General features: G+C 41.0%; 2 protein-coding genes across 2 annotated transcripts; one reads left to right on the plus strand and one right to left on the minus strand.

Moving 5' to 3' along the window:
• Window positions 1–7,456: 7,456 nt before the first annotated feature.
• On the minus strand, window positions 7,457–11,076 carry utp11 (UTP11 small subunit processome component). The gene is made up of 8 exons (XM_044015194.1): window positions 10,851–11,076; window positions 9,882–9,943; window positions 9,430–9,532; window positions 9,188–9,304; window positions 8,272–8,365; window positions 8,035–8,165; window positions 7,832–7,942; window positions 7,457–7,733 (listed from the first exon to the last, which is right to left on the minus strand). The coding sequence occupies exons 1-8, from the start codon at window positions 10,908–10,910 to the stop codon at window positions 7,650–7,652; spliced, it is 762 nt and encodes a 253-aa protein (XP_043871129.1). The 5' UTR covers window positions 10,911–11,076; the 3' UTR covers window positions 7,457–7,649.
• Window positions 11,077–21,364: 10,288 nt separating this feature from the next.
• Window positions 21,365–59,361, plus strand: fhl3a (four and a half LIM domains 3a). Its single transcript, XM_044015196.1, has 6 exons — window positions 21,365–21,582; window positions 50,306–50,481; window positions 52,239–52,413; window positions 56,478–56,647; window positions 56,817–57,003; window positions 57,988–59,361. The coding sequence occupies exons 2-6, from the start codon at window positions 50,326–50,328 to the stop codon at window positions 58,137–58,139; spliced, it is 840 nt and encodes a 279-aa protein (XP_043871131.1). The 5' UTR covers window positions 21,365–21,582; window positions 50,306–50,325; the 3' UTR covers window positions 58,140–59,361.
• The last annotated feature ends 12,728 nt before the right edge of the window (window positions 59,362–72,089 follow it).

Genomic DNA, 72,089 nt, shown 5'->3' on the forward strand with positions numbered 1-72,089 from the left:
ACATATGTATGTATATATATATATATATATATACATATACACTATATGCACTGCTCTGGTTCAGCTCCAGTCCTGACCTCTTTCTCTTCTTCCATAGATGCAGGAGCAGCCACAGTTACTCACACATGAACAGGAAAACCACTTACACAGTAAAGCTCACTGAGGGCTTTTATATCATTACAGTGTTTGCAGAAGAGTTATGTTAACTATGGCTCGGACGTGTGATGGAGGCATATTTTAGACTTTTCCATAATGTCATTTTTGTTCAGCCCCTGTTTTCTAACATGTGTGAAGAGGAGAATCTCTGCATTTGCTTTACACTCACTTTACTGGTATGGAGTATGAAGTATTTTGCTGGGTGTCGTTATCAAATGTGAAAGTGTGCTATCGTGACAACCACAGAATCAAACCCAGTACAGCTTGTAGTACGAGCACCATTTTAAACTCCTCCAACACTTTTCTCTACACATGAACTGGGTGCGTTCAGTTGTGATACAAGCAGACAGATGCATAAACACACACACACACACACGCAATCTCAGGCAGACAATGACACGAGGGTGGGGGTGGCTGTGGTGTTGTTGGGGACTTCAAGACAAGGACAGATCCGGTAGTTAAAGCGTAATGAACACGTCCCCGAGGCGCGCGCTTGGCATTCCCCTGAATGATGGACTGACAGTAATACCGGGGCAGATGGGTGCGCTCCACGCCCCGTTCAACACCACACACGCACACACACGCACACACACACACACGCACACACTCACATGTACACATCCTCCCCCTGGTATATTCTGTCCCCCTCTCTCCTGCAGAGACTTACCCCCTGTAGGGTCTGATGTTGAAGGAGGGGAGGGGGTGGAGGGGGGGTCCAAGGGTGCTGTGTGTGTGTGTGTGTGTGTGTGTGTACCTAGAGGCAGGGGGCACAAGTATGAGGCCCCCATCGTGATTTAGGCTCCCATGCAAATTTAATCAATTCGAGTACCTCTTGCCAGCCAGGCCTCATTAGCGGCAATTGAAAAAAGAGGACTCTGTGATCCCCACCTCAATGCATGAGCCAGGCATTCAAACACACACACACACACATGCTAAGATACGCACACATATCCAAATACTGACACAAATACACAGTACCCCCCAAATAAGAGAGAGAGAGAAAAGCGCAAACACGTCAGGGGCACTGTCAAGGCTGTAAAGATTTTCCTTCAGACGTCTTCCCCCTGGCATGGAGAGAGAGAGAGACCATGCCTGTACGCCATCACCCCCTCCTCCCCCTTTCCTGTCCCTCCTCTATCACGACTTCAAAAGCCCCATGACACCCAGCTTCAAGTTAAAGGAGAAAGGGATCCGAAGATAAAGACTCCCTCTCATCCCCCCACCCTGTGCATTCTGAGACATACTCCCTCTCAACACTCAAACCCCAGGCCACCTCTCCCTTCCACCCACCATTCGCTCTCCAGCTCAAAGTAATTGGAGGATCGATTAGTGCATCCTTAACCTCCACTCTGTACACTGGCGGTGGAGCAGGGTAGAGTTGTTCTTTATTAGAAAAATGGGTGGTTAGAGGTGCAGCACTTGTGATTTGCAAGGACCAGGTCTGGAGGTAAAGACATCCAGAGAGGTCACAGTGGAGGGTGATTGGTTTGTTTCTCCAAGAGTGCTCACCACGTCGTTTTACTCAAACAAAATGTTTTTTTCTTTTACTGACTTCTGAACTTATTTGATAAAATTTGATTTCAAACATTTACATTTTGATAAGTGTTCCTGGGCGACACATAGACACGGTTTAAAGTCTCCACATCTGTGATGCCAGCTGTTATTCTTGTACAATCAAAGTGGAAGAAATGCACCTTTTTGCTGCTTCATGTCCATCACTTCCTAATGTTGCTGTCTCCTCTACAACAGGCAACTCATTATATTCTCTGTGCTTATCCTGTTCATGGAAACTAGTAAATAAACCCAAATCTACTTAACGTGAGCACTTTAGCACCAGTCACTTTTACATTGCTGCTTTGCCATACGTTACACTGTTGGTCTTCATTAACTGGAACACAGTTTATGCTGTTTTTCCCCTGTTCGTGTATTGTTGTTGTAGTCACTGATGTATTGTTTAGTTTGTTTTTGTTTGCCTTCTTGTCTATGTGCTCACCAAACCTGCCTAGAGACTACAGATGTAAATTAGCCAGTCGCTATAATCTGTGCAATATTCCTACTCCAAGCAGATAAATAAATAAACAAATAAACAAAAGAGAAGGAAAAAAAGGCAGTAATACGACATTACTGAGGCCAATAAAACACCAAGGACAATAGGAGCCCATTTACCTCAACTCCCTTTTTCCCCACGACCAAAAACATAAAAAAAAGAAACAATAAGCAATTAAGAACATACATATGTACGTTTATTTTAACGTCATTTATGTTGTAGGTATATTTGAGTTTGCAGTGTATTCACATCTAAGATGATTTTCTGATATACAGGATTTTTTTTTCCCATGATGCATCTAATAACTAAACTTGCAGAACAAAGGTCCATTTATTGTACCCTTTCTTAACCAGGCCACACTTTTCTCTCTTACACAGTCACTATATGTGGAGGTTAATGTCATACCCTGCAGCTGTGTGACTTCAACCCAGCTCTCCACGTCTAACCCCACCCCCACCCACCAGTCCAAAAATGACCGTTTGTTAGCAAACCTCCAGGGGTCAGTAACTTTACAGAGGGGGACAGGATGGCCCGTACGAGTCGTCAAGTGAATTATGAGGCTTTTGACAATAGAGGAATGCCTGTCTATATCTTTAAAATCAGAGGGTCGCCCACCGCCCACCCCTGAGCCCTGCCTCCGCGCCCCAGCATAAGAGTCCCGTTGCTGTGGGGAATGAAAGGCGAGCTTGAGGAGGAACAGTGGCTCGTCTGTGTCTGGGGCGCACAGTCTGAACGGGGTCCCGGAACTGCGCACACAGTGTTTTGACCCCTGGGCTCTCCTCAACGACCTCCACCCCCTCCGCTTATGGATGCTGGGCCTGAGGGTGTAGATACAGGCACGCTCTCTCAGCGGTCTGACGCAGTAGGAGAGGACAGGCAGAGTGGGAGGAAGACATACGGTAGTAGAGAGGGAGCACTGGCCGGGGACGTTCGTCACTCTTCTACTGCAGACGACACCGTTTTTGGCATGAAATGCCAGCGATGGAGGCTTGTGTGACTTGTTGTGCGTTTACTCTACTTTGTGAAACATTCTCGTCAACATTCCGAGTACGATTTGGGTAGAATTGTTTATATCAGTTCAGGTTTTCAGCTGTGACTGTGCTGTGTAGAGCTCCAGACACAAACATAGCTTTCTTAACTGCTCACTCTCCTGCACCAAAGTCCATAGAGAATATTTGTAATTGTAGCTCACAGGGACGCAGAGATGCTGGTTTATCACGCTTGTGTCACTTTAGTAAATATGAAGCAAGGATTTCAAAGACAATCCTCATAAAATATCACATTTGGACTGTCTGATGAAGGCAGCAGTGGTTTTAGCCACTCCTGAATGTAGTGATGTAAAAATACAACATTTTCTTTATGGACTTTGGCGCGAGGAGTGAGCCGTTTAAAAAAAAAAAAGAACAGCAACACAAACTTGACTTTACAGTTAGAAAAAGCTGTCTAATGATGAGATAAAGCTGCATAAATATTCTTCAGGTGCCATAGACTTAAGCAGGTGTTGTTTTTATTACTTGAGCCTCTTGTTAAGTGGCTAAAATCGGGCAGCCATGTTTTCAGTGAACGAGCATTCATGTCTCAGGCTGCTTCTCTAACTTTCCCTTTAAGGCATTTACTCTCGTTAGTTCTGAGTTTTAAATGAGAACAACCACCATCACTCTTTCTCTGCTTTGGCCCGTCCCAAGCCGCTGGCTCACCCTTGCTCTGGTCAGCAGTGTTTGGGCCAACGCCTCTGGTCCCTCTCCCGCAGCTCCTCCACCTTTTCCCTGTGCCTGGTGACATTTCTGCCTGGCTCCCTCTCTCCCCTCTCTCCCCACAGTGGCTCCCAGGAGAGGCTGATGGATGGGCCCTGTTTATGAAGCTGCTGCCACCACAGTGATCAATCAAGCCTGGGTCACCATGATTCGCTGCTGGGCACCAGGCTTTTAGTCTATTTCACACTATAATCAAAGGGAAGTAACAACACATACAGTTTGGTTGTGCTCACATCGTGTATGTGAGCACAATGATTACATGGAGGGTTGGCGGTAGGGGGTAAACAGCAGTGTAAAGCAGTAGAAAATACAATTTACTTTACCAGAACCACGGTGCTTCATTCATTCATTTATTGTCTACTGCTTTATCCTCCACATGAGGGTCGGGGGGAGATTCAATCCCGCTGAGCAGGCGGGTACACCCTGGACAGGTTGCCAGTCTTTGTAGGGCCACCATATACAGACAAATAACTATTCACTCTCACACTCACACCTACAGTCAGTTTAGTGTCCAATTAACCCTTACCCAGAGACAACACACACACACACACACACACACACACACACACACACACACACACAGAGGCCCTCTTCGATTTAACCCGCATCCAAACTGGCGACCTTCTTGCTGCGAGACGACAGTGCTAGTCACTACTTCGCCGTGTGCCCCTACGGTGCTTCAGTTCATGTTAATGTAAAAGTGGAGACTGCTGTAACCGTCAGAGCAGGGGAGAGGATCAGCAGAACAGTTGGAGGCAGGATTGTACTTACAGTAGGGCATCAGAGCTAATCCACGCTCATCCATGCCACTCAGGCAGTGATCAACACAAGTACATGCTCTCCTAATTCCCCAAGGACCCAGGTGGTGAGGTGCAAGGCAGAGAGAAGTGAGGACACACAGGAAATGACAGCCCTCTTAGGATCTTTCATGGAAGACATTTTAGACAAAAAAAAAAACCTTGTGTGCTGCCATAAATCATGTACAAGGTTTATGTTGATATTTGGGAAACTATGGATGCAGGAGTGACTCAAAGGATGCCAGCACTCAGCTGTGTTGTAACTGTACCATGCAGCATTTAGTTGATCCACGGTGTAAATGAATGATGAATGATGTTCAGGGCTGGTGTCTGTATGTGTGTCGAGAAAAGAGAAAAGCCCACAGCGAACCTCTACAAATACAATGAATTTGAATTCATTTTGACCAGTCACGTAGACCAACCTGAGTTTTCTTTCTCTTTAGCATCCTCACTTTCAGGCTGCTTCACTGTCCCTCTGTCCTGACTTCAGTTAACTGAACAGAGCGGTCGTTAATGTGATCAGTTATTACCTGTGCTAATCCAACAGGCACACACACACACAGGTTAACGACCATAATCATAGTCATGACATATATCCTCAGAAGATTTCATTCAGTTTTGCTGCTCACTAACACTAACAATAGAGGAAGTAACAAAACGAATACATGAACTTGCAGGTCCTCGTATTCAGTGTCATTCCTCGGACTCGTGAACAGAATGAGGCCATCAGTGATCTGTCTATGCTTCGTTTTCTTCTTCTGTCACAGTCACTTTTAACTTTACATTCTATAGTGAACTTCAGTGTGTATGAGATTGATCTTGACCTGTGACAGAACTAACACCACGTCCAACAGGAACCAGCCCGGATGAGAATAAACTTTAGAAAGTGACAAAGCTGTAACAATCATTACATGTGTCTCTCAAGGGAGCCTTTCAACAGAGGTGTGTGTGTGTGTGTGTGTGTGTGTGTGTGAGCACAGCTGTGGTTAATAAAATGAATAATCGGGAGTTTTGATTAAAGTGAGCTAATGAGCAGGCATTGACGATATTATTATTATCAATGTTTGCTCACCGACACCTAAATCATCCATCATTTTATTGGCTGCAGCTGTGTGTACCCTGCTGTGACATGTGAAAGAGGGTCTGTTAGAAGTGTGTGTGCTGAATCTTAAGTCAGGGGCAGCAACAAAGGTGTGTCCTTCAGAGGCTCTGCTGAGTGTGTGTCAGCCCTCACTAAGTGTGTGCGTGCTCTTTGTTAATACACAAAGTTTATCTGCACTACTGCTACTGCTGAAATAACTTTGAACCATAAAAAAACAGCAAAACATGAACGTCCACTCAATGGCCACTATAATAGGTACACCTGTGTAAATATCTAATCAGCCAGGGTCGTCTTGCATTCCGGTTCTGGCCTTTGTGTGTGGAGTTTGCATGTTCTCCCTGTGTGCGTGGGTTTCCTCCCACAGTCCAGCAGAGGTTAACTGGACACTCTAATCTGAACACAGGTGTGAGTGTATGTTGCTGCCCTGCACCTGTTCACCCTGTGTCAGCTGGGATTGGCTCCAGCAGCCCCATGACCTTCATGTAGAGGATAAAGCAGTAGACAGATGAATCTAATCAGCCAATCACATGGCAGCAACTCCACGCATTTTGGGTCGTACCACCTGGTCAAGACGACCAACTGAAGTTCAAACCGAGCATCTGAATGCGGAAGAAAGTTGATAATTGGAGAAAGGTAAAAGTGAGGTCACGATTCATATGGGCTCACCAAAACAGAAGATTGGAATAAAGTGTGCCTCATTCGTAGGTAGGGTAAGAATTTGGCACCAACTGTTTTTTTGAATGACGACACCTTTAGGATGTGGTGTAGCAGGAGATTCACATCATGGATGTGCAGCAACTGCATGTACCAAAATCTCTAAGTGCACCTTAGAGATCAAGGTAGTAATGTGTACCTAATAATGTGGCCAGGGTGTGTATGTTCATGTGTAAAAAAATATAGGTTTCCCTTTATGTATTGGTCATGAGATAAAAACATGAATGCAGTGATAGGACATAATTAAACATGGACATGTTGTATATCTTGTGTTTTAGGCTGATAAAAATAACTTCAATGCAACATTCATCAATCACGGGAGGCTACATTTGAGGAATAGCTCTTTTTGTAGCTTTAAAAATGATCATCTGTCTTATAACGCAGGTTCAAATTGGGGATTAAAGGTGACATTAGACTTTAATACTGAAAACAAAAACAAAACAAAACAAATGTTAAATGTTGTGTTACTCTTAATTACTACTAACTCTGAAAACAAATTTTTATCCATGTACTTTAAGCTCCACTGTCTTTGGTCACCTCGTTTATTTACTTCAGTTTGAATCATAAAGAACACTAATGCCACCTACTGGTTCAAGAATGAAACAACAGCTGGTCAGACCACGTACCACATCCTCAGTTCAAATTCAGTTTGAAACCTTGTAAAATGTCAACCATATTTTAGCCATTTAACAAAAGGCTTGCATAATAAAATCTAAGCCTTCTTCAATATTTTAAGATATTAGTTAATGTTTTTGTGATGCATTATCTCAGTGTTAGTAAGCCACTTCTGGTTTGGAAACTTGTCACTTCCCTGCATCAAAGTCCATAGAGAAAAATCAACATGTTTTAGCTGCACATTTCAAAAAAGTTAACGCATCAATTTGCATGTTATTCAGATTTTTATTAGAAATAAACTACAAGTCATAGATAAATAAGCACAGAATTACCCAGGTGCAGCCAAGAGAAATATCCCATGCCTGTGATCTATTGTACGATCTCAAGGTCCGCTGCAGCGCTTGTATGGCATTAAGCTGTTGATCGTTGTAAAATGACTTATCCATGTTCCATCCATTCCACTCTCAGCGTTTCCTCTTGGCCTCAAACTTATAAATAGCTGCAGAGTTGGTCGTCTCCTTTTTGACCTTCACTTTCTTCCTCTTATCCTGGTGCAAAGAGGAAAAGAACGAAAACCATATGAAAGCTCACACCAAAATAAACACGGATGTTTGAGAATGCTCCTCCTCCTCCTCCTCCTCCTCACCTGCAGATCCTTGCGTGTCTGGATCTTCTGGGTGATGACAAACATTTTCTTTTCTCGGTCAATCCTCTGAGAAAGGATCGTGTACTGGTGCTTCCTCTGTCTGGCCAGTTTCTACGGGTACAATGAGGAGGAAACAACAGCCATCAGTGCATTGAGCCGAGACATGTGTTCAGAGGTGATCAGCATTCACTACAAACACAGACCTTCACTCTGTGAGGCTCTGTCGCTCCCTGGATGCTCTTGGTCTCCAGGGTTTTCAGAGTGGGTCTGTTGTAAACTCGGTCCACCAGCTCAGGAGCTGTGTTCAGGTGGTTCGCCAGATCAAATGAATTTACTGAGGACATGAGGGGAAAAAAAGACACATGTTTTTTTCCTGTGTGTGTGTGGTGACCTTGATAGTGGCAGCACGCGGGGACGAGTCTAGTGTCTAGAATATTTACCTTCCTTCTTTGAATCCACGAAAAACGTGTGCTTGTTTTTCTGTTTGCTTTCTGCGTCCAGAAGGTGGAGCTCTCCTTTCATTCTCTCGATTTTCTGACACACGATGAACAAAAGACACCAAATAATAATCTCATGTGAAACAGTCTAAATTCTTGCCTAAACAACTACTGGGGTTTGGGACTGAAACTGATATTAAGTTAAAAGGAATTCAGAAAATGGATCATGATAAAATGTAAGTTGTTTTTTTAAATAGGGACCAAACTCTGTATCTACTGTACACAGGATATTCTAAACCTGTCAGTGCTCCCTAGTGGACAAACACAGTAAAGGAGACAACGTTTCTAAAACACATCAAACTACATCGGGCTTTTCTGAAATTCAATTTGTTGTTTATTTTCTCATAAACTGAGACAATTTGAGAATTTACAAAGCAAAACAATTTGAATTTGAGACATTTACTTCAACTTTGTGATATTAAAGCAACACTATGCAACTTTAGCCTCTGTAGCAAACATCACCACAGAGAAAGCTGATTTTATTTGTGACTTTTTCACTTTTACACAAGCACAGTTCCTGCTCAGAACCTTGGTGTCTTCAGCAAATCCTCCCCCCTTTCATCCCAGTGAATTAGAACCCAAATTCCACCATCCTATGTGATCAATTGTGGGAGTTGCTTGACACACAACATTAACTGCCATCTGCTGTCAGGTCGGAGAGCTGTTAACTGACCACAGTTCAACATTACTCTTGAACTCGTACGGCCTGAGTCCAGAAATTTGAATGAAAAATCACGGAGCCGAGAATAGCAGATCAGATTGTATTTTTTCCCCCTTGGAACCATAATCAATGCCGTTTATAAAAATGTTTTCTGTCTTTCCGTTTTAACACGATCTATTACACATAAATGAATCTTACCTTAGCCTCTGCAACCCTTTTCATCTCCACATATTTGATGTCCTGCGTCCTCATCACTTTCTTCTGCTCCTCCGTCATCTCCTCCTCCTCTGGTTTTTTCGAAACGTGAACTCCATCCTGTCGTATGAAAAAAATAAAAATACACACAACACTTAAGGCTTCATTTTAAAATCAATGCGCAGGAAGAAAGTTTGTGTCGTCACTGATCTGATGTTTCAACATGACGATGCTGCCGATCTTACCTGCAGCTTCGAGTTGATCATGTTGAAGTAAAACTCATCTGGGTTCTTCTCCAGGGCTTTCTTCCGCAGGGCGGCGAGCGTGTTCTGTTTCTTGTGATAGTCACTATTGATAACAAAAAATAACACAGATCATGCTAGTTAATATCCTGGATCCACTGCCTTTAAAATGCAGTGCAATCTTTTAGGGATTTATTTGTATTAGTGCTTCTATTTGGTCATCATGATGAGAAACTCAGAAACAGGCTCTGTCAAGCAATACTATCACACCAGACTGTGGGAGCGTTTGTGTGTGTATACACTGGCAGTGCACAAGAAGTGTTTATCCCATCAAACTGCTACATGACTTACTCTGACACGAGATCTAAACATAAGCCGAGAGTCTTAATCGGCCCTGTGTGAACTCGTCAGACAGTGGACAGAAAAACAATGCTCATCATTTTAGGTTCACTCACTCTGCACGCAGTTTGTAGTCCTTCTTCTTCTCCAGCAGTCCCAAGTGTTTCCTGAATCCAGGCTAGTGGGAAAAAAGATGCCGTTAAGAAACGTGACACACTTTCTATGTTGTTTCTTGCTGCGTGTCATAGAACATAACATTTATATGTTTCATTAATAATGTTGGAAAACTTCAGAACACCTTTTGATCTCGGACATGTCAGTCTTGTCTCAATCATCAGAAGACTGATGATTTTATGATCACAACTGATTGATTTATGAAAAATAATGAATGTGATTGGATGAAAAACTTCTACCTTGAAATGGAATCTTTGGTTTTACAAAACACACAAAATTATACAATATATTTGTGCTGACTTATCATCCCTCACTTGTTTACATTACATGAATCTAATGTGATGTAATCCCTCACTTGTCAGTGAAGTTACCTGTCAATGCTGAGATTCTGATCTCAGGGAACAAAACTTGTGATATTGATATATTACACTATATTTGTATGGTGAACTGGTTTTGGTCATTACATAGTCAATACCTATAAACCATGGTCTCTGTCCCTGAAGGTGTGAGTCTTGACATGATCTCAGACCCCTTTTGTTTTGTCATGTTTTGGCTTTGACAATTGGTCCCTAAAAGTCTTGGTCTTGACATACTGACACAGCCTTAGTCTTGATATGGTCTCAGTCCCTAAAAGTTTTGGTTTTGGCTTGGTTCCGGTCTTGACATGTTCTCGGTCGCTAAAAGTCTTGGTCTCTTGACATAGTATTAGTCTCGGTACTTAAACGTTTCAGACTTGTCTTGGTTGCTGAAACTCTTGGTCTTGACATGGTCGCTAAAACTCCTGGTCTTGACATGGTCTCGGTCCCTGAATGTTTTGGGCTTGTCTTGGTCTTGACATGGTCTCGGTCCCTGAATCCTTTAAAGGCCTTTGATAACACACTAGCAGAATAATAACACAGTGAAATGCTCACCTGGGATCTTTCATGATGATTCTTCTGTCGGGATTTCAGCGCTTTCCTGAACGACGACATGTTTGAAAAAAACGTCCAACAGTGTAATACTGTGGTTGAATCAGATAATAAAGTGATATGTGTCTCAGTCTTGGTGTTTAATACACAAACACACACACAAACACACACAAACTGATGTTTCTGGGATCTGTTGCTCTCCTGCTCTCCGCCTGTGACACGTGGGTTCCTGCTTCCGGTCCGCCGCTTCACACGCCGTGTTGTTGTTTTTCATTTCTGTTCCGCAGATTCGCTCCTCGACTCACACTGAAAACAGCACAACAACAACAACTAGTGACACTTTTATAATATAAATAAAATAACGTGTATTCACAGCGTTGCAATTTGACTCGAAAGTAAAGCATCATGAGTTATATTTTCGATAACATAAAATGCTACACCGCGGGCTGTGAGAGCGCATTATACGCACGAGAGGGCACTGTTGCACGTATTTATAATAATAAAATAATTGTATGCTGTGAGATATTATTGTGCATGAAATATGCAAATAATGAAACCCAAGTATTTGTAATTTACTACATCCAGTACATTACACTTTACTGTTAGGGGAAAACTGCTTTTATTTGCAGTTATCTAACGATTATTTTGCTTTTATTTTTTAATTTCAAAATGTTACGCACAAAAAATCCAGGAAAGCAAGGTAGTTTTATTTATTAAGCTCTGTTTATATATTTAAGCATAGATTCAATCTGTTATACAGACAAAAATGCTTTAGGACATTAAAAACAACACAGAGACACAACATAAATGTCAAGAGATCAAGTTTGAAAAATGCAATCCATTTTTCTAATCCAAAGACCAAGAAAGAAATTCAAATTAAAAGAATAAAATAGATTAACGTGGTAAAATAAGAACCAACATAATCAACAAACAAACAAATAAAATAAAGCCAATAAAGCCTAAAGCAAAAGATTAGGGTTTTTTTTAAAAAAAAAGAAAAGAAAACACATCAGTAATATTATCCAAGTGATAAAACTCACTAAATATCAACACTTGCATTCTGCAGTGTAGGAACCTCCAATGTAACAGAACACTGTATATTAATAAAGTTTTACTGCCACTTAAATGTCATTAAATTATTTTAATATCCGTTTCACTGCCAGAAATGCTGGAAATGACTGGAGCTTCATGGAAATAGAAAAACATTTGAACAGATTCATCACCCAATTTCCCTAATATGTCCTTAATCTAATAACCTCATGCCTTTTAAGTTCAAAGCCCTTTAATATTTCCCTTAGCTTTAAATATTCAAGACCACAGTGCCTACACCAAACTATTTTGGTCTTTATATAACGGCGGCCTGCATTTGCCAGAGCACACAGTTAACGCTAATTGGTAACAAGTTTATGTTTTTACAACATGGACATTTTACTGCATGCTTCCGCTCTGGTTCCAGACCCTTGTTTTGATTTATGTCCAGCAGAACTAAAAGAGAGGACACAGAAACAGAAACACTGTACATTCCTATAATAAGCAGCCATGACATTTGAACATGAACATTTCTTTATGTTTGATTCCCAAAGGTAGAACTAACTTATTATGGTTTTAACTCATAATTATGAAAAGAAAAAAAAAAGTATTGTAACGGGAACGATGTGGGGGGTCACCACTGTGCTGTGTGTGGGGGGAAAAAGGCGATCCACTTCCTGACGTGATACTTTGGGGAGAAACGAGACAAAGGCAAAGCCACAATGGTACCAGTCTGTTAATCTCACCCAGACTCTCATCTCTTTGTGGATGTGAGAAGAAGCCAGCGGGACAGAGACGTTATATTCCACTAAACAGCCATTTTCCCCTGCTATCCCTCACTATCCCTGCTCCAACCGCAAAGGAATTTGTTTTATATGTGTGAGATTTGCCTGGCATGCAGAATGTTTTACGGATGATGAGACCTCTGAATGGGATCAGTGTTTCCACATTATGTCACAGGCTTGTTTATCAGTCTGATGGCTAATGACCCGATTCCTGTGAAGGTTTTCAGCCCAAGGCCTGACTGGTCCATGCACCACACACACACACACACACACTAACCTGTGTTTAACTCTGCAAACAAAGACATCAGCATGAGCCAGAATTTACAGTATGGGTTAAATGTCTGCATTCTGACTTATTGGGCTGCGTGCTGTTTAATTCATGTGAGTATTTGTCATTACAAGTGAAATGCCCGGTGAGCCACGACGGGGGTAAACACTATTTTACAAATCGGTGGCTTGTAATAAAACTGATGCAAGAGCAGAGGGACAAGAGATTGTGGGTTTGTTCAGGGTCAGCAGTGGAGGAATGCCCTTGTGGGACAGATGCAGAGCCGTTTGGTTTTCCAATATGACCCCATAAAAATAACACTGCTGACATATTGTAAGATTGCTGCACTTGGGCTGAGCTCAGGACTTTGGTATGTCTCCCCTGACCATGGTTGGTCCTCATCTGCAGCGAGCCGCCCGCCAGGCAGGCAGGCAGGCCCAGTCCAAAAATGCATGAGCCAGTTGTTCTCTCCTGTGTGATTATTTAGTTACATCCCAAAACTCAATAAAAGGGACCAAAAACAGAAACAACACCAGATATAAATTAGACGTCAGCCTGTTAGGTCATTATGGGCAGTGGTGGAATATACTGTAGCTCAGTGCCTGCTCATCATTTCTTTACTAAACTAAACATTATTACACCCAACCTTTTTGTTTTGAGACAGCTGACACTCATCTGATTGTTTGTGGTGCTTTCCTCTCTAATATCTCTTAATGGCCACTTTATTAGGTACAGAGGACACCTAATAAAGTGGCAGGAGCGGCACCTCCTTGTCTATTGCTGCTGCCACTTCATCTTGTGGCATCATCAAAGCATTTCTGCCTGCATGGAGACCTGTCCCTCACTGGATAATGTCTCTGATAGAGATGGTTATTTCTGAACATCCCAGCAGATCAGCAGGTTCTGAAATACTCCAACCAAATACACGAAAATCACCTTTCCTGTCCACTCTGATGCTCGCTTTGAACTTCAGCAGGTTGTCTTGTGCAGGCCTACATGCTAAAGGCAATGAGTTGCTACCGTTTGATCGATTGATTAGATATTTTTTTATAAGCAGTTGAACACATGGACCTTATAATGTCAATAACTGAACTGAGCAGGTGAAAATTGTAATGCGTCATAAAAAAAGATAGAAAGAAAGATTAGAAACAAGTCTAATTTCAGTTTCTGTAGAGTTGATTTATTCCTCCTCTCAACACCATAAGAAACACATCCACTATAAGTATAAGAGTCACTGTGGCATTTTTTACATAGTGTTTTCTGCTTTTCCTGACATGAAATCGAGAATAGACTATTTTCACGTGGTCATATTAATGGTCTACGTTCTGATGTCTGTTTCCCAGCTGTGACAATAGGTGTTCTCCTGGGTGGCATTCTCACCATAGTGGCTAAACCACAAACCCTTGTAAAACAAAGGACGTCTGTAATTAAGTGCCAATCTACGTCGCTTATTTTCCCCCGCTTGAGTTTTGAGAGTGTATATGATAGCATGACCTGTTTAATACGTTGTACAGTCGCAGCAGTGGAGTGGACGAGTTTCTGATGAGACACGATATTCTCTGTACCTCAAGTGGGCTGTAAAAAAGCTATTATCGCCAATATCATCAAAAGGCTCTTACAGTTGATGGTCTTTTGATGGACTATTCTTAGCTGCTCTCTAAGAGACGGCACATGATCTCAACAGGGAATCTGAAGCGATAAACACATTTGAAATGAATATTCAGCGTCTGATATCATTGATTAGATGTCCAGGTTTTTTTACAGTGTATGAAGTACTGACAAGAAGTTAGTACAGACTGTGTTAAACATGCTCCCGACACCTGTTTCATACAAAGATGCTCACTCTCACTGAAAACTGATTTTAGCTGCAAAAGGCTCACTTAATAAATATCTTTACCATTTTATTTTGCTGTAATACAACCATCAAGTGGACCTGCCCGGGGTGTACCCCACCTAGCTGAGACTGGCACAGCGGATAAAGCCACTCCCTGCACCAAAGTCCACAGAGAAAAACAGTGATTTTACATCATGGCACACAGGGCATAATGATCCTCTGCTGCCTCCATCATTAAGTTTAAATCTGAGTTTTTGTGACTTCAGTGTTTGAAAAGTGTTCTGATTTGAACAAGTGACATATATTTAGCAAAGAAGGCAGCAGGAGAAGATGAGCAGCTCCTGTGTCCGTACAAGCTGAAAAACACTGATTTTCTATATGGACTTTGGTGCATGAGTGTACTGTGTTAAAGCACTTTACAACCTTCAGTCCTCATTCGGCAGCGGCAGTGTCAAAAGCAGGGAACACATTGTTAAGATACTGTAGGCCTAGATTTTATTAGTTTGTTTTTTCTTGTGATCCCCGCCGGGCAGCTATGTTTTCAGTGACAGCAAGCGTCCCAGTCTCAAACTGGTTTCAAGCAGTTGGTGCTTAAAACGCGTCAGTATCTCGTACAACCACACTTCTAAAAAGCCTAAACTACCCCCATAAAATAATGTTTGTCTTACGTAGTGGCAGCATTCCAACAATTTCCTCCTACCATCACGTGTGAAGGAAAAAGGCACACGTTAAAGGTCAAGCATGTTACCTAAGTGGGACTTTTAACAATATAATTGCTTCATTGGTCTGCTGTTCAGTGTCATGATGCTCATTAGAGGTAATTTCACTCAGGTGTTTCCAAACCACATTATGATTCACTGAGGTTTACATTGTTAAATGGATTTAAATTTCATTTAGCAGAGCATGTTTTACAGTCTCCACTCTGACTGTCTCTCTTTTTCCATTTTATTTGAGGCATTATATTTAAACTGCATTACTCACTTAACCCACATTACCTTGTCACTTGTTTTTCAAAAAGCAAAACAGAGAGATGTTTCATGTGAAAGGTAAAAAAAAAGAGGCTTTTTTTGGAAGAAAACAAAACAGTGGAGGAGTCATCAGAGCATTTCTGCCTTGATAAATTGACAAGCGCCTATCCTCTAATTTGTTGCAGGCAGAATGACAGGACCACGCCCCAGAGTGTAAAATTAGAATTCATAATTAGTGTGTTGTGGGAAATAGAAGAGTCAGACCGGTGCAGATTACACTCTTTTGGTTGTCACAGGACCATGAAAGACAAGAGTCACATGTGTAGGCATGCAGTTCTGTAAAAGTCATGTTGAACGTGTTACTTTATGCTCTGCATTTTTCCCAAAACGAAACAAAACAAAAAACAAAGGCGGAGGGAAAAAAATACACCGATGCCAAAGCAATTAAAATTTGAAGAAATCTACATAACTGTGTGACAATCTTATAAATTTCCGCTCCCCATGTGCTGTGAAATATTCACAGATGTCGAGTTTTGTGAATCTTCAAGCGCAAGCGTTGAATTAAAAGGTTGAATCCAACAATGGAGACGTAGATGATACAGTTATTTTCCACGAGGAGGATATAGCGATCTGTATTCTCATCCACAAAGTTGCTAAGACACTTTTCGCCGTCTTTGTAAATGAATGAATAAATAAAGAGTGACAACATTCTATCTCGAACTGGCTCATGTGCCAGTGCAGCTGGGAGAGCGTGCTCATGCACACGTGTGTTTACATTAAATCATTGCAGAAATATGACCGTGGAAGCGTGTGGTCCGAAGCATCGCTTACTGTGTAGACGTTGGCCTAAGTAGCAGGAGTCAGTCGTCTGGTTTACTCTCTACATGATGAAGGTTCCTGCATGCTCTTAGCTACATAAACAGACCCGACAATGTTGAGTGAATATTAATTTCTTTCATTCATTTTCAGTTCTGGGAAGGGAAATTATAAAATTATCCCCATTGTAATTTATTTGCTTGTCAAGGTATGAAAATAAACAGCATCACAGTGCATGGTAGGCTGAGCCAGGAGCTAATTGACTTCTCCTAGCAAAGGGACTGGAACATGGTTCTATGAAGTGAAAGTGTCTATATTAGAGCCATGTTTCTTTGTAACAAGAAGAGGAAACGAACAAAGAAACACAGGTGTAACAACCTCTCAGTTCAGTCCACGTAAGTCAGGACAGTGTATCAGTGAACCAGCATACATCCTTAAACTGACAAGGTTAAATGAAACCTATCAGCAGGGCAGCAATTGCGCTTGTAACAGTAAGGCTGAGGTGCGGCGAGCAGGGCACCTAACCCCCGGTTGCTCCCTGGGTGCAGCTGGTGTGTGTGTTCACTTCTCGTGTGTAATAAAGATGACGTCAAATTCACTGTCACTGTGTGTGCAGAAATGACTAACTGTAATCTATCAGATTATTTACACCTGAGTGAGTTTCCTGTGTAGGTTCATTAATGAATGTTTGGTTTCATGTGAGTGTGTATTGTTTTGTTGCCTTTCATGGTGCTACAGCGATCATAGACGACAACTTATTCCACATTGTGATGGCTATTTATATCACATGCATGGCATCTGTTGTGAGTTTTTGTTTAACCAAATAAACACTTGTAGTCTGCCTGCTAGAGCACAATTCATTTGTGTACAGCGACAAGGTTGTTTACCATTACGGCTCTTTAAAGCAGAGCATAACCTGGCTTTATTTGTTCTCTTGTGAAGTGTTGGATGGTGTATCTGTCAATCAATCCATGTTTATTTATATGGCACTACAATTTTTGCAAAGTAGAAAAAATAGAAAGAATAAAAAAAACTCAATCAACACATCAAATACACAATAAAACAGCAAAGTAAAACAAAAACATAAGAAGCAATACAATCAGAAAATGTACAATTAATAACAAAGGAACTGCTACTAAACATTAAAAGCCATATAGATCACAAATAGGGGGTCGCCTATCTTGACCTGGTGACAGCCTGTAGTCGCTGACCTGAAGAGCGTAAAACCCTGTTATTTCCACGTTATGATAAAATCTCTGCCAAATAAGGTGGAGCAAGATCATTAATGGCTTTAAAAGCAATTCTAAAATGAACCAGCAGCCAATGAAGTTGATATAAAACAGGTGTGATGTGTTTGCACCTCGGGGTGAACCAGCTTAAAGTGTGAAAGGGAAGACTGGCAAAGACCAACATGAAGAGCGTTACGATAGTCGAGCCCTGAGCTAATAAAAACATGGATTTCTGTTCCAAATCTTGCCAGTTAAGAAAGGACTTTACTTTGGCTAAAAGGCAAAGGTTAAAAAAAAAGAAACTTCTTTTAACAACAGAGTCAATGTGTTTATGAAATCTAAGGTCGCTGTCAGGTATCATCACTGATTTTTTTTTTTTTACAGCTGGACTGAAATATTCAGATCAGCACTAACACTTGAAATGGAGACATTGCATGATTTTTCTACTCATCTAACTGTCAGTAATGCGTCATGTCAACACTTGATGGTCTTGATGACACTCAAAGCTACAGTTTTGACTTTCACCCATTCACTCACACATTCATACAGCACATCCGTCATACCCATTCACGCTCTGAGCAACATGGGGTTAAATGTCTTGCCCAAGGACACATCGGCATGTAGCCCAGCGAGTTTGAAAGACGCCTAGCTAGATATGTAGCGATCAGAGGTTAGCAAAGTAGCGTCTTTTATGGCTAACAACGTAGCAAGAGTTGCTAACATTGAGAAGGTGATGGTGACATGATGCTAACCATGTCTGTAAATATTGGGTGTGCTTTATCTGAAATAAAAATATCCATCAGTAACGGGGAGAACGTCCTTGTCACACCTTGTCGCCATGTAGTTTTTTTTGTTGTTTTTTTCCACATGTCACATTGTGTGACGCTTGTGTCTCAGTATCTGCTGCATGCAATGCGAACAAAAACAAAAAAGAACAAAAATTTCAAAATGAGAGACATGTCTTGTAGTATCTTCAATTTTTCGTGCATTATTTATTTCATTTGCATCAAACCAACTTGTTTGTGTGTCTGAGCACGAGCAGATAAGGCAACAAAACACAAACCATAAGAAATGCATGGTGACTGTTAAGCCTGATACTGGCAAGAAGAATCCGAAGAGCGGTCCCATCTGTCAGACGGGGCGGTGCTTCTGTCAACAGTGCTGCGTCTCAATGTGTTGTGCACGTACTGATTAACAGTAATGACTCAACTCATCAGCTGTTAAGTTTCCTCTGTGTGTGATAAAACAGCTGCATTCACGATAAATGTCTCTCCCACTTGTTGAGTCATCGTGACAAATTCAAAACGTCAGGACTGCACTCAAATAAAGGAAGTGAAACTGAACAGCTCTGTTGCTCTTTACCCCTTTTGGATAATGTCTGGGCTCACAGATGTTACTGAACGATACAGGTGATGCAGTTCAAGCTGCTGCTGTTCAAGTCCATGCTCAGTCATTTACATCTGAAACCTCCATTATAATCCACAACACATTTCAGCAGCCAAATATCAGGGAATCTGACATTTACCTCGACGTTTTAACCAATTTTTATATAATACAGTAATGGTCACATTTAATGACTCAGATGTGAAACTACAGGATAGATTCACTGTCAAAGCCAAAGTATTGCACAACTTCACTATTTTCATACTGCTGTAAGGGAGGAAGGAATAATTATTTGGAAATAAAGTTTCTGGAAAAACGCTTCTGCACAAATCTGTAAAAGTGAAAATTGAGACACCCTGGTATTTGTGTAATGAAATTGATCTGAAACTGATCGGTCAATTGCCAGGTTTGTCATGATTATTGATTCATTTATCATTGGATATTTTTCACAAGGCGCCATTATAAGACAAACTTGTCTTATCCACCAATTGGCTCTTTAAGCTAAAAGTGTTACTGATCACATTAACGATGACAGTGAACCAGCATGTGAACTCACCTGTGATTTTTATTGACCTGTCAAAACGACAGGAGTTCTAGTTCTAGTCGTTTAATCTAAGATGGTGAATTTAAATACCATAAGAGTATTCATTCCATTGGATTAGAGTAGATTTCAGAACTGATTTAGTGGTAACGCTAATGGCCTTTTCCAGACTAGGCTTCTGGCAACAGTACTGCAGTTTATACGTTGTCTCTATACTCCTTCTACTTCCAGGTCAAAGATCGGGGAAGATCGTGTGACTCCAGTCCGACTAAGGGTGCTTTCACACCGGAGATGTTTGGTCTGCTTTAAACGCACCAGAGGTCATTTCCTCGTATAGTCTGCTCAGTTTGGGCAGGTGTAAAAGCTCATCCGAACCCTGGTGCAGAACAAACAAGCAAACTCTGGTCCGCCTGAAAACGTGGGTCTTGGTTCGTTTGCAAGTGAACCCTGGTGTGGTTCGCTTACAGTGGGAAATGCAAACAGACTATCCAGCGAACCAAAGAGAGGAAGTGAGGGTAGCTCGCTGCGTCGCCTGCTGCTCATACGGGGAAACTTCTTGTGTAAAACCAATTAAGTTTGAACACCAAAACAAAAACAGAAAATCACCAAAGTAAAAAAAGAAACCCCAACACTGCATACATTTGGTGTTGCTCCATTGTTTGTTTTCGTGGTGAACAAGCCGGTAGATGCTCCGTCGTGGCCAATCAATGAGCGGGGTTTTCTTCTTCCTCATGCATTTTTTCTTTCCTGGTCAGTGCTCATATCGGGAAATACGGCCCCAAAAGGACCAGCTTTAGGCCTTAGACAACTACGTGACGTTGTCTAGGCGGTTTGGTCTGCTTATAAAAGTGCAGTGTAGAAGTGAACCAAACCAAATTAAGGTGTGCCCAATAGAACTTCCCTATGCGTATACATGCAGGAGTAGTCAGACTATGAATCGCATTATCCAGGTATGCTAGTCTTAATAAGACTAGCTTAATTTTAACATCTAGGACTTTTAACATCTATTATCTATTTTCCTGTCAAACTGTTGAACTCGCTTGTTTTTTTTTGTTTTGTTTAGAGTAGTAGAATTCACTTCTGAAATATTTTTGTTTTCGGGCATAACCTGTTTGCAGTCGGCTCGCTTTACTAGCACAATGTTGCTGTTGCCTACATGTGTTTTGCTATAAAATGAATCATCTCTGGTGTTCTGCACAGGAATGTCACCCGGTGACACGAGGCATTGTGTGAACTCATTTGACAATAGTTTGAAAGTAACAGATATTATTCGCTGTGAAGCACTTTGTGATTTTCATGTGAAAAGTGCGTCTCTATCCTCTTAAAGACACATTTTTACATGCATGCTCTTCCAGGACTGGGTGTCTGAATTATGATGTCATTTCTTTATCGTGTCTCTGATCTTTTTTTTGATCTGCTCTTCTGATTATTATTATTATTATTATTATTATTGTTATTGATTGATTGATTAATAAACTAAAGGATAGCAGATGAGCCCTGCAGTCATCCACTCTCCATTGCATGAACTTCTCTCTGGGCTCCTTTGAAGTTGCTGGTGAGAGGGAGGGAGGGTGAAAGGGAGGGAGGAATGTTTTTTTTTTTCTTTTTTCAGGGGAAGGCGGGATCTTGTGACTCACTAGCAACTTCCTCAGTAGTAGGACAAAAGTAGCCGGCAAGCTGCATCACTCTTCGGCACAGAGGCTTGACTTGAGTGGAGTGAGAAGACAGAATAAGTTTCACGCTGCTGAGGAGTGGAAGTAAAGGACCTGCACACTGATCCTAGTCCTGTCTGCTCACACACACACACACAGACAGACAGAGGGAGGCGAGTTACCACTGTCAACTTGCAAAAGGTGTCTCCAGACTTCACTCTTTATTCCTGGTAGGACTCAACTTTTCCTTTTTTTTCTTTTTTCCGTCTTTCTTTTGTTAATGTTGAGTATTCAGTTCCTTTGCCTCATTTAGACTTTCAGAAAACAATGAAAATACTCTTTTTGGTGTCAAATATTAGGACCTTACTTGTATAAGTGTATTTATAGAGTTTATTATAGAGGTTCTCAAATGAATATGAATGACATACTATTATCTTGAAACGTTGTGATTACCAGCAATAGGCTATAAAAGTGTTTGACTCTATAATTAGTGGAAATGACAGTCTTTGGTGACACAGTGTTTTCTTTGGCCAGAGTATAACAAAAGGAGCAGCAAATAAGAAGTGAGCTTTTAATATTATTATTATTTATATGTCAAAATAATAATTATTATTGATTTTTGTACATGTCAAGTAAGTAAGAACAGCAGAGTTGAGCTAAAAAAAAGGGGATTAGACAAGGAAAAAACAATAAGAAAAAGGACAAATAATGAATTAAAATAGTTAATACATTTAGACTGCTTAAAAGATTGAAAGCAAAATCAAAAAAGGGGAAGAGCTAATGATGGATGGGCGACTATTCCACAGCAGAGACAGTCCTGTCACCTTTAAGTGCGAGAAGGAGACTGACAGTGTCTCCACTGGGATTACAGATATTTACAAGAGTCATTATGAATGTAGCCTAATATTTAGTCTATACATTTTATTTAGTGACTTTTTACTGTACAGTCTGAGTGGGAAAGCGGGCGTGGACTTGACAATACGACCAGCCTTAATATTTCACAACTTAGTTAAACACGCTGTCTGGACAGACGTCTCAAATGTAAGACAGGAACCACTTCCTGTAAAAAGTGAGGGGGTCTAATGGGTGTGTGTGTGTGTGTGTGTATTCCTGCTTTTCATTTTTCTCTTCCGCTCTAATCACATCCTTACACCTTCACCCCATGGTCCAGTCGTATTGTGGTGGACACACATACAATAAGCAAATAATTGTGTGAGCCACTGAAGTGTGCGCAGGAAGGATTAAAAGAACAGTTGTGTCACAGAAGCTCCCAGCTGAGCAGTGAGTGAAGGCCTCACAGACCAAAGTCCCTCGGGGGGAATCTTGTCTCTCTTTTTTTCCACCAGGAAGCGGGAGATGGTGCGTTTGTGGTTTGGGTTTGTTTTGTTTTGGGTGTGCATCCTGTCGTCACTGCATGTGCGGAATAGTAGTAGCGTTGGCGTCATGACGGTTGATAGGTGTTTCACCTGTTGTGTCATCATGGGCACAGTGGGAACAATGGGTTTTGCCCATAAGGGGAAAAAAAAGCTCACTGACATAAACTCTATGTTTTCTCAGGAATATTGAATTATACTTTTTGACAAATGAGGCTGAAGAATGAAGATGTTGCTGTTCTCTGTGGCTGACAGTTGGATAACACCACAACTATACCCATATATAGATAACCCACAAGAATGATGCAGCTTTATGTGTCTTTCTTCAAAATACGATACTGCTTTTCTACCTTTGTTGTCATTTAAGATTTTTTTTTTAGAAACAACCTCGTTATTCTAGTGTGTAGTAGTAGTTGGCAGGGTGGAAAAAAATCAATGTTTACTTCATAAACAACGTAGTCAATATATGATTTTATAGTGCATCTTTACAAAAAGCGTGTAAAAGTGTTATAAAAAGTGTGAGGCTGCAACTTTCCAGTCATTCCATTAAATAAGATTGTTGTATTTTATTTTAAAATGGTCTCAAAAAATATGTATCCAGGTAAAAATACAAAAAAAAAAAAAGTTTAGATTTGGAGCCAGTTTAAGAGTTTAAAGCATATTTTTACAATGATTCCAATTATAAGTTATTTTTGGTTCTGGATAATCATGGCATAGATGTTTCATATAGTCCAAGGCATTGACTCAAACCATTCCTTGGATTTGTGTTATCATTTAAGCCTTGGGTCTCAGACGTTCCCAGATCTTGTTGTTTCTCCAGTCATGACGTAATGACGCGTCTCTGCCCTCTGATGTTTCTGTTCTTCTGGTTTTGCACCAGTCACGCAACAGAAATTCAATATTTGTTGTGAATCCTGCAGATAATTAGCTGTTCTCCTCACACAGGAGGTGTGGATTATACAGGCTTGCTTGATGTACCGTGAGCTGACACAGTACATCAAGCTGCCATTTAATGTCCCGTCCAACTGATTTCAGACATTTGCATTTGCTCCTGCAGGTCATGTACACTAAATACACATAATCATATAATTATATAAGCCTTGATTTCTAACAGGTTTGATTTAGATTAAACAATTATTGCCGCTGTGTAATTGTCTTATATTTTTCCAGTTAGAAAGGGTCACTATGCTGTATATTGTTAAAATGTGAAGCATGATGCAAAACCTTCATGTGTTTGTCATTTCAAAGACGTGGTGGTTTCTTCAACTTCAACAAAGATGATTTTTTTTTCAAGGCATGATAATTGTCACGATCAACTTTTAACATTTGCCCCAGCACCTGTTTTCTGGCTGTTGTGACATAAATGACATTTTTGAGGGATTTGTTCAATGTGCTTTTACTCACTCACAATCTTTTCTTTTTTTAGTTTGACACAGAACAAGAAATAATCAGCTAGCAGCTAAACACCAGTCATTCTGGTCCATTTAGCCTCTTGGAAGCTTTTCATGACTGTGCCCGCGGGCTGTATAATGTATTTGTTTGCTTTCATGCTCTTCCGCTCTCCCTCTCTGTTTCATTGACCATGGTCACATTCTTCAGAGGTCTCAGTGGCGGTTGGACCCCGGCCAGTTCCAAACTGCAGTGGGACAACAACCAAATGACTTGGGACTAGTTGTGGCTGGTTTTATGGGTTGGCATGGCCTGAAACCACGGCAGTGATAATGATGGAGAATTGACGGTCAAGTGGTTGCAGGTGGTTAGGGAGCAGAAATTAGAATTACATTGTGCCGTGAGTTGTTTTCTTTTGACATTATGCAGCTGTCTGGCTGCATTTAAGCATTTAAGCCAAATGTAAACCAAAAAGGTTTACATGGATAGAGATGTTTATATTACAGTTCTTCACCTTTTTGTTTGCAACACAGTTGGTTAAACCACCTGTGGTCAAATTCCAAAAGGAAAAGCATGGCACCAATGAGTTGACATGTGAGAGACAGCTCGTAGCTTTCATTTGCAGCCTGGTTGCAGGTGACTTCAAATTGCAAATCTAAATATCTGCACTGCACCTGTACATTGTAGACTACCATCATGGCACTTGCTGCTGTATCGATTCAGTACCATCTAAGGTAATACATGCATCAGTGAGGTACGCCTCACAATATTCTGCTGGGTTGGTCTATGTCTCACTACAGCCCAAACACACTCGCTGTGTCGGCGCCACAAAGCACAGAACTTTGCAGTTCACTTGGTGACATGCTCCTTTTTGTGGTCCAAGAAGGGACAACGAAGACGAAAGACATGCATGACGTCATACACAGAGGTTGTTGTTGGTACCCACGCATGTACAACCCATTGCTCAACGAATACAACGTCATAGAAAAAGCATTTGACCAGAACTGGAATGAGAGATCTTGACATGGACGCTGATTTAAGTATCAATAGTGGAAGCCATGTACATGGTATGGTTCACACTTTCTTTTTATATTTATCATAAATAATAAATACAACCCAATTCAACTTTTAAACAACTATGTTGAGAAGGGAAACTGGTGCCAACCCTCGTACACGTCTTTGAGCTGTGTCAGTGAAATAACCTCTGATTCCCATCATTCAGATTGCATTTTTATTTCATTGTATGTGTCTTCATGTCTGGACATGGTCAGTCGGTTTGTGGGGACACGTGTCTGGCAGCAGGAGTGTGTCTGCATTCCCTGAGAAGAGGGGGAGGTAGGTGACCTCAGGTTTCCTTCATAGTGACGGCCAGGTGCTATGGTGTTATTGTGAGGGGTGCAGGACTTCCTCCCTGAATGCTTTGTTGGTAAATGTCTGAAACGTGATCCTTTGAGCTTGGGCCCCTATGGGAGGTAGTATGCCCCCCACACACACACACACACACTTCAACACAGTCCAGTCATCCTGCCTTAGTCTCATTCCCTCATTCCGTCTCTTCCCTCTTTCATTACACGCGCTGCCACACTGTTCACTCTACACGAGACTTCATTTAAGGAGAATATAAACTTTATATAGGCAGCTAAGGAGTGCATAAGGTAACAAACGTGGTACTAATGGGGTAATTACATTCCTCGAGGGATACAATTACAGGCCTATACCTAGCACTTACCTGCTACTCTCAAAGGAAATGCTGTTTTCAAAGGAAATACCAAATTGTGAGGACAGACTTGCAGATTCCTCATAACTAAACACTTATTAGTTTAATACAAACTAATTATAGGCTCTGAATGAATAAGTCTATATGTTCCGCCTCACTTCACTTTCACCTGAAGTGCATAGTCATGCCTGGCCTCTCCACTCTGTTAAGCCGCTTTCACACTGACATTAGCGGGTATCCCTGGAATTTGTAAACCTGAGTGAACCTGCAAAAATAAGGCGATTAGCATCATTCCTATTACCAGTGGCTCTTCTGCCCTGTTGTGTCTTTTGACCCCAGGATCACCAGTGCATTAAATGTGATGTCACAAGTGTCCAGATGAACAGAGCTGAGTGACAATGTTAAATATGTTAATATTTTGTATGTTCTTGGTTCTTTCCTAAACTCTGATGATTTTAAGGCACTGATTAAATAAAACAAAATGAATGACACAATATTGAGCATTCATGGCTAATGGCTATGCTAACAGTTGGAAGATGAATGCACATCGCATTCTTTGCATCAGGTGACACGTGAATTTGCATTCCTGTCAAAAATAAAACAGATAGAGAGAAATGAATTAATATATTCACCTTGCGTGTATGGTGGAGTCATTTGATCCAGGAGATTAAAAAAAAAATCCATTTAATCCAGGGATTAAGCAGGTTTTTTGATCAGTGGGAAGTATTAGTTACCTCCTCTGTACCTTGTGTACCTTATCAGTGTTTATGTCACACTTTGTACCAGCCAGGTGTTGTTTGGGTGCCTGAATCCTGACGATTCATTGCCGCATCATCACATTTGGCTAAGTTGTGAATTTATGCTGAGGAGACGCGTGAGTCAAGCCATGACTGTTTCCCTGCACCCTTGCCTGAGGGGAGGAGGGCAAGGTTCATACTGCAACAGAGGTGTGTGGCACGTACAATTCCCAGGACTTGATGAATGGAATGTTATGATGAAAACTGTGCCATCATGTGGTGCAGCTGCCTGGTTTGTGTTTGGGAACAGGATCCCAGATAGACCTGTCTGTGTTTACTCGAAACGCCCTCACCTCTGCCATGGGTGGAAATGTTCTTGCCCAAAAATCTCCAGCATTGCTTAATCCTGCTCATTGCGCAGTACATTGGCACCCCTGAACAGATGCTGTCATGAGAAAACAGTATTTATTCAAACGAAACAAATGTCACAAAAGTCCATTGACAACTGGTATTTTGTCTTTCACAGCCAAGCAGCAGGGAGAAAGGGGAACTGAGAAGAAAGCACAAGCTTCAAATCAGTGGACAAATTACAGTGGTGATGTGATGTTGTGTATAATAAATACATGTAACTAATAGTTATGTTGGGCTGGGGCTAATGGCTAAATTGAAGGATAACCTATAGTTAATGGAGACACTTGAGGAGAAGAATGTTGGGTGAAGGGAATTTCATTACATGAGGTAATAGGATGTTATTTCACTCTAATAGATCTTTGTGAAACGAGAGCCAGGACTCATAATCCACACTTTAACACCACGTCCTCGTATCTAGTGATCTTTGGATATTATTGTTACTGAGGGAATCACTGGGCCACTGACCTACAATTATCATTGCTTCCAACAGAAGTAAATAATAATTTGCATAATGTGCTTTTCTCGAGCTGAGATTGCCAAAGCGACCCTCATGTGCGGGATAAAGTGATAGAAGATGGATGGATGGATGCTTTTCCCTGTTGAGAGTTTAAATACCCTACCAGCCTTGGTATCTTTAAATTAAAATCTAAGAAATTATAGAATAACCTATTGTAGTATGCAGTAAGCCAGCAGCAGCCATCTGTCATCTGTTTCATGTCCACTGAAGCAACACAGACGTCATCCTTCCCGTCGGTTGTTCTTCCACACTGGCTTAATTGGGCAATAATTTGAGACCACGTGGCATGCAGCTCCTTTACCAGGCAATGATAATCAGCAGGCCTCAAATAAGGCAACAAAGCCTGAGGCTCAAAATGTCACCTTTCAAAACACTATATATCCCAGAAGGAGTGGGCCATTAACAAAGTATTTCCTCACAACAGATGTCTTGAAAAGGTAATTAAACCATGGCACTGGCACTGTGAGTTGTTTATTTCACCACAACACTACTGTATCCCCACCTTCACCCACGGCTGCTGTGGTGGTTGTGTCTTTATATGGCGAGTAGCTTTAGTTTGCCACAATGCCAACTGCATTAGTGATGATTGTTTCCCAAACACTTAATAAGGCTGTATCCCACAGATGCAATGAATGAACCCAGACTGTGACATCATGCTAGAGGAAGTGTAGTCATGAGAGTGTGGGTGTATGAAGTGGGTGCACTGGGGTTCTTTTTATTTGAATTGGCAGAAAAGCTCTAGCTTGTATGGATAAGCAGATATGATTTTCTCACTGAAGAGGCTGACAGAAAATCAAAAGTAAAATCCTGTAAACCCTAAATATGATGCTTAAAATCATAATAGGGGTTTGCATGTTCTCCCTCTGTGTGTGTGTGTGGGTTTTCTCCAGGTTCTCCAGTTTCCTCCCACATGTCCAAAAAACACGCAGAGGTTTAATTGGACACTCTACAATTGCCCGTAGGTGTGAGAGTGAATGGTTGTTCAATTCTATATGTTGGCCCCTGCAACCCTCATGTGGAGGATAAAGCGGTAGACAATGGATAGATAGATAAATAGATATCCATAAAGTCTCTTTACAATTTAAAAAAATATTACAAAGGCAGTTGATCCTAACCAGATTTGATCTTAACCAGATTTGCTTTATTGTAATCAGTGGTTGTTTTTTTTACGTCATTTAATACACCTATATATGAGCACCATTAGTTGCACGAAGCATATCAAGACGGTACTCGAGTTCTTGCCATGTTCGCTGTAGCATAGCCTCATCAATGGTGGCAATGGCATCAGAAATCTTTTGCTTTAAGTCAGTAATGTCCCGTATCTTTGTTTGATACACGATGTCTTTAACATGACCCCACAGAAAGAAGTCTCACACGATCCATGTTTTCCTCAGATGTTCTTGGTCGCCCACTCCTCCCTTTATCCAACACTGTCGCCATCATTTTCTTGTGATTACAATGGATAAAATCTGGTTAAGATATCTTATCAATTGTCTTTGTAATACATTTTTTAAATTGTAAAGAGCCACCCTGTATTAGCATGGGCAACATGCTGTAAAGAGACATGTCTGCCGCCACCGTCACATGACCGTCACATGACCAGGACATGAGGGCCGTAAATCTATAGAAATGGCTGCTTATGGCTAGACAGTAAATACACGAGCACAAACGTCTAATTAACAGCTAAGTTGTACAAAAGAGGTTAAAGACTGATATCAGTATCAATAGGAATGTGTGGTTGTGATATTACTATCTGTATCGGTATCAGTATTGGACACAGAAAATGGTGCTGAGACATCTTGTTGCGCAACTGTCTCTCAGGGACGAGCCAGAAGGAGCTGAGTTGTTGGACTGCATGAAGAGCTGTTACTTGTTCCGATAAGATGTATATTATCTTGTCTTTGATAAATACGGGAATGTTTATTTGAGGAGCAGCTGTGAGTGAGAGCATTCCCCCATGAAAGTAAACACAGTTGAAAATGTGCATGCTGCATGATGAAACTAGCGAGTGATCAAGAATGCGACTCCTTTACCAAGATGTTGTACACCTCTCCAAAACACACACACACACACACACACACATGCATGCACACTGTATTTTTCCTCACTAGTATTTCCACACATACACTGTCACTCTCTATGTTGGAGAGACAATAGAGGAGACAGGCTGAGACAAGCCAGACTACGTGCACTGAGGTGTGGATTTATGTCAGTCACTAGCCCATAAATTCAATTAGGTGCAAATATTGCACCCTTTTAAAGTGACAGAACATAAGCCCTCACTCACTGGCAAAGTTCTGGCATGTTCCTGTTCCTGAACTAAATGTTCACGCTGAAAATAAATCGGCATGGAACCTAAAAAGTACTTTTTTTTAGGGCAAACTGTTACGTCACCAGTGGACGTGTCAGTGTGAGCTGGAGACGAGAGGAAGAAGGAAGGAATACTCACCAGTGTTAAGGCAAAGGAAACTAAGAAAATGCAGAAGTACCTAAAGGTCAAAGAATGTTTGGTGGTGATTTGGTCATCCCACATTCTTTTCACTTTCAGTTTATGGTGAAGGACAGTTCTGCTTAACTTAACCATGTGAAGGTTTCCTAATGGAACGAGAGCCCTGAATAGGAACCGTGCTAGCTTGCTGGTGTGAATGCACAAACAGAAGTGTGCGCTTAGCACTGCTTGTTCTTTGGCACTCATCTTTAAAAATGTATCTTGGCCTCCTTTGCTACCCTGTCTTGTCTCACCTTCATGGGATGCTGACCATTCCTTATACTGTATGTTGCATTGGAGGAGCCATAAATGGCAGAAAGTGTCCTTGATGTGGCTATAAAAGGATGTCAGCCCCTCAATGACAGGATCACAGTTATTTACAACAGAGATGAGCAACAGAAACTTGAGGAACAATTTATTGGCGAAGAGAGTTAGGCGAAAGAATGAGATTGCGAGGGAGAGAGGAGTGGCCTGACTGCGCCATCATTGCCTGTGGGTCCATCTGTCAACGGGCTGTCACAGAAAGGCATAATCGAAGATAAACGCAAGTTCCTGCTGTGTATAGTTTACTCAGTGTGCACAACCTTTCCATCTTGGAAAAGTTTGTATCACTAGGCAGAAATTCCAGCAACTATTTAACCTTATCGCAACAAATGCACACATGAGCAGGAACATGTTGTGACGCTCCCAAAGGCGTCCGTCATCTGCTCTCATTCACCTTTATGTAATTAAAGTTCTTGAAACTGGTGCAGTGAGACCATAGCAGCGAAGCACTGCTTTGTTTGACACAACCAGCAGATCATACTGAGCTCAGGATGTTTGTAGTAGTCGGACATAATTCAGTCCAGAGGGAGATCAGAGCCTTTCCACTCATCACAATTACCAAATGAGTCACAGACCTCCTGAAGAGTTGGGTACAAAGAAATCAAATCAAATCAAACAATGGCATACATGTGTACCTGAGAGTGGATCTGCTATAAAGTAGCAAAGTGTATGGAAAGCAAGAGAGTGAGACTACGTCAGCCCTGCAGCAAGTCACAATGAGTCAGGAGTCAGAGCCAAAAACTGACTGACGTTTACACTTTTCATGAGTTCACAGACAAAAGGGTTTCGAAAGGGATTCAAAATAAAAAAAGGAGGCAGATGTCACGCCCCATGTCATGCCACAAAAAATGTCCATGTCAGATCGAAACATTGAATACACTCATAAAGTAAATGTGTAGACTCATTTTTGGACTTTGTATTCAGTCACCTTTCTATCAATTACCTTGTTATTTAAAGTGCTAATGCAACATTTGGTCAAATGGAAAATATGTGTAGCAGGGCCTGAAAGTTTGAGGCATAAGAGTTCAATTAGCTTTTTCACTATCTTGATTTTTGTGTGAGTGGAAATCCTGACTTTCAAAATTGCATTATCTTCTGGAACCTCAGCAAAAACATGGTCAGATATTCTGCTACGACGACGCGCTGTAAACAACACATTTGTGATGATGCATTTGCATAAGCATAAGCAGCCATTTCAAAAACACAACATTAGGCAACAAGAATCGGATAAAATCAGATAAAATAAAAAATCCTGCTGCTGCTTTTTAATTATGTTTGTACAGTCTGTGAAGCATGTATGTGAAAATTGGGGTTTTGGTTTGTATCAATTGTTAAGGTTTTCCTTTTCTAATATCCAATCATCAATACTCAGACTGGCTCTATAAAAATCTCTCTTTTACCAAATTATTAAAAAAACAACTTGAAAATGAAATATGAAAATATATAGTGATATTATCTGTTTACTTTAGTGTTGTTTTACCCTCAGAAGTTCTGTAGATTTTTTTTAGGGGCCTTAAACCCCTGAACTTTGTGAATCTCTGATGTGGTGTATATGTCTCGGGCATTCAGTCAAATCACCTGACCACATGAGCAGCAGCAAACTGGTAATGTAACACTTCTCTGGCATAAATCCACATCTAGGTGCAATATCAGTAGAGATAAACTGTTAGAAGGTGACATCACAGTGAACACAAGCTGCTAAAAAGGGCAGTAGGCTGCTGTAAGGCCACGGCTGTCCTGGTGCGGTGTGCTGTGTGTGGGTTTGCCTTTGAAAACAATCCTAAAACTATACTTTTAAATAATCTAAATACTCCCCTGCAAACTAAATGCCAGGAATCTTCAGTATGAATCTGTTAAACCGTTTAATCCGTGCTGCAAATATCTTCAATAAAGTCTTGTTGATAACAAATGGATTCAACTGAAATGCTCGACCTCTTATATCTTGAAACAGAATGACACATGTGACAGATAATGACACTGAATCTGAAATGGACTGTCTGTTTTTCGTAAACCTGTACTTGGCTCGCAGAAAAATAGGCCAGAGGCTGATTCCCAAAAAGAACGACAGCAGGCAGTGTGGCTGCTCTAATCTGTCATCATGTGATCCTCAGTGAAAAGCAGGACCTCCTGCAATGCAAGATGCTGCTAATGCATCCAGTGTGGCCCCGGCCTAGGACAGAAAACCTGAGTCCAGGACCAGGGGCCACATTCTTTGGAGGCTGCATTTGAAGGCTGATTGCATCATAGCACTGTGATTAAGTGCTCCAATTTCAAAGGCTCCTTTAAATGTGGCCGACAAATGCATTCTTTCATCCCAGAGCAAAGAGAACCAGCCTCAAAAAAACACACTGCCCTAAAACTTTAATTTTTGTTAAAATATCTGATGATAGTGATCTGCACTGTGTCCAGCTGCGACTCTGATGCTTGGTGACAGCAGCAAAGGCGAGACAAGCTGATGATGCAATGGGAAAATTCTCCGTTGGCTCATTTCATCTCATTTCAGTGCGGCAGCTGTGGTTGAAAGACATTTTCAGGTAGCATTTCAATACACGAGAGGTGGAGATTTTGTAATATTATGATGCCAAATGATAATTAAAGCTAGAATGGAGGGAAGAACAGCACGAGCAACACATGCAAAAAGTAAGATAGGTGTTCAGATTTCACTGGACGCTGCTAAAGAAAGTTTACATTGTGTTTACGCCTTCCCTTCTCAAGAATCTGGCAAACATCACTGAGTTGTTTTCTTCTTTACTTCTCCCGAGGTCCACCATACGTTTGCAATTCTGTCATCGCTTTAATGGGCCTAAACATTCAACTTCAAACAGAACCACATCTAGTTTTGGCATTGGAAATTAGATCAATGGGTAAAATGGGGGCCAGACGGTGAGCAAAGCACAGCAGAGAGCCAATGACACAAGCACCATGACTTCACTGTGGAAGTATTCAAACCCCCCCCTTTAAAAAAAACCCTAAAAAACCCATCCCTCATCCCACTGCACACTTTCTCAGCAGTGGTGAGTGGAAACTGTTTAAGTTTTAATGGATACTGAAGACTGAATGGAAGGAAATGCATCCTATAGTATGAGAAACCCTGTGTAATGATGGTCATTGGTCATTTGCTGTGTCATGCTCGTGGTGGTGGGTCAGAGGAGTTTTAAGCCGTGTTTCCACCAAGTGTAACGGTTCGGTTTGGGGACCCTACATATTTTTTTGTATGTGTTTCCATTAGGAATAGTACCAACATATCCAGCCCCAGTCGTGCCATTCTTTGGCACCCTTCCCTTTGGAAACCAGAGCAAAATGGTACGATGGTACCGAAGCGACCTTGGGTTTCGTGAAAGGCGCTTTATAAATCGAAGTCATTATTATTATTCATTATTACGATACAGTCAGGGTGGAGCTAGACTGGCTGTACCGATGACAGTCAGCTGATTGGGCGACAGAAAAATGTCATGCCCTTGCATTCGGTGTACATATCCCATGGAAGTTGAGGCTGGATGTCCTTCCATTGTTGGGGGACATTGCGCCACATAGCCATCAGACACAGCCCACGCCCTGCCTAACAAGTAAAGGTACTGTTCTCAGCTGAAACGCAAGCCTGACCCAGAGCTTTACCATTCCAAACTGTACTGTACCAAACGGAACCATATCTTGATGGAAACACAGCGTACCTTTCAAACGACTCGTCTGTTTTGATCTGTCCAATATTCAAGCCAGAGTTTCAGTTAGGTAGATGTGTGACATACTCTACATTCACACGTCTCTTGATCGTTGACAAGGCCATGTAGCCACGAAGGCGACCATGTGCCTTCCACTAGCTTCTCAATTTGTGTGTGCCTTTTTTGTCTTCCCACATCCTCTAAAGCCAAAAAGGTGTCTCTATAGAAAAGAGGGAGCAGGATAAAAGCAGAGCGAGGTCAAAACGGAGTCTGATGAGGAATTGTGGTTAATAGATTGAAGGCGATATAGGCAGGTCTGCTCGGGGAAGCAACATAATTCAACCATGCTATCAGTGTTTACCAAAGCACCTGTTTTCACGTCGTCGCTCCATTTAACAACCGCCGCCGTGCCTTTGCATGTTATCACTGATAATGAATTAGGTGGAGAAGATGAATGGTGTTTTGCATGGCTGCATGATAAAGAGATTCCCGTGTGTGTGACACTGTGAGATAAGGACCTGACGGATTGCAGGTCTCTTCTGGCAAAGTCAAGAAACAAGCTCTAGGATTTCTGAACTTGCAGTGAACATCAGATAAATCCTCTGAGATTCATTGACTCCCAAAAGGAGAATTGCTTTCTTTTATCAAACTAATTGGGTATAGGTCATTACATGTTTACATCGAGCACTACCACTCCACTGCTCTCATGTTCCTCTGCTATGATTGATTTATCATAATCTGCTCAATACGACGTCACCGCACAATCAGATTCGACTGTCATGGCATGTTTGGATGCAAAATCTCAAAACATCAATGACAGGACACAAAGGCACAAGGACTGAACTTAGACTAGAGGACAGCGGAAAATGGGAGATAATGTTAGATGATGGTGAATGACCGGGAAACGTGCAGCGATGTGGTTGGAGGCAGTTTTGGACGCATGGCAACATGATTTATGGACACCTTTGAAGTGAGCTCATTCCAGCCACAAGGCCTGCCTGCAGCATCTCAGGGCTGGGACATTCTCCCTGCGGTATGGTGAGGAGGATAAATGACCTTTAGGTCACAAAGCTCCACTCACATATGCACTTCCTGATTTTGTGGCAATTCATCAGAGCGCGTTTGGCCTCCCTCCACCAAACAAAATGAGCTGCTGCCATGGCATCAGCCAGAGTCACTTCTCAGTAATCAGTCTGGAGGTCAAAGCTAAAGCACACTGACAAAGACAACACACGCCCTGTTCAGACCTGGGAGAAGTAAACCCATTCATCAGCATCAGCCAATTATTATTTATTGAATTGTCTGATCATTACCTTTGTAAGTTTACACATTTAATGTTTTGGTTTTACCTTTTGTTATTTAAAATATATACTGTAAAGTCCTCAGTTCAGTTCAATACAATCACAAGTGGACAGCAGTTTCTCCCCTCCCTGTGCTATATGCTAATACACGTGTGTGTAATTTATCTTTTTGAGAACAGAAATGACACTTTTAGTACAATCAATGTCTGTTCCCTGACAAGTATTAAAAACACCGTGGAACTGCAGCAGGTCAGAGGACGTCAGCAGAGTAGACGGACTCTAATCCGTCCTGAGGACAGGATGTGTTCATGCATGCTCTGAAATGTGTCCACATCTGTGTCTTCTCAAACCACAGATCTGAAGCTGCATTTAGGACACATTGGGTGCCTTCAGACCTGTAGCTGTCCACATGTGATAGGATTACTCAGGCTGGATGTTAATACCAGGTCTGAACTGGGTCCTGAAGGAGGTGTTTCGTCTGCGGGATCATACAAACTAGTTCCCTTTGCTTCAATGTGTTGAATTATTGGAAAAAAATCTAAACACTGTAAATTTGTTATCTTTCATAGTTTAAATCTCTCTTTCGCTCCAGTTGTCTTTAGTCTTGATGTTAGTCATGATGGCATCATTATTTGAATGGGTAAATCTTCTGTTTTGTGTTTTGCTGGTGGTTGTCTTGGCAGTCGTCATCCTGGTTTGAATTAATCTGTTTGCATTCTTATTACCAAGATCTTGCCACATTTTCTAAAATGAATTCCCTAAATATGTCCAAATTGCATGACCCGATCGGCTTTATTTATGTGAGCTGAAAAAGCGGGGGGACTGTAAATATGAGACGCGATTGCACCCAACAGGAAGTCCCCACAAAGAGACCTAAACAAACTGTGAGTGTGTGTATGCAGCTGCTCCCTGTGCCTGCTCTTCCTGCACAAGTCATCCATTGTCCCCCAGTTTGGCTGCTGTGTTTATTTTTTGTTTGATCTCTCTATCTACCCTCTGCTTTGTGCATTCACATGTTTGCATGCATAATAGCGTAGGTGTGCGCTTATTCATGCACATGGCTGCAGGTGTGTCTACAGCTCGGCAGCTCTGTCCTTGTGTTGGTGTGTTTAGACATAATACGCCTGTTTTTCATTTTCTCTCTGTGTTTGCAAATGTGTGCGAGCATCTCTCTGAGACATCCCAGAGACGTCGCTCTGTTTGGGGTAACAGGAAGGAGCACATTGCGGGTGCATGCTGACTTGTTATCCACTCCATGTTTTGTGTATGGGGTCGTTGCCCTGTAGGAAATGAACCCACGTTTTGTTCTCACAGTAAATGCCAGAATAAAGGAACAAGACATTATGTTTGTTATGACAGGAAAATGGTGCAAGAGGATGTTTCAGAAGTCAACACACATTATCATGTCTGTTTTTATGTTTTTAATTTTACAACCTGCTGATTTACAATAAACATATGGCATCCATTTGCCTGCATGCTCTGGTGAGCGGTCATACTTACTTTAAGGGTCTAGTGTGTGAGAATTATCGACATCTAATGGTGAGACTGCAGGTTGTCTCCTCTGTTCACCCTTCCCTTTCTTATGTGTGTCAGGGAACTACAGTGGCCTTTAAATAAATATTGTTCTTTTTCTGTTTGCAAAGCAAGCTTACACTTATATTTATGGGTAGTATTTGGGCTCAAAGACACAAATTCTGATTGCAAATTGACTTCAGTTCAGTATTTACTGTTTGATAGGTTAAAATAAGATGGTTATCACTCTTGCTTTTGCAACAAGAAGACCCGGGTTTGTGACCCGATCGGAACAAAGGCCTTTGTGCATATCCAGTTCTCCAGTTTCCTCCCACTGTCCAAAGACATGCAGATTTGGGGATTAGTTGGACATTAATTGACACTAGTGTAGATGTGAGCATGGATGCTTGATTGTCTCTGTGTGGGCCTGTGATGGACTGGCGACCTGTCCAGGGTGCACCCGTCAGCTGGGATTGGCACCTGTGCAACCCTCGGTAAAGCAGTAGAAGATGAATGAATGAAATCAAAATATTGACACCAGAATGGGGAGGCACTGTATAGGACATTAGTTTAAAACTGTAATTGAAACTAAAACAATCAAAAATAAAACGTGTAAATTGCAGCCTCTGCAATTTGCTAATTGCATTGTGGCAATTGTGATTTCTCTTTGAAAACTATTAATTGTTCAACCCTAGGTAGTACTGTATATTCAACTCCTGCCACTAAACACCTCTAATAGTTACACACTGAACCTTAAAGTAACTTTGACCTGATTTTCGACATTGCAGACTCTGCTCCATAAATATGTTAGGAAGTCTAAAATAATCAACATAATCTAACTTTAGGATGTATTATATGAGTTCCCTGATAGCTTCAATATATTTTATGGTTCACACATCAATGTTCACATTGCCACAGCATCCCCAATAAAATGCTGTGTTTTGCCCCCAGTCATAGGATGAAACGAGAGCAAAACTTTGCTGCCAAGATGTTTATGGTCCAGGGGAATGAGGGCACTGTTTACACGTTGCCATGGAGATGTGCATGAGAGAGAAGGGGAAAAAGGCTGCATATACTGGAAATGACTTCTGAGATATTCATCCCAGTCATTTCACATTTGGCAGCCCCTCCTGTTTTTCTGAGCCAATGTTTTTTTTCTTCATATGAACCCATTTCCTTGGGGTTACAGAGTCAAAGAGGGAGAGAGGTGAAGTTTTTCGGGCTGTTGCGGTTGTGGGAGATAATTTGTGCAGCTGTTAAAATGGGGATTGGTCTTGCTGCTCAGTATCTATAATACCCATGGAGGCCCTTAGTTTCACACAGTGGCTGGAAACATCCACCTGCTCATAACAACACGCTGAATATTCATGTGTGGGGATTTTGGGATGCATGTTTAAAAGTAGAAGAAGAAGAAGAAGAAGAAGAAAAGCTCTCTTGTCTGGGCATTAACCTCGGGGTCAGGTGCCATCACTGCTGCCACGAGCCACAAGTCTAAATTAGTTATAAATAATTGCTTGCAGTTGTGGGTTTGCACAGTTGTTTGTGGTTCAGACTGCTGAGTGTACAGTCTGTGAAACTAAAGCCCAGCTCCTTGATGTCCAAGCTATAGCTGTGCTGACTCAGCCGACATGAGGCGACCACCTGGGACTGACCGAGGGTCTGTAGGGTGGCCTTTTTTTTTGGTTCACACTTTGTCTTGGTATTCAATACCTTTGTGTTAATGAGTGCAATGGAGCCAGGTCATAAATTAGCAGCGGTCCGGACAGAACAGAACAAAGTCAAAATGATGATGCAGCCTTCCTCTTCAACCTCATGTGCACTGGGATCATGTTTGTCCATTTGACTTTAAATACATATTATTAGTGCTAATAATATATATCCAAATATCTTTGAGAGAGTAGTATGTCAAATGATTTGTTCTTACTGGACTCGGACATGCTACAAAATATCACGATCATGAGTATGTCCTTACCAGAAGTGTCATTTCCTTGTGTTTCCGTTCTGCTTGTGTATGTCAGTACCACAGAGAGAACATCCCTCCGTCTCTCTCTACAACACTGAGGCACGTCTGCTAATCTCTACCTTGGTATCAATGGATTTGGAGGCATGTTTTTAAAAACACATCCAAAACCAACACAGATACAGATCGTATAGTGAATAGAGGGAGAGAAGGGTGACTGTGGTGAAGGAGCTTGGTACAGATCTATCATTTATCATAGTCCGACCATTTGTATCATATATAATACATGTTTAAGATGGATTCGTGAGATTTCCTGGTCTGAATTGCTCATGGATGGTGCAAAAATGCTGCTGAGTGGAATTGGGAACTTTGCAACACGTCTGCATCTAGAACTAATGAAGACAACTAAAAGTATTTTGGCTGAGATCAAGGCTACACAGCTGTCAGATTCTAATGAAATTCAACTGCAAAGATAGTCAAAGCAAACGCACAAGCATAACCAAATTCCTCATCATGTCACAAAGCTGGGGCGATACAGTTATAGTGTCCTCTGTGATTATAGGTCACAGTCCAAACCTCCAAAGTCATGCACTTGAGATCCTTACTGACACTTGTGTAACGCAAAGGTGGCTCCATCAGTTTAAAGAGTTTAAAGCAGTTTGTTTTATTTATAAGAGCTCTCCACATGCAATTTTCCATTGGGGTGACTTGTGGTTGGACGTGAAGTTCAAGTTTCTCTGGTCATGTAGCAAAGACAGAGACAGAAATGGATATTTGTGCTTTTCCTCTGAAGATATGCAGCGGTGGGTCTCTTTTGGTTCCACCTCTGGAGGTTTGTTTAGTAGAAACATCCTCTTGTGGAACTTGTAAAACCAATGAAGACTCTTTCATACTCAAATTAGCCCACATTTTGGGGCTTTTTGAGCCTCAGTGTACCCACTAAGGCAATTAACACCATTAACATTACTAGTTGTCGGTCTGTCCTGTGGTGTATTTTTCATCCCTGTTTCACCCATGCGTGAAATGTGACGTCTCAAACACGCCCCGAGGGAGAAACAGTCGGAGGAAGAAGATGGAGCTCAAGGAAAATGTTACAGTCGTTACTATTTTATATGTAAAGAGTCAAATTCAGGGTTAACGGCTCTATTAATGGCCAGAAGATGAGTACATGTCTCAGTGGACTCGAATTAAATGATTCCACACTAGTCAAAATTCAGGTTAAAGCCAGGATTAAATCGTTTTTTTGACCAGAGGGAATGGGATCTAATTGAATCACCAAACCTGCAAGTAAAAGTACCCGCTCCTCACTGAGCGTGCCTCTCGTTCTGGTCTGATTTGAATGAAGATAAGGTGTTGGTACGCCTCATAAGTTGTAAACAACATTAGCTCAAACAATGGCACAGGTCCACAGTCCTCAAGCAGGTGTCCAATGGGTTTTGGTTTAACAGAGCAGGCTTCAGATTTCAAAGGGATTCCCTATCCCTTGGATCACAGGGCTGAGGATGACAGGGAGGATGTGAAGATATCACGACTGTGACTATAAGATAACCATTTTTGGTCACAGCTCTGGCCTGGGAAACTCTGAGGTATAGGGATTACTAACTTGTTTGTTCATAGAGAACTAATGTACACTGTCAAGTGGCTGCAGGGGAACACAATCGTTCACAAATTATTTATTCTGAAACATGTTGCCACACCAAAGCACCGATAGACTGTTACCCTGAGATCTTTTAGCACCTTTCTTGGATTTCTTCTTGCTATATACAACATGCTTATCTTAGCGTCAGTTCATTTTTGTTGGGCGAGAATCGGCTTTTAATGTTTGTGTTATCACAGATTATTTGTATCTCCATTCCCTCTGCATTCCTCACTTCCTATGCTCTCATCATATGTCCATATGTCCAAATATCAGCCAGCAGAATACTTACTTTTAAGATTTGCTGGCTCTTTTCTCACTCTCACTCCAGTTGTCCCTCTGCCATCTAAACATTTACTGGCAAATACCAGCACAGAGAGAAAGAAAAAAGACTACCTTTTCTTGCATTCTCCAGGCAGTGACTCTCCAAAAACCTCCACTGGCACTCAGGAGTCGACTGCATAGTTTCCCCAATGCAAACCAGATGTGACTCTCTAACGTATGGCAGTGCTCTTTTTTTTTTTTTCTTCAAAGGAAGACAAATGTAGGCCAAAAATGCAGTCTTTAGGCCATCCACACCGAGTGATATAAAAATAAATTCAGTTTTGCTCCTCAGTTCCAAACTTTCCCTCACGGTGGTTGGGACAGCAGTTGCAGCGCTGTATGATTTAGAGTAATTGCAATGTTATTGTTTGGTGTCGGTGGGGTATTGTGGAAAGTTGGGATTGAGACAGCCGTGTGGAAGGGGACAGATGAGATGCGACAATTGCATTTTCAGCTGCACTGCTCCCTCAGAAAGTTCCATGTATGTGGAGTCTTCCTTACCATTACGTCTTCAAGTCCTCCGTGTGCCAAGTGAGTGTCAGATTATGCTTCTTCTTTTTGTTTTTACGGCTTAACTGAGCGTACGTCAGTGGTATACGTGCTGTGCTTTTGTTTGTCGTTTCTACAGAAAATCTCTCTGTCGAATCCCTTTAATAATTGAGGCCACAAAGTTTGACGTGCATTTCTTTCAGGCCAGTTTTCCTTCAGTCGTAGATTTTCCTGTAATTCTACAGTGTGTCCTACACAATAGGTTCAAGGCTAATATTAAAAGACATCAAGTCATATCCCTGCACTTGCATGGTCATTAGAAGTTGCCAAGAAGGGACAAATTACAAAGGCTGCGGTGACATTTTCTGCTGCAGGTGGTCATTTCCCTCCTTTGTGTTTATGATGTCGGCTTTGATTTGAGCTCTCTGTCGCCTCCCACTCCACACCAGCTGGTGTTTAAATGCTCAGGGACAATAACAGGTTAGTGTTTCCAGTGTCTGGTCCTGCAGCCTCTACTCGATCCTCAAGTCTGACCCAGGCTCCCACAGAGGAGCAGTCTCAGGTAAAACATCCACCCTGCCACAACTCGTCCTCTGACGGTTCTTAAAAGGAACAGACAGATGATAGTTTTTTTGCATATACACTTCCACAGTGTCCTGAGAATGTGGGTGGCCCAGACTCTCCTCTAATGGAAGACAGGCAGTGATCTGAAAAGGACAGCACTCATGTTTGAGCCACTGGTTGTTTACAAACAGCATCTCAACAGAGGATCAGTGCAGATACCACAGTTTAGACTCTGATACCCACAGATTGTGCAAAGTCCTCAATATCATGGCTGTGATGGCAGTTATGGTTTTCTGGTGAGGAATCAATGTCAAATGACTAATGGATCTGTGGATCTGAATTGTTGTTGATCTGCAACTGTATTGTTTGAGATTTGTGTACTACCTACAGGAACGCAACATCCTTCTGTGTAACATTAGAAGTGAAGTGTTTTGGGTTTTTTCTGTAGGGATTTCCCAATGGCAAGTACCAGATCAGAGCTGATCTGGGCATGTTTTAGCTTGGCAGTCACCCCAATCACCTCCACACCAGCTGCAGGGATTTCCACAAGCTCTGGCTGTTGGCGACTTTAGAAATATCATGTAGCTAAGCCGTAGACTCTTTACAGGATTTACATGGGACTGACTTGTAGTGGCATTTATTTTATGTTGTCTGTGTTTGGTTATATTTTGATACAATGACTCATTTTTAGTTCGCCTCCGCTGAAACCAAGTCTAGTCTCAAAACCAAGTATTAACCCTCAGAAAAAAACAACAACTTTAAAGTTAGGTCAAATTTGCCCACACACACACACACACACACACAAAAACACTCAAAAAGGAATTACTTCAGTACAAGAGAAAGTCTAGTAGTCTGTGTTTATGTGTCCTTTGTGACTTGTGCACTTTCATGTCCAAGTGGACACTTAAACAAGTGTGGATTTTATCGTGAAAAGTAAGGTCTAATCTGCCTGAAAAAGTAGTGCCTATAAAAGCCACTTAATCACCTGTAACTACCTGAGTGTTATGGCAGCGAATAGACTAATGCGACACAGGACGGCGTGTGCAGTTAAGCAGGTCTCCTTTAAGTACACATGACTGCTTCCTTTTACAAAATGTCACAGAGAAGAGAGACAACGAAACAGAGAAGTCAAACACCAGGAGGGGATTAGACACAGTAAAAGGATGGAAAAAAAAATGAAGACAGTGACATTTAGAATCAAACGAATGCTGGAGCAGGATCTTAATCCGAAATCTATATTAAGCCTAAACCTATACTAAACCGGGTCTTAAATCAAATTAGAGGAAAAGTGGAACGGCTTCTTTTGTGTAAACACATACCATCACATTGCTCTCTGTCTGGTGCCTGGACGTCTTCCAGACGCAGTAAAGTTCCTTGGTTAAGTCGGGATAAGGAAGAAAGAGCTGGACACTTTAGTGTATCATTTGAGGGCTTGGTTAGGCATATCAAAAATAAGTCAAATGTCAAAAACACACACTAGAAAAAATTCATTTGTCTTAGTCCAGTGGCAACCAGACAGGGGACAGCGATGTTGTTCAATCTTATCCAATATTTCAGCACCTCATGGCACGCAAGACTTTTCATTTGGTGACTTATTGTAAAATGTAAATTGCATTAAGTTAAAAAAAAAAAACTAAAAATGGTTCAGCTCTTATGTTTATGACACAGTGTCAGATGGATTATGTTCATGTCTCTCTCTCCAAGGGTTCTGATGACTCAGAGGCCATGTCCTTAGTTACACGTCACGTATTCTCGTATTTAGTGTCTGAGATATTTGTAGGTGTGTTTTGGGTGTATCATCAAAGAGGCCAATCAGAGTTTCACTTGTCATTGCTTTACAATCCAGCTATTTAAATGACGAATGCAGGAAACTGGAGGTGTATGATTCTCTGCTGAAGAGATGAGCGTGATAAAGGAGACACCGTGGGCACTGGGCGTGAAGATGAAACGAGACATCTGCGCTGCTCTGTGTGCCACTTTTCTCCAGGTGGACGATGAAGCCCCTGAAGTATATTCATTAAGTATTAGTCAAATGCTTGGTGCTCTGGTCTCATTGACTTTTCCTGGATCAGATAAAGAAGTCCAGTAATGGAGAGGACACAGTGAGGCAACACGTCTTATCACAGGAAGTAGCTCATAAAGATAATGTTGCCAATTCCATACTTGTATGTGCCACGATAACAGAGCTGCACTGTACATCATTAAAAAACAACAACAGTGGTGTAAACTGTGACATACAAATGCTCAGTGAGTCAGGGTTCCCCTCACTTGACTAAACATCCATTTATGCTCCAGTGAAAGGCTTCAGTCATGTCTGTTCTCCACATATGTGCTACTTTTTCTTGATAATGAGCTAGTTGACAAAGCAGAGGGGGATGAGATTTTTAACTGACTTTTACTCAACGGACAAGAAACAGAGGTGATCGTTGTGTCAGTTGAACCATGATTGCAACACAAGACAATTCTACAGGTGGCATTACACTTAGTTTTGACATTTTAATAAATCCAATCCTTAAAATGTAACGTGTTACATCTACACAAGTGTCATTCCCTTCTCTCATCCAGAGGTGAGACGTTAGAAAGACGACACACAGCGGAGAAGATATCGTCTCCCCTCTGCTAATGTACCGTCATGTAAATGCTTTGTCGAGTTTGAGTGAAAGAGATATTTTACAAGGCGATTGTTCAGAGCGATGGCAGGGCAGGAGGGAAGAGCTGGCAGGCCTTTCAGCAGCAGGTTGTGCAGACTGTTCATTTGGGATCAACCAGAGCATAAGCAATGTCTGGGCTGGGGATTAACAAGCCTGTGCCTGTGAGACTGGACTGGACAGGCTATCTGTGTCTGCCCTTCAGTTACCAACCATCACCCGGCAACAGCACATGGTCTGGTTTACACTGGTCCTCTGCTCTGTGGTGTCTCACAGTTGGCCCTGAACCTCACCCCTTATGTCAATCAGGAAGGCTTGTGATGAATAGCAGAATTCAGCCTTGGCATTCCTCTGCTATCTGGACAGGTCAAGGGAGTTACACGGTGCGGCACATCCCAGAATGCAACACAACAACATATGCATGGAATAAATAACGTGCAATAAATATCTGTCAATTTTCATTTGTTTTCTTGAGACAATGTGTCTCGATAATGAAATATATAGGTCTCATGTTGCAGGAAGAAAGTGGAGAATAGAAGCTTTGTTATGATGTTAAAATACAACGGAAAATGAGAACTCTCAGAACCATGAACATCTACTCTTGACTCTATGATGGATGCATGATTGTGTGTTGCCTCAGGTGTCTGGAGATTTATACAAAACACAGCTGCACACTGTTTTTATTCAGGTGTTTAAAATGTGCTCCTATTGTGGCTATTCAAGGTGATGTGCACTGTAATAAGATGTAAATGTAGAATGATTCAACTGTGGAATTCGGATGAAGTTGAAGATTTGCCGTTGGCGTAAATCACAGCATTTTTTTCCGTGGTTTAAATAGATTGAAGCCACTCTTGAGGATTTACAGTCACTTCACTGTAATCGTTTATCATGCTGCACCGTTACAAGCAAATTACTGTCTAGATTTGGAAGAAAATGGCAAAACCAAAATGACAAACATATATGCAAAGCAGGCAATAATTACTTTGCTGAATCTTACTTTAAAGCAAACTTATCAGGAGGTCGGAGGTTTTAATTTGCTCCACTGAGAACAGAATTGTTCCTCTGGTCCTGGAAGTTGGCAGATTTAAAAAAAAATGTTCGGGAGGAAAACAGCTTGTGCACAATTATGTGAATTAGGTAAAATTGAGAATGAGTCACACTTTCTTCTGCATTGTTCACATTATGATTAATTAAGAACACCTGTACGGACGGAAACATCAGCTCCTGGGAAACAAAAAATGTCAAGAAGGATTATTTGTGTAATATTATTTGTAATTGTTGTTCTTCTCTGTCTTACTGGTTGGTATTTGTAGTCGTTTCTACCAATAATCCCAAAACACTCACTCACACTGACTCATCTATTATTGCTGCATGTAATACATATATCCCCACTTTTTGTAACAGAGCTATAAGTGAAGTTGGTTCAAATATTTCTGGGTGGTTGTCTTTTGTGGAGAGTTTGGCGATTTCCTTGAAGCCCACACTTTTCCCAGGGGGATGAATTCACTCACAGCTTTGGTATTTGGGAACATTATTGACCCAAAGTGGGGTTCTTAGTCACTGGGTTCTGGACAAGACGGAGATGGACTGCTGCTGGGAAGTTAGCTTATACAGTAGTGGATACAAAGCCTTGTGAGAAATGGCCTTTGTACCAGAGTTCACTGTGACCCAGATCCAAGTCTTCAGTTTCAGTACAGTGGGTTTTGGGTCAGTCATTTCTGCACGCAGTCACGTCTTAGTGCATCACAGCAGGGGTCAGTGCACTGACGTCACAGCCCCTCTCTGTGAGAGCGTTTACCATCAGGACTTCACTCCAGGCTGTGCAGTGGCCACTCAAACACCACAGTGAAATGAAAACACTACCTGACCGGAAGTCAGAACAATCACCTCTTCTGATTTTGTAGCGTAATATTCTGTACATATATATATATATATATATATATATATATATATATATATATATATGTATATATATATATATATATATATATATATATATCTATATATATATATATATATACACATATTTGTATTGGTGTCATGTTGCCAACTGTGGTTTAGTACCTGCATTCTGGCTTTACACTGTAGGATGTGATTATGGGTCTTTGGCTGGTGGGGATGCTACTAAAGTGAATCAGGCTACATCCACACTACTCACAAGTCTGAAAATACTGCAGGCTTCATTTTAGCTTCAAAACTCCAGGGCTGCGTTGAAGTCTTGACGCGCAGAAACTGCGACCTTTGAAAACTGAGCTGCAGTTACACACATTTCTCTCCTGATTGGCCACAACTCGAACTTCCAGCAGTGAATGAAAAGTTCTGATAATTCAGTTTCACTTTCCTATAAAAAAAATACTTACTCTTTGTTTTCAACATTGTTGTTTCTCATCATTGGTAGCTCCTCCTACTTCCAGAGGACTTACAACACCTGACTTGGAGCTGAAATGCTGGTCTGGATGCAGATCATAAGATCTGATCACAAGAAAGACTAGATTTCTAATGTATGAATGCATCCATAATTGCTTTCCTCTTGTATTTTACATTTTCTACATACGACTGATGACAATGCCCCGTGGCATGTGTGTGGTCCTACCTCTCGGACTCGTCTGGGGTGAATAAAAATTTGAAGAAATCAATTTTTAAAATCCTCTGAGAAGCACCAAACCTTGCCTTAGTGCCTAATGCTAGAAAACCAGTCATTCTTGTTCACACCCTTATCTCACTGGAGACCATTAAAACACTTGCAGAGAGGGCGGCTGGCCAAGGCTGCACAGGGCTTTAATGGTTAGCAACCAGGAACACAGTGGGTGATCTAACCCAGGCACGGGGATGTCAGCTATAGTTAAACATCTGTGTTCAAATATTCATCATCCTGTACGAGAGGTACTGTATTTCCACCTATGATGACCTACTTTCTTCTGTGTTGAAGCCAATGCTTATGTGGATCATGTGAATGATGTGTGGAAGGGTCAAAAACAGCCGCCTGATTTGCTTTGGAAATTAAAGCTGACATCAGACAGACGTCAGACGTCACAGCACTGCCTTCCCGGCTCTTGTGAGTCATGCTTCGTCTCGTTCGCTTACCTGGCAAGCGCGGACAGCGCATACCTACCTGGAACTGCAGATAACATTAGGTGCTGTGTTCATTCTCAACCGTGTACTTAGTTGATCTAAGCTTTGACGTTGTGGTTACGCGGGCCTACGGCAAACGTCACGGGAATTTTCCTGATGGATGAAGCGTCCAATGCGCAGAGACTTGCAAGTTCAGCATGTTGTTGCAGATCACACAGGCCAACCACAGCTGCTTATTCTGAGACCTTGCCATAGCATTCAGATAGATGTGAGATATGTGAGATGTATCCATTCAGTCATTAGTTAGAGAGTTATGGCTGTGCAGCGATGCAAGCCAGTGTATACACATGACTGCAGGGCTGTCGTGTATTTACATTTTCTGAACTATGTCTTGGAGTTGTTGAAGGCAGCTGAAAGCGACACTCCAGTTTGGGGAAATGGTTGTTGAACTGTGGTGGTGAACTTGTTGCCCTTAACTCATTAAGGGCTTGTGTCTCACTAAAGGCTGAGACAGATGAAATATGAGAGTCTGGGACTAATGTTTTCCTTGATGACAGATTCTGTGTGATTTGGCTTTTACACTTTGTTCATTTTTCTATGTCACCCTGTGCTTTTTATGTATGTGTGTGTGTGTGTGTGTGGTTGCCTGCTCCGTGCTTTATATGCTTGTATTATGATGTATGTTCATATACACACGTGTGTGTGTGCGAGATAGGAAGTACCTGAAGTTCCAAGTTGAATTGATTGTGATATTAAGTGGAGATGATTGTTAGTGTGTGGTCAGAGTAAATGAGCTGCACTGCATCTTTTCTCAGAGCTGCATCACTTATCACTTCCCTCCAGCCATACTGCAACACTTTTTTTGTTTGATTTAGTGCTTAATAATCTCTTTATTATTTCAGGCACAAAATCACAGTATATCCCAAATTCAATTCAATTCAATTCAATTCAATTCAATTCAAAGTGTTTATTGTCATATGCACAGTAAAGAAACACGTTTCCCTGTACAATGAAATTCTTACTTTGCTGTCCACTCAAAAACACCAGCATAAAGTAGAACAGAGATGCTTTTGTAAAAAAAAGTTACTGGCAAGAATCAGTATAGTCTATTTTAATGGTAAATGGTTTGTATTCGATTATTTTCTCGATTACTCGTTTGGTCCATAAAATATCTTATAAATACCTTAAAAAATGTTGATCGGTGTTTGTCAAACCTGGAAAGGATGATGTTCTCAAATGTCTTGTTTTGTCCACAGACCAAAATGAATCACTTTTAATGATTTCTTTGTTATTGGGAGCACATTTAAGTAGCTTAAACAATTGGAAATCTTGTTTTACTCATGAAAAAAAGCTTCAAACTGATTGATCGATTATCTAAATAGTTGTTGAATAATTTAGTAATTGATTAAGCAGCTAATTGTTTCAGCTCTAGTCTGAATGTATATAGTGCTGTTCTAGTCTTGATCTATGTGCAGCACATTTTCTATCACTCATCTTTCATACCCATTCACACAGCCGTCAGGAGCCACGTGGGGTTAATTGTCTTGCCCAAGGGCACAGTGGCACGTAGACTAGCAGAGCTGGGAATCAAACCCACAACCTCCACGTTCACAGATGAGTCGCTCTACCACTGAGCTACCGGCGCATTGGAGCTATGAATCCAGTATCTGTATCGATACAGTATCACGCCATGAAACACTGTGATATTTTATTTAATAGATATTTTTTCAGTTATATTATATTATAACTGTTGTCATGCACCCGTAGTCTGGGTCAGGACCCACAGTTACATTTGCAAAACTATTCTCCAGCAGCCTTTTCCTTGAGAGTCTAAAATTCCCACATGTCAATATTGAGCCAAAACCACTTATCATGAAAAATCATTACGCATTAATCATTAATGAGTAAGAACATGTGCAGTGTCATTGCATTTACCACTGTTTGCCATACTGCGTCACATCAAGGTGATCGAGGGCCCGTTGCACAATTAAAAACCATGTTTTCAACAGTGTCTGTATCAGCGTGTTACTGTAGGTGCATCCTTAGGCCAAAAGGAAACATCTAGTGAGGGGATCACGCTCACAAACACTTCACAGCGTTTCTGTATTTGTCGTTCTTGCCTCATAAATATGTACAGGTGTGTGTGTGGGTTTCACATCCACTCATTTCCCCACTTGCTGATAAGACTGTGCCACAGTTGACAGCGGCAGGAAAGAGTCTGGTTGTTACTGAAAGACAGCAAAGTGACAGCTCCCTCGCTCATCCTCTCGCCTCTGCATCCGCTGCACTTTCATCACACACCAATAAAAGTTAATAGGCATTTTGCACTGTCTCTCATAACTCTCCCCTCCTCTCTTTTTCCGCTGTCTGTCTTTCTTTTTTTCCACTTGCTCTTTGTGTTTTGTTTGAGCCAAATTTCTGTTCATTTCATTTTAGCCGTCTTTTAATGACATCATCGGCTTTACCTGTCTCTGCTAAGATTTCTGGGGTAAACATCAGCGTGAGGAGGGAAATATCGGGTTCTATTAACTGATCAATGTGTCTTTTACTTTCATTTTTGCCACTAATGGATCACAACGACTCGTTGGCGTTTGCCGTGTGCTCTGCTGCCAAAGTTCTCCTTGTAAAGCTCAGTCTCAACAAGAGAACAATTCCCATGATCCCGCACTGTTTCCTGACATTATCAAGCCAGGTCTTTTGTTATTGTTTTGTCTTAGAGATCCCTCGTGGCATAAGTTCAATATTGTGTGTGTGTGTTTTAAAGGTGACGCTCTGTCACACTTTTCTAGTCTTGAGCGTCTCATTAAAAAAATCCTCTTCTTTCCGTTTCAGACTTGAAGAAGAGAATTGCGATGGCCGACCGCTTTGACTGTGACAACTGCAAAGAATCGCTGTACGGCCGCAAGTACATCCAGTCAGACGACAGCCCGTACTGCATCCCCTGTTACGACAGCCGCTTCTCAAACACCTGTGATGAGTGCAAAGAACTGATCGGCCACGACGCAAGGGTAAGGCATCTATCATGACATGAACAGGCATGTAATCAGCCATCAGTTGCACAACAAGTGGAGAACATACAGGTTTTCAAAATTAAATTAAAAAAAAAACATTCTTGCAACCTTTATTGTCTCTGCTGTAGTGTATTCACTGGAATGAATCCCACACTATGACCTCAGTCTTTCCACACCGGGATCAACATATTAACAGTTTAAACAAAGTCAAAGCACATCAAAAGAGCTAACCCTTATTAGCTCCCAGTCATTGTTTGTCACGTTGTGATGTGGCCTCGGGCAGTGAAAACAGAAGTTATGCCACTTTAATGACGCATAATTCATGGCAAATGAGGCGTGTTCTATATATTTTGTGTGGCAAGACGCAGTAAAGGCTAATTTACCTCCCAATTATACAGGCAATTTCCACTAAGTCCACAGAAGCCAAAAGGCTAGACTGTAAAAATGCAGCATGAGAGAACGTCTCCTTTGCCACAATCAAGTTAAAATTCAATCTTCCCTTAATGGAAAACACTAACACGAAGTGGTGCATTCAGAGACTGAAATATGCTACTTATTTGAGTTTATAGAACGCGGCATGCTTCCGCGTTTAGTCGTTTGGATAGCGGAGGCAGCGCATGAGTTGTCAACATCCTCAAGGGCACTGGACGAGCCAGGGATTTGTTGGGTCGGTGCCTTGCAGACAATGATTTCACTCCCACCCTTGTAAAACATTTTCAAACAGAAGCATGCACTAAAGTACAATATGTGCAAGTAACCGCCCACTGACCGAGGCTGCGTACGCAGACATTATATGTGTCATTTTCAAACAGAGAGAATACGCACTCATCTTTTTGGTTTTGAGTGTTGTTTAGTCTCGCCTCAAGTCTTTCCTGTACTTGCTTCATGCAGATGAGATGACTGCATTGTGCAATTCTTAAAGTCTGTAAGAGAATATATTGGTACAAATGAAAATAAATTCATAAACATAATTTCTCTCATTTGTGTCAACCCAAAATTGTAGTTCTTTATATCAAGGGCTGTGAATGGATCTTTCACCTTCATGTTTCTAATGACAGGAACAGGAAAAACTAATAGCATGATTATGCTATTATTTTGGCCAATATTGTGATTGTGTAATTCACAGTTGAGTGCAAAGACACTTCCTTTAAAGTTCCAGTGTGGTTTATTGAATAAACATTTAAAATACTACCCAGAAGGATGTTTGTGCAAATATAACTGCTCGAAAATAAAAATAGTTTGTTTTTTTCTAGCGTGAGAAAGAACATTTTATATGTACTTATATGTACTTTATAAGGGAAGAGTCTTCCTTAAACAGCCAAACCAGTCCAAGTGTGTGTTTTGTGTTTACTGCATGAACGAAGGAGAGTTGCATCATTTCTGGTCGGTGAAGGCCACTTTTAGTTTTCCTGTCATGCTTTGGAATGGGAGGGGTGGACAGGGGAGTCCTCTGTGACATGTAGTCTGCAGTTTCACCATTACATGTCACAAATTGTACACACTGTTCTTTTTCGTAGAGCAAAGGACCAGAGAATCTCTGCATGACTGCAGTGTTTTATTCTAATGCTGTTTTGACACACCTGTTATTCATTGAGCAGCCATACCACTAAATTGTACACACCAATCCTATATAATGTAAATAGATACTGTAAGTGTTTTGCAGGAATCACAAAATGAGGAATGCGCTGTATTTAAACACAACTGTATGAAATGACTTCCATTGTCCTTGTTCTCGCCCTCTGTTCTGCTGCCAGGAGCTCTTCTATGAGGACCGGCACTATCACGAGCACTGCTTCCGCTGTTTCCGCTGCGATCGCTCGTTGGCGGACGAACCCTTCACCAGCCAGGACGACGCGTTGCTCTGCAATGACTGTTACTGTAACGAGTTCTCCTCCAAGTGCGTAGCCTGCGACAAGATCGTGATGCCAGGTACGACGATACTTACAGTTATCGCTGTTTAAGTACTTCTACAAACCACATTCTACTTCTTTCAAGCAACTTTATTAGTTGATGGTGATGAGGACAAATGTTCTATTTCACTGTTCTTTTATCTGCAGCACATTCTTTCAGTAGAGCTTTTGAAAATTGTATTTCTGGCTCGATAATCACCTGATTAAAATAGTATTCAAAATTCAGTGTGTGTAACTTGCAAAGTATCCTGCGTCTGACAGTGCCCTGTACTAAACCAGAAATAGTAAGGCAAATGACTCTGGAAAATGATGACGCAACACACTTCCGGAAAAGAAGGGACAGATGAAAAGTATAAAGTAACAGAGAAGGACAGTGAGGGACGAGGTTTTAGTGGATGACAAATGAGGTGAGAGTCCATGATTAAGCAGTAGCCAGGGCTAAATATGACACAGTAATTGCCAATCTGCTTGACTTGTTGTCTGTAAGCCAGAACCGCGGGCAGGCGTGCTGCCAGCAGACTGATGATAACGAGAGATAAGCCAGTCAGTTATCCCTGCAGCTAACGCGGCCTCCACAAAGCAGCAACTGATTCCATGAAGGTAATCTCATGTGCTGCAGTGCCCACACATCTCAACCACAGGGTTATGAGTAATTCAGGCTTAGTTGAGTCATAAGAGGTGAAGATTGCTGTAGAGCAGTGTTTCTCAATCCTGGTCCTTGGGGATCTCTGCATGGCTGCACCAACACCGGATTCAGATGTACGGGTCATGCTTTTTTGCACAGCTTGATGATGAGATAACCATTTGAATCTGATGTGTTGGAGCAAGGGAGCGTCTAAAACATGCAGAGCAGAAGACCGGGGTTGAGAAACACTGCTATAGTGATATATATATATATATATATATATATATGTATAGTGCTTTAGTGATTTAATAATATAATACACATTACTGTACATTGTCGTGTGAAATCTGGGGTCCAGTAGTGCTTAAATGATTAAAAATGTCCTTTCACAATAAACTTAACAGTCCCACAAAGAAAAACATAAACAGTATTATATATAAAATAAAATACTATTATAAATAGTATTTTAAAGTGACCTCAGTGCAGCATTACATGTGCACTTGCTTGTGCCGATTTTAGCCGTTTGAATCTCTGACTATCATTAAAAATGCTGTAAATGTTATAGGCATGGGCCCATAATCAGTTTCAGGGTTTACCGGGCTATTAAATAATCAAGGTATCAAACCGTGTCTAAGGTATGAGCTATATTGAATGAATCACTCAGGTTGTGTGTGGCACTGAGTAACACAACCTCTCCCCCTCTGGGTTTGTGTGAGCAGTCAGTCAGCTGTGGTTTTGATGGTATGAGGTTAAAGGAGGCGACACGACAGAGCTGGAATCGCAACACAGTGATAATGTAATATTTTCACTTAGAGGAATACTTCACCGATTTGCATTTAGCTTTGTCTTACTAGAATATTGTGCTTCCCAACCTCAGTTTCCCCTGAGTGGAGAAATATCTTCATTCTTTTCTTTGTTACGTGCCCACCAGTGACACTTAGTCCTGTTAGCGTAACTCTTAGCAAAGATGGCGGACACTGTTTACATCCTGGGAATGAGGTCCCGTCCCCCTATGAGTGTCAAGCCTCAGACCAAGTGTCACTGGTGGGTACGTTAGTGTTGTAGTACTCGACATTGGTTGTAGACCACTTTTTGAAGGTCTCGTCTCGGAATCAACTGCATTTTACTCGGTCTTTCCCGGTTACCGTTTAAGACCACAACTGTGGGGATATCAATAAATGGCCTGTGCATTATTTGGATTAACTTGTTAATATCATTACTGTGATTTTGCGTATTGCTTCGGGGTACAACCAATAACTTGACTCATTTATCATTTGAAATTTTTGTCACCCCTCCCCCTTTCACCCCCCACAAAAGTGCATGTGAGTGACAGGAGAAGAGGCCGTGAGAAGATGTCAGCCGACTCATCTATAAAAACCACAAAGACTTTTTGTGCATAAATACCTGCAAAAGAAAACACGGCGCAACGTGTGAATTCTGCAAAGCGACGCTAACGGTCTAGGTCTTGTCTCGGTCTCGACCCCTCAAAGTCTTGGTCTCGATACACTGTGGTCTTGGTCTCGACTTGGTCTCGGTTTAGGTGGTCTTGACTACAACACTAGGGCAATACACACTCACCAAAGTGGGACTAAAAGAGACTCCATTCTACATTTTACATGATCATTTGTATGTTTAAGGACTGGAGCTTAAGTGGTTTATGTTGGTAACAAAGTGAGAAAAGCAACTTAAATGCAAAGCTACGTGAACCGTGTCCTCATGAGCTGTTGGGGTAAAAAGATTGAGGTGATGAAAAATGCTTCTGTCGCTGGAGAAAGTCTTGTTCATTGTTGTCGTTGTGCACACTTTAGCACAATGACCGTCCTTGTTAGAAGACAGTGTGAGACAGACAGGCATTTCAAAGGCTAAATATACATACATTCTTAAAACCCACAATAAATACAGCATTAACAGCGTACATACAAATACATTGTACAAGGAAATATGGCTTTGCTTTACGCAGAATTTTATAAACAATGGAGATTTTCCATTGTGGTACAAAAACTTGTTTGCTGCTTCTTCTAAAATTGCACCAAAGTAATTCTAAGCAGTGGGTTTTGCCTCTGCACAATACTCCTACCTAAATTCTGATATTGTCCTCATTGAACCAGTGCATTTCCTGTGAGTTCATAACCTGGAATGTTTGTGAGGGGGATTTTTTTTGTGTGTGTTCTTGATTAGAGAACAGTGCAGCACACAGCCTGGAGCAGTGAAACATTAGCAAAGTGCAGACAGCACAAAAAGTACAAGTACAAAATGTCAGCATCACACAAACCACAGCGTCACAGTAGAATAAACCAAGCAGTCAAATAAAAACAGGCGGGCGAGAAGATGAATTGCTTGGGGTCTGTGGAGGTTTGATTTCAAATGAAATAAATCTAAATGATTTATTTATTTGCCTTTGTGTAGTTCATGTATTCAGTTTCATAGTTCAGTAAAACTACGACCAAAAATACCCAAACCATCCTAAATGGTTACATACGGCAGCTGCGTCTGTATATTGTGTTGTACATCTGTCCTATTGTGAATGTTCTTCAAATATGAAGAAATTGAAGCATTTCTGTAGTAAAATCATAGATTGTATATATATATATATAAAAAAGGACAGTCTTCTGGGTTTCTCCTGAAGTTAACCCAACTGTGCTAGTTGCAAAAAGAAATCCATTCCCCCCCCCTCACTTGTTTTACAATTTACATTTTGTAAATTGATATCATTTACAAAGTGAAATAAATTTTTTAAATGATATTTCCATCCATTCAATCCGAGCCTGGTTGCAGCAAAATGTCAATTAACTCCAGCCAAATCTGGAGTTTAGATTCTCATGATGACGTCACAGCCGGTTGTCACTTGAGTAAAAATTTAGTTAGTTTCCTTTTTTTATACAAGAATTATTTTTCATTTAAAAATATATTTAAATCCATGCGACATATACAACACACAACAACAAAATGACCCACAATTATGTCTGCAAAACAAAAAAAAACAAAAACAAGCTCAACCCCTCTAAAACGGTGTTAAAGCTAAATAAACATAAATCATACATAAATGAAATGTCTACATCTTCACCTCCAGGATCTTCAGAGTCAATATTATGTAGACAAACAAAGATCATACCAAATATGATGAAAGAATAAACCAACAGAGAAAGGAATAAACACACCACGACAATTAAAAGTCCATTTCATGCATGCTTGTAATATTTCACCCTGTTCAGGGTCATATTGATTCAATTTGTTGTTTTCAGTTGCTATTGTTTTTTTCTATGCACATAAAATACAGTTTGTTTGTATCTCGCTCTTCACAAATACACAAATATATTGATTACACCTTTTGACCCATTCCTGTGAGAAAGTACATCTTGCGCAGACTTTCACTGATTAGTGGGCAAAGGTTAAAAAGTCATTTTGTCCACACAAAAACAAACTTCATCACTCTCTCTCTCTCTCTGTTTCTGTGGTAGGTACCAGGAAGCTGGAGTACGCAGGCTCTACTTGGCACGAGGGCTGCTTCATCTGTCACAGCTGCGAAGAGCCCATCGGTTCCAAGTCCTTCATCCCCGACAAGGACGAACACTACTGTGTTGCCTGCTACGAGGACAAGTTCGCCCCTCGCTGCACACGCTGTAAAAAGGTCAGTGCAGTTGTCGCTTCGTAATTGTTCGTTGAATTTCCACTCGCTCTCCTCGCGAGAAAAAGAATGTATCATGGGATACATGAGTGGGATTAATCCTGGCTCTGCACACAGGGGAAGAGATCTCAGAAGCAATCTTCACATAACATCCAACCTGTTTTGTTTTCAGACCCTGGCTAAAGGCGGCGTGACTTACCGGGATGAGCCGTTTCATAAGGAGTGTTTTGTGTGCGCCAGCTGTAAGACGCAGCTGGCGGGTCAACACTTCACCTCCAGAGACGACAGCCCTTACTGCCTCAAGTGCTTTGGCAGCCTGTACGCCAAGAAGTGTGAGGCCTGCAGCAAACCCATTACAGGCAAGACCACATCACTGTCCCCTATACCTAGATCTGTTTAAATATGGAATAAAGTGCCATGAACTATGATATTGTGAAGATGACAGACTTCACAAAAGACAGACGAACAACCATTCACTCACCAATTAAGTGTTCAATTAACCTCTGCATGCTTTTGGACTGTGGGAGGAAACCAGAGAACCCAGAGAAAACACACACACATGTACACACAGGGAGAACAAACTCCACACAGAAAGGCCCCGGTGTTTCTTTTTACTTATTATTAAAACTACAGAGACAGGAAAGTCATATTTGGTGTGCAGGACTGTTCAAATCTATGTGCAATCATTTACCCAAGGCCAATTAAACCATTTCACTGATTAAATATCTGTCATGTGAGGAATTCTGGGAAATGAAGTATGTTAAAAGTTGTAGCTCAAGTGTTGCTTCAGCCACAGAGAGAAAAGTGTCAGACACTCACCCGTGTTCGCCACAGTCACAGAGCACAAGCGTTCCTCCCTGATGTCCTAACGGACAAATAATCAGCGCGCCAAAGTGCCCTCTTGAGTAAAAAGACACACGTCAAAGTGGTCTCCAGAGGGGTAAAAACATGAGGAAGTGCCCTACTGGCTACAAAACACAACTTGAACTTGCTCAATCAAACAATAATGTGTGGAGGTCCACAGAGGCTCACATGAAATTCCGTCCCCCAGGGCCCGGCTGCCTTTGGCCCACCAGGGCACAGTAGGTGCCCACCCCTGCCCTTTCAAATGTCTGTCTATCTCATCTCACCATTCATTCATTCATCCATTCAATATGGCAATAATAATAATAACAATACGACAAGTTGACACTAAAATTTGATGATTGGTGTTATCATACTATTATATATCAGTAACTCAGCTACTGTAAATGAAGTGATCTCCTCTCGTCTCTTTTTCCAGCTTTGGCTACATTTGACCCCTGACCTTGATATCAGTCTCAGTCTCTTTTTTCTTGTCCCAGGTTTTGGAGGAGGAAAGTACATCTCATTCGAGGACCGTCAGTGGCATCAGCCATGCTTCACCTGCTCCCAGTGCTCCGTGACCCTGGTGGGCGCCGGCTTCTTCCCCGACGGGGAAAGGATCCTGTGCCGCGACTGCCACAACAACCTATAGAGCCGTCACTCACAAATAGTCTCACCCTTCTTCTGAATGACCTTGTGCCGTTTGTCCCAGCGTTTCAAAGGTAACACAGGCAAACGAATGCTGCCTCTGCCGCGAGGGACAGTCTGGGTTCAGACTGACGTTCATCAAGGAGCTCGTGTGCAACATCCTGTGTTGGTGCATGAACCACAACATCACCCATTTCTTCTTTTAACCAAAGAGTTTTGTGATTTTGTGAATTAAACTTTATAGCGTGCCTTAAAAATACATTTCTTATATGATGTATTATTAAACCAAAGAGAACAAAAAAAGCAAAATGCTAGTCACTTTGCCAAAAAAAAACAATTCCCTAATATTTTATATAAATAAATTGCCACTTCAGGTAAAGCTCAGGCTCTGAAGAGAAGACACAGAACACTGATGCAGAATAGAATGGAAACCTTACGGTCTGTATTTTCACAGTATGGTGTAGTCGCTGTTTTAATGCTCTTTTAACTGCAGTTTTATGCATTTTGAATGTTGCTTTCTCTCACGTTTATCTTTCTACAGTGTATGTTTTGCTTTGTGTGTCTTGAACAACTTACTGTATATAATGACATAGAAGGATTTGTGACACTGTTGTTAAGACCAATTTAAATGTGTCATAAAGTAAACGTAAGAGGGATATTTAGGTTTAGAAATGACGACGGTCACAATCAATAAAGTCGTTTGCACTTTGGATAAAATAATCTCTTGCTACCGATGTAATGTGCACATAAAAACACATTTTAAGGACGATGGCTAAAGACACGCTTTTACAGTTACATATGTGCATGTGAAACTTTGCAATGACACTTATTTTACACGTTTTTTTATCACTTTTGCTCTAAGAGCCTTCATTTATATCTCGAAAGACGCTGAAATCTGCCATGATTTGCCACATTCATTTCTTTTTTTGTTCCCGTTAACACTGTTGGTGTTTCATTTTTTCATTGTTAGTTTTAACTTGTATGTGGAAATTCTATAAAAAAAAAACAAAAAAAAACAAAGAAGAAGAAAAGTACTATATTTCATTATTTCAGCTTTGATGCTGGTGAGTCAGAGTTGGCAAATATGCATTTTAAAATGAAAGGTGAGCCAGAAAGGGCGATAACAGGATGAACTTACTGCTCTAAAAAAGAAGAAGAAGAAGACGATAATTGACTAAAAGCTACAAGTCTTATTTGTAAAGTCTTATTAAATACATTTACACTGACTGATGTTTGCTGAACAGTTTTTTTTTTTGTATTCTGTGGTCATAGTGAAAAAAAAATAAACATTACTGCTTTATGAGCTCATGGTTTTCTGTAGACTTGTGTTTACTGTCTAAGCCAGAGAAAACCCATCTGGTGTGCTCAAAAAGTCTTTCTAGGAAAGATCACTCTGTGTGTGTGTGTGTGTGTGTGTGTGCGCGTGTGTGTGAGTGTGTGAGAGAGAGATGTGTGTGTGTGTGGGGAATCATTAAACTCTGCGAGTGTGAGAAAAAAACACGTATAATAAAGCAAAAAGTGTGTGTCAGTAGGTGTGAAATATTTGTGTGTGTGAGACAGACAGACAGACGCATTAAATGGTAGAGTGTGTGTGTGTGTGTGTGAGGCTGAATGCCTCCATGCACTCTGTTGTTTATGCTGAGTCGACTGTTTGATCGCCTTGATGAAGCACACATCCACAGGCGGCCAGATCCACTCTCCTGTCTGCTTTGGTGAAATGTCCTCCTCCCTGCCTCTGTTTCAGATTTTTTCACCAAAAAAGGAAATGGAAAACTCGTAGCTGCATGGGGGAGGGAGGGAGGGGGGAGGGGGTTGACTGGTGGTGGAAGTGGGAGAGAGAGAGGGAGAGAGAGAAAAGAAAAGTATGGGAGAAAGAGAGCGAGGGAGGATGTTCACATCTGGAGTTGCTCCATGGCACTTTCACTGAGGGGGTCAACTCAACTCATGGCCTCCTTTGGATTTATTAAAAGGAGGAGACGGGCAACTAGCAGGAAAGTTCAGGAGGAGACGTTTCTTTTAGATGCTCTCAACAATCATGATAAACGTTTGCGTTTGAAGCCTGACTGTTGTGCTTTTTATAGCCATCGTTTTTCAGCTTTACTCGCTTTCTCTTCTCCGTTTTAAACTAATATACTTTCATTTGTCCCGTACCCTTGTCATCGCTGTCACTCAGAATCAAGACCGTAAGTGGGCAAACAGCAACAGACCTGAGTTCCCACAGGCTTAGAGGAGATATTAGGCCCACAATTATGCTGCTACAACAAACAGTGGGACATTTTTACGTGCTCTCAACAACGAAATGTAATCAGACTCTATATAGTCCAGAGTTGATATTATAAGCGGGGCCATCTGTTTGTGTTTTACCCAAAAGAAACCCAGGTATAGTTCACACACTAAACCCAGCTCCGTTTATTTTCATCAGAGGTTTACATGTGAAGGTTTGCTGCACAGTTGAACTTTCCAAATCACACAGGACTGAACCGCTGAGGGACACTAATAGGAGCTAACTTAAACAGTCCAACGTCACGTTTGTTTGGTCCTTTTGCATCATATTCTTGTATGAAGTGATTACTGTTTGTTATAGTCCACAAAGAAAACATGTTCCAGGGGTTTAAAGAGATTCCACGTGTCACTGAGGAATAACCGTGATGACACGCGCGCGACACACACACACACACACACTAACGAGAAGGCCTTTTCACTTTGATTGGCATCGTGGATGTGTTGCTTTCCTTTGCTTGTGCTGCCTGTGGTAGAAGATGACGAATGTTCAACTTTCCAAGTGAGACTTTGACCAATCACAGGGCAGTTCACAGCGAGAGAAGGCGCTCCCATTGGCTGCTCTGCTTAGCAGCTGTGCAAACGTCCTTAAATGTCACTACTCCAGCGTTGGCAATGTTCTCACATGATCTCACTCAGACATTAACTGGTGATTAAACATAGGAATCTGGCAGGAGAATCTCTGTCAACTTCTTCAGACATTTGCAGATAAAGTTCCCTCCAGAGATTCCAACTCCAGAATTCAGTGCATTTCTGAAAAGAGATTCACACAATGAATGCAGGTCAGTATTCTGGAGTGTTTCAGAGATTATCTCGGACTGTTAGTCTGAGTTCATCTGGAGAAATGAGCTCAGGTCGTTCAAATATGTGCTTTCTTTAGAGGCTTCAGAGGTAATGACTTCAACACAAGGTGTAAGAACAAGAGAGCAATTAATGTATAACTTTCACTTTTAACCACAGCTGTAATTCTGTGTACTGTCAGTGCAACGTGCAGCTGCTGCATGCGCAGTAAAGGATGTAGGATGAATTATCAGCACCGGTTAGGGCGACTTGTAAAAGTATCAGAGGCACACGGAGGCAGATAGAATCAGGTTAATACAGGCTCAGATCCTGAGGCTTTACTGAGAGTTGGGTCCATAAAAACAGCAGTGAGGGATGATTAGCACCAAACCCATCTGTATCATTCCCAGATGTCTGTGCTCGGCCGTCTGCAGCACCTCTCAGCCTCAGCTCAGGAGCACTTATCGCGGTTTTAATCCTCCCAATCCAACATAAATAACGTGAGGTGATGGAAATGATTTTGTCCACGCTTAAGAGTCGGGCTTCATCTTTTTAAACAAAGAGAGTGGAATACTTTGATTGTTGTGTATGTTTTGAGCTCCTGTTGAAGAGAAGAACTCTTGAAGTGTGGTTAAGATTGCAAAAGGCAACAGATGGCAGAGAACTACGGTGGCCTTAGCATTTGTTAGCATTGTGAGCTTTTGCTTCAAAATGTAAAATGTGCAAAACAACAAGGTCCTTATCTAAAATACATACAGTCTTATTCTGAGGCTACAAAAACCAAATCATCTTTATTTTAAAGCAATTATACACTTATATATGCAATTTTAGCACACACTGGACCTTTAATGTCTACATTATGTAATGAGATTAAATCAGATGTATTTTTACTATGATGTTTTGCAAGCAGTTTGAATTCAAATTCATTTATGAAGCTGTTGCATAAAAAGGTTTTCTGTCTGGATACAAATCTAATCAAGTTTCCTCCTTGTGATTGTAATTGCACTGATGCCTGAAGCGATTTGAAAACCAAAAAAAGTTTGTTCAACTCGTATTGTGCATTTTCTTCATTCAATTTCTTGATTCATTTAAACGGAGTTATCTGCTCAGGTTGAAGTGAAAACTTCCACTCGAATCAGTGACAGCTGAGTATACATTATATAAAGATATATTATCTTACAGTGTAATAGCAAGTGACACAAAGTGGAAGAAGCAACAGCACTATTGAAAATAAAAGATAAATAAAACTTGAGTCATTAACGCAGGTCTGAGTTATACCCCAGTTTGCTTAAATACTACATTCAACAAGTCCTAATTCCGTGTTTTGACGATGCATTTTCCTGCATGAAGTCCTGTTCCTGCATTCACACTTCGTATTTAAAGAAGATGTTTGCGGGATAAGAGGCGAAACTTCAAGGAGTGGTGGTCCTCAGCTGATGACCCTGCAGCTATCAACTCATTTGGTATGCGGTCCGGCTCATGCCTGACTCAGGGAAATGGACGTCCCTGCCATGCATAGTCTTATATGGGCACAGGTAGAGGTGAGACAGGCCCAGAGCTCAGCAGGAACACCATCCTCACTGTACAGCATAATACACATGAACATATAAACACCTTTTGCCAAACTTGGAGGCTTTAAAATGGAAACAAATGTCAGTTAGATTCAAACATTATCACGGAGCCCACAAGTTCCACATAACTGTCTTTCAGTATAACAGTGTTTAAATCACTGCAGTCAGTCAGGTCTGATAGTTTTTAAATGAAGGACACAGTATACAAATATTGTTACGTCATTCATTCATGCGTGTCGCATATACTATACATATCATGGCACGTGCTATAACGACACAGCCCATGTTAACGAGGTACGATGAAATAATGGAAAACAAAGTGCCTGAAACCAAACCCAGTAGAGTCTAGTTGAGTCAAGTAGTGCTAGAACTGGAAAAGCGCTGCCATTGGTGTATGGAATATTAATTTTAATTCTAATAATGACGACCAAACAGAATAATATTCCTCACTTTTTCAAGCTTGAATATTAAAATTTACAAAAACGTTTTTAGCTATTTAAGCTTGAATTATTATTAAGCATTTGTGGTGATGTTTGATATATAATACATTCTTAACTTGATGTGAAGTTTGATCTTCGGCTGAAGAACGGTTTGTCTATGTTCGCAAAGTTCATCCAACTCTGTGACCGAAGCATCGGAGGCGAATGAATGAATGAAATAATGAACAAACATCCGTCGACTTTTCATTTGCCAAACATTTCCACAGAAATAATCAGGGACACCTGGTCAGGCTCGAGCCGGCAGTGGCACAACACAGCATGAGTCAGTTACTGACAATGTTACTGTGCAGAGCAGAGCACACCGAGTCTCCTCCACCTCATGATCGAAGTCAGACACCACACAGTGATTTATTTCAACATCGCCGGTACACAGTGTTGCTTTTCAGTGCCTCTGATTACAGAGTGACACACCTGTGAGGAACAATAACTGTGTTGAGAACGTCTCGCTTGCTGATGAACGATTAGGGCGCGCACACACCTGTGGTGAGTGATAGGTGTGTGTGTGTGTGTGTAGTGAGGTGTGTCGTCTGCTTGATCAAAGGCCGCTTTGAATCAATGATTTTGCTGAACAAACACGTCAGAATGTGCCAATAACTTCCATTTGTTAATAAGTTTGTAAGTATTATAAATCACAGTGTAAATCTCTTGCATTTATTTGTGGTTGACCTCAGACTATGATATATAATATGAGAATAGAATATATATATTCGATGATAGAAATATTATTTGCCATATACACATTTATACACTGTACAAAGTGGAGTAAAGGAGTAAAAATGCTCCAGTTTACTACTGCAGAAGTGGGAGAACAGGGTTAGAGTGAAAGTAAGTTACACACATGTCAGTGTGATTTAGAGTCTGACAAATGTTTTCATTCAATAAGCTAAAATATGGTCATTATTTGAATATACATATATATACATACACACACACATAGATATATATCCACTGTGAGCTGTACGTTGTAATGCACATGTGTAAATGGTCAATTAAGGCATACAATGATTGAAATTATAATTATTTTCTTAAGAAAGTTCAGGTTGTTCCTGATGTGTTTTGTAAAAAGAAATAATGAAATTGTAAAACAAAGGGAAACACTTGGCGTTGTTGTTGTTTATAAGTTATTATGCTATGATTTTACTGATCCGGCCCACTTGAGTATGTGGCCCCTGAACTGAACATTAATTTGACACACTTTTATTTTACACATGAGATTTTAACCACATCACACATTGATCTATAATTAAATCATATGATATTTGGAGTTCTTGTGATATTGTAGTCACATGACTTCTCCCTTATAACATAATAGCATGAAATCTGACTTTTTCTCAGTGTTTTGGACACAGGCGTTTGACACAATTCTCATTTGAAAATAATTCACTTTGATATTTGGCTCCTAGACCAAATAGACCGTATCTGATATGTATAAATATGTGCTGTGAGGGATTTGTTATAATGTATTGTCTTTGTATAGATTTATATAGATGTTTAGACTTTTATTAAACACATGAATAACTTCAGTTATCTCAGCAGCGTCAAGGTTTTGGCTGCTTAGTGATGAGCACACCTAGTTTCTTCCATGTGTTTTTCACATGTTTTGAAGCCACATGTATGTGTCATTTCCCAGTGTGCTATTTTTATAACAAAAATGACATTGACTCAAACCTTGCTTCTGAATGTGTGCTGGCCTTTTGTCTGAATCACCACAGAGTGCAGTTAGCAGCTCACATGTTGTGGATGGAGGACTAAGAGAAACAACAACAACATATGTGTCCCAAGCTGACACTCTTAGGGCTGTTGTGCCTGTTGGCCTGGTTTGGAATCTCCTTCTGTGGCTTGGCCTGAGTGTCCATTCTCTCCATTCACTCCAATGTGAGGTCAAGGAGTTGTACTTGTCTGTGGGAAGCTTATATACTGTCTTGTAATGAGTGCTCCCAGCAGGAAAACAAGGCCTCGTTTTTTCCACAGCTCAGGGTTGGACATGTCCACCCTTCCGATCTGACCTCTGTTTAAATCCCTCCTCTCTTAAGAATGAATGTTGACAGCTGGACAGGAGCCCAGCTGGAGGATGAGGCCTACCTGACATGTGGACTATGATAACAAACCCTTGATGTAAACTCAGCAACAAGTTGAAGATACTCAGATAGCTCATCTGTAAAACCACCCAATGCTCATTGTTCTTAGTACTTTACGCACCGACTGCATATTTCTCACATTCTGCGTCAGAAACTGCAAACAAATCCACCACAGTGTTTGTTTGTTCTGCCTCCCTGTACATTTCCTAGTATTTAATGAGGTTTTGGAGCAAAAGCAGTGTATTAATGTGGCAGCATAGGAATGTGATAAATACTTATGAAGCACTTCAGACTGAAATATCCTCGGGACACAAGAATATTACTCGCTGTTGTCTGCAGTTATTGTGACTGTGGTTTTGAGGCTCTGCTCTTCTTGGTATTTGGTCTGGTGAAGACTATAAAAAACATCATGTCTGTGCACGGTGTGCAGAAATAAAAGGAGCATTTTGTGTCAGCAAATATGTTCTTAGCTGACATCCTCTGGCTCTTCTAGGTTAAATGTCAGCGCTTACGTGTGAGGTAAGATCATGCTGTGTATTTTAAAATAGACCCAAATAATAAATGCATCAAAAATAAACTACAAAATACAGCAGCCACACCATGTATCAAAATAAAATACCCCCCACCAACAGAAACACATCACATTTAAATGTAACATCCTATTTCCACACAATGAAACAACACTTCCACAACTCTCTCCAATCTGCAGCGTCCGCTTTCTTCTTCACTGGTTTATGCATCATGTATATGTGGGCGGAGCCATTTTCTTTAGTTTGCATAGAAAGCTTCCATTTCCTTAAGTACACATAAAAAAATATTATTCAAAGGCTATAGGAAAACCACACAGTTTTCATTTTAAAACACTTATGCACTAACACAGACACACACATACTGTAGGTAGTAATTTGATTTACTGACCTTATATTCTTTCCTGACTTCTCTCCTTCAGCTTCGACGCTGTGTGGAGCATCTGAAGAGTCAGTTTGCCGCAACGAAGGCACAGGACGGTTTTCAACTGCAGTAACAAGGAAAAGAACTGTACGAAGAGGTAAGCCCAAAGATGGCAAGCAGTGGAGCATGGTTCACAATTCACTGATTATCTGGTGATTGTTGGTAAAGAATACAGCAATCACAATCAGGCCAAGAGTGAGGACGATGATGAAAGACCGATCAAATGACCGGAAAATAGAAGACCTTTTGATTACTTTTCTGCTTCGCTGGAATCTGAGGTTGTTGGTGAAAACACTTCTGAAGTGGAATGTGTTTATCTTGTAAGAAACTTGAGGGTAAAATAGCAGTTTGTCGAACACAAACTTTCCATCTTGGAGCGGTCCAAGTCCTGCAGTCCCACTGATGGCAGCTGCACAGCTCTATTGCAGCAGTTGTTTGTAGATGAGATGTTTGGAATGCGAAAGGAGTGGATTGACCATGATAGAGTGTAATTCAAAACATCTAAACCATTTATAATGGGCGGAAAAAACAGGAAGGTCCAGGACCAATTCATGTCTCACCAAAGGTTAAAACAAATAAAGGCTTGGTTTTTACGGAACAAAAGAAAGGTTTATTACATATCAGACCCATATCCAGATATTAACAATTTAATATTTAAGATCACTTCATCCATGTAAATGTTGTTAATTGTTATTCAGCTCTGACATGCTTCTCTCTTTGCTTTTGGCTTTACGGCTCTCGTTCCAGATTTCTGAAATGAGTTTACATTTTTATAGAAAAGAAAAGAAAGCTGTTTATGATTAATTAGATTCCCAAACTATCCACAACCTTTCCTATAACTACATGACTAATAAAACTAAACTGGGTCTTTCAAATGATGATGATGCAAAACACACATTGATAATACATGTCCTTCCACCACGTGTTTAATAATATTAACATGTGTGAATGGCTCCCTCGTGTGGTTAATATTTTTATTGCAGTTGTCTATGATCATACAGAAAGGTAAATTGACTTTCAGGCTTGGTGCTGCTGATTTCCTGAATTAATTCAATTTCCAATTTGGTTTGATATTGATTCATTTAGAGATAAATCAGATTTCATACCAATTTAACTTGTTTGTGAAAGAGATTTCCTCTGAACTAATGCTGCAGATTAAACTTGGGTCTCTCTCTCTCTCTAACCTGGTACATCATTATAATATTCATGTTTACATAAAACATTTACCCCAAATTAGTTACATTAATGCACTTTTTATTTAAGGAACATACAGAGCAACTCTACAGTACTTTTCTTTGAATGTTGGTGTAATCCCTGCCCTTATTTCCTCCATATACTATGATTTGATGATGCTCTTAATCTCAGATTTGCTATAATTAACCAAATGAATTTGGTTAGGGTTAAGGTTAGGGCATCCAGATCGAATGAAATCAATAACTCCTGCCGTTGAGATTCTTAGAACTGTTTGTAAAATATCTAGTTTAATCTCCATCCTTGTTCCTGACAACACGTGTTTCATACTTTGTATTGTTCTGCTGGAATCTGACCACATCACTGCCTTTTCTGACTTAACTTCCTCCTCCTGACCCAGAGCAAGCAAGAATCGTTAATAGTTCCCCTGTACAGACAGTCAAGTCATCACACATGGGCTGGGTACCCCTGAGCAAGTTACCCAATCCCCAGTGCCACAGTGTGCTCTGTGTTAGTGCCGGGACCAAGACCAAATCAAATATGTGGATTATCTGCTGTGGTGACCCTCAGAAATGATGACAACTGCTTCCTCAAGTGTTTTGGATCTTTATAAAATCTGAATAGTAAATGTTAAATGACCGCCTTCCTTTATCTTTATTCAGTAAACTGAAATCCACAAATACTGTTTTCAGCGCCCATGGGGGAACAACACAGATTGGCACAGTTGGACTAAACTCTTTTTTTTTTAGCTACAAGTCTGTTCTTTATTGTCCAACTGAAGCTCCTAATCCTAATCCACATACATTTTACACTGGGTGACACTTTATATTTACCCACTATGTCACAGCTACGTGTGTCCTTATCATATCTAGAAACAATCGTCCCATCTCCACTTGTAAAGCAGCCATAATCAAGCACAAATCAAATCAGTCCAATATTTAGGGTCTTCAAGGATGATCTGTTGGCCCCAGTTTTGTTCACGTTGTCACTTTGTATGGCCTGCAAATGAAAATGTATATTGTGAATATGCCACTATTTCAAACCTATGTATATATATATATATATATATATATATATATATATATATATATATATATATATATATATATATATACATATATATTATTAAATCATACAAATCTTCAAATAGATTATGTTTAAGGATCTCTCAAAGTGGAGATATCCTTCAACGTCATTCGGCCTGGTCTGAAAAGAATATCACATCTGTAACGTTAAATCCGATCCTCCACTTCAGGCACGCACGCGCGGCACGCTGCATCCACAGGTGCTCTCCAGATCCTCCGTCTGTTTTGAACACACAGCTGTGACTGTGAACTCAAGGACACTCGCAATCACACTTGTTTGGACAAACTCTTGCAGCGACATGAAGTAACGTTTTCACAGAGACACACGGAGAAAGTGTCCCCCTGTTATGTGTCCCTGGCCTGGGGGGGAACTCGTTTAACCTCTGTCCATTGTGGTACTACTCACTGTCTCCAAAAGGGGGCAGCACATATCAAGTATCCTAATTCCTCATGGCATCCTGTGGACGGTTTAGCGCCACATTAGGACAAGATGAAGCTTTGCTGAGAGAAAATTAAAGTGTAACGCTTGTTTATCATAAGAATGTCTTCTTGACACTGATTTGTCTTGAGTGCCAGGTTTGATGTAATATCCCCTGATGTTGTTGCCTGGATTTTTGAGTTACTTGTGGGTTTTTTTTTAATTAGAAGCTATCATCATTTTTGAATGATTTGTTTTTAGCAAAGAGAACTAGGTCACTCAATAATAAACAATATCTTTGTTATATTTGATTCAGCAGCCTTGCTTTTACAGCTGTCTCTTTCTGATGAAACATGTCAGTCTTAAGAACTGGAAATGATCGTGTATTAGTGGGATAGTTGATCTATAAGGAGCTGGAAGCCACAACAGTGGGAGGAGCGACTCGAGTGGACTTTGGCAGTTGCCACTGACTCCGTGGCCTCATGTACCCCAGACCTCTTATTCACCCAGACGATGACAGAATATCTTAAAGCATAGTCTGTAAGAATGATGTCACGGGTGCTGTGCGTTGTAATGGCTCAGATAAACATGGAAAATGAAACACTGATGCAGCCTGACAGTGATTTCACACTCAGTCGCTCTGAGAAAGAGTTTGACAGGGTCATGTGACGTAAAAACAATTCACACCTTGCAGAAGCAGGACAGGTCAGCTGAGGTGAATGGGGTTTCTTATTTTGTCCTCACAACACTAATAACAATTGCAGAATGTCTTTCCACATCCAAGACCTCGCTGCTTTAAATAATTTACAGACCTTGTTAAGGACGGTTTCCAGTGTTTTCTGTTTAAAGGGAAATTGGTCTTTATGGAAAATGTACAGTGACGTGTGTGGGTAACCCTCTGGAAGTGGTTTCATTATTTCTGGGAAACGATGTGGAAACTGAAGTTTAGTGTGTTTTTGATCATAATACGATATCATAATATTTTTTTTTCCTCCTGCAAACAGCAAACAAGACCAAATAAGTTCTTTCTTGACCCTGGACGTAGAGTGTGGGACAAAGTGGGCTAGACCACTGCTGGTGACAAGTGTTTGCAAGTTTGTTTTTGTGTGACTCATCTCTTTCTGTGCAGCTGTTTAGTTCAAAGTTGGACAACAACAAAAAACTTGTGAGGATCTCAACTCACTGGTCAACTTTCACAACACCAGCACCAGAGTTATAAATGCAAAAAAGCTGTTTTCTCTCAATTGTGTAATATTTATGGGAAATTATTTTCATTTGGCAGAAATTGAAAATGAAAGAATTACACAGATTTTGTTTTTATTTGTATTATGTGACTTGTCTTTTATTGGCCCAGAATGAGGCTTATTATTCATATCTCCAGGCTGCGTTGGTTCTCCAAAATCGGGAGGGATGGGAGAGGTGAGGGGAAATTCAGCTGCGACGTGCGACTTCTACATCCAGCTCCGTTTCCTTATGACCACTAAGAGCTGTGTCGGTTTGACAGTGATATCATGTTCACAGTCAGAGTTGTGGTTTAGTGGTGGTACCCTTCTTGTTTACATTTGGATCAGGAATTGTGTGTTTAAGTCAAGCATGGACATGGGTGTTCCCTATTGATGTGATGCACTCCCTGGGGCCGGACTCTAAAGGCCAAACAAAAGTAATATAATCATCCAGTGTTGAGCATCTTGGCATCTTGGGCACCCATATATACCCATGGATTTACCATTGGTTTCTCTAGGAAAACACACGGGTGGGGAACAGGAGAGTGAAAAAAGAGGGAGTGGGAGGTGAGGGAGAGCTCTATCCATTGGAGCCAGGGCAAGAATTTATGGTCAGGAAGAGCGATGAATGTGTAATTTATGGTGCATACTCTACCATTCCCCCTGCCCTCCCCTTTGGTAATGAGAAACAGCTGTTTAGTTGTCAGGCCAAGACATGGTATACCCCCTCCCTTCTGGCTATGACACACCATTAGTTTTTATTTCTGTCTCTGCTTTTACGACCCCTGCCCAGGCGCCAGCATTTGGCCAGTGATCGGGACCATGACACCATCTTAGCTTGTCCACCTCCCAAGATGGCCTCTTGTAGCCTTGAGGAAGATCACACCATAACGACTGAAGGTATATTACATGTTCCCAATCATAGCCATAGCCTGTAATTGGTCTCTAAAACACACTTTGAAATCCGCTTCACCTCCTAATAGTCATCATTAAATAAAGTTGTCTGGGAAAAAAATAAACTTTACCGTAATAAACGTGATTCCCTCCGGCATACCTGTCACTCATCCACCTGCCTTCCCACACACTTCATTATAATAACGGTTTTCTTATGTAATCAGTTGTTCTTTTCACATTCTACATCCATTTCCTCTATTGCGCAAGAGGAAATGTTCACAGTTCCATTCATGTTAAAGTGAGAGAGTGTAACATTCCAAACATACATACTTCATCTTAAGTTGAATTTCAGTCGTGATGATTCCTTGCCCGGAGTTTGCCCTCATTTTTATGGCCCTGTATTATTTAAACAACGTCCTTTTTGGACAACATACTAAACTATGACATTTTTGTCTCGTTTTGGACGACATACTATACTATGACATTTTACTCTAAGACACGATGTGGTGGTGTAGTGGTTAGTAAGTCTTAACTATGTTACTTTGTCAAGCATGTGCTGGATTCAATATCAGGTGTGGGATATTTATGTGTGGAGTTTGTCTCCCATACTATGACATTTTTGTCTCATTTTGGACGACATACTATACTATGACTTTTTTGTCTCGTTTTGGACGACATACTATACTATGACTTTTTTTCTTTGGACGACACTATTATATGACTTTTTGTCAAATTTTGGACGACATACTATACTATGACGTTTTTGTCTGATTTTGGACGACATACTATACTATGACATTTTTGTCTCGTTTTGGACGTCATACTATACTATGACTTTTTAGTCACATTTTGGACGACATACTATACTATGACTTTTAGTACATTTTGAATGACATACTATGACATTTTTGTCTCGTTTTGGACGTCATACTATACTATGACTTTTTTGTCAAATTTTGGACTACATACTATACTATGACTTT

Source organism: Solea senegalensis, unplaced genomic scaffold (genome assembly GCF_019176455.1).
Source record: "Solea senegalensis isolate Sse05_10M unplaced genomic scaffold, IFAPA_SoseM_1 scf7180000013032, whole genome shotgun sequence".
Classification (NCBI taxonomy): domain Eukaryota; kingdom Metazoa; phylum Chordata; class Actinopteri; order Pleuronectiformes; family Soleidae; genus Solea; species Solea senegalensis.

Coding starts and splice junctions, on each gene's coding strand:
- fhl3a (XM_044015196.1), top strand. CDS start 50,326: ATGGCCGACCGCTTTGACTGTGACAACTGCAAAGAATCGCTGTACGGC. Junction 52,414..56,477: donor CGACAAGATCGTGATGCCAG/GTACGACGATAC, acceptor TTTCTGTGGTAG/GTACCAGGAAGCTGGAGTAC. Junction 56,648..56,816: donor GCTGCACACGCTGTAAAAAG/GTCAGTGCAGTT, acceptor TTTTGTTTTCAG/ACCCTGGCTAAAGGCGGCGT.
- utp11 (XM_044015194.1), bottom strand. CDS start 10,910: ATGTCGTCGTTCAGGAAAGCGCTGAAATCCCGACAGAAGAATCATCAT. Junction 9,533..9,881: donor GACTACAAACTGCGTGCAGA/GTGAGTGAACCT, acceptor TGTTATCAATAG/TGACTATCACAAGAAACAGA. Junction 8,166..8,271: donor CGTGGATTCAAAGAAGGAAG/GTAAATATTCTA, acceptor TCATGTCCTCAG/TAAATTCATTTGATCTGGCG.